General features: G+C 40.4%; 1 protein-coding gene and 1 pseudogene across 1 annotated transcript; one reads left to right on the forward strand and one right to left on the reverse strand.

The window, feature by feature from the left end:
• Nucleotides 1–5933: 5933 nt before the first annotated feature.
• Nucleotides 5934–6259, reverse strand: LOC114079133 (thioredoxin pseudogene; annotated as a pseudogene).
• A 16042-nt stretch (nt 6260–22301) lies between these two features.
• Nucleotides 22302–57645, forward strand: Fcrl2 (Fc receptor like 2). The gene is made up of 12 exons (XM_027920212.3): nt 22302–22495; nt 23403–23423; nt 28775–29032; nt 29294–29578; nt 30392–30679; nt 31821–32099; nt 32754–32870; nt 54313–54340; nt 55217–55335; nt 55563–55631; nt 57266–57294; nt 57391–57645. The coding sequence occupies exons 1-12, from the start codon at nt 22465–22467 to the stop codon at nt 57427–57429; spliced, it is 1563 nt and encodes a 520-aa protein (XP_027776013.2). The 5' UTR covers nt 22302–22464; the 3' UTR covers nt 57430–57645.
• Nucleotides 57646–72089: the final 14444 nt, after the last annotated feature.

Here is a 72089-nt window from a genome sequence, read left to right on the forward strand (position 1 = left end):
ATCAGAAGACACATCAATCAAAGGATAAACTAATTCAAATTAAAAACCAGAAATCAAATGACAGAGAATAAAAATCATTTATCAGTAATAACATTGAATGTAAATAGCCTAAACTCATCAATCAAAAGACATAGATTGGCAGACTGGGTTAAAATACAAAACCTAACAACATGCTATGGAACCAACCTAGGTGCCCTTCACCCAGATGAATGAATAAAGAAAATGTGGCATATATACACAATGGAATATTATTCAGCCGTAAAGAAGAATGAAATTATGGCATTTGCTGGTAAATGGATGGAACTGGAGACTATCATGCTAAGTGAAATAAAGATTTATACAATGAAAACTACAGAACCCTAAAGAGAGAGATAGAAGAAGATCTTAGAAGATGGAAAAATGTACCCTGTTCATGGATAGGCAGAACTAACATCATCAAAATGGCGATATTACCCAAAGTTCTCTACAGGTTTAATGCGATGCCAATCAAAATCCCAACGGCATTTCTTGTAGAAATAGATAAAGCAATCATAAAATTCATATGGAAAAACAAAAGACCCAGAATAGCAAAAGCAATTCTAAGCAGGAAGTGTGAATCTGGAGGTATAGCAATACCAGATCTCAAACTGTACTACAGAGCAATAGTAACAAAAACAGCATGGTACTGGTACCAAAACAGGCGGGTGGACCAATGGTACAGAATAGAGGACACAGAGACCAATCCACAAAATTACAACTATCTTATATTTGATAAAGCAGCTAAAAGCATGCAATGGAGGAAGGATAGCATCTTCAACAAATGGTGCTGGGAAAACTAGAAATCCATATGCAACAAAATGAAACTGAATCCCTTTCTCTCGCCATGCACAAAAGTTAACTCAAAATAGATCAAAGAGCTTGATATCAAATCAGAGACTCTGTGCCTGATAGAAGAAAAAGTTGGCTCCGATTTACATATTGTGGGGTCGGGCTCCAAATTCCTTAATAGGACGCCCATAGCCCAAGAGTTAATAACAAGAATAAACAAATGGGACTTACTTAAACTAAAAAGTTTTTTTTTTCTCAGCAAGAGAAACAATAAGAGAGGTAAATAGGGAGCCTACATCCTGGGAGCAAATTTTTACCCCTCACACTTCAGATAGAGCCCTAATATCCAGAATATACAAATAACTCAAAAAATTAAACAATAAGATAACAAATAACCCAATCAACAAATGGGCCAAGGAGCTGAACAGACACTTCACAGAGGAGGACATACAATCAATCAACAAGTACATGAAAAACTGCTCACCGTCTCTAGCAGTCAGAGAAATGCAAATCAAAACCACCCTAAGATACCATCTCACTCCAGTAAGATTGGCAGCCATTATGAAGTCAAACAACAATAAATGCTGGTGAGGATGTGGGGAAAAGGGTACACTTGTACACTGCTGGTGGGACTGCAAATTGGTGCAGCCAATTTGGAAAACAGTATGGAGATTTCTTGGAAGCTGGGAATGGAACCACGATTTGACCCAGCTATCGCCCTTCTCAGACTATTCCCTGAGGATCTTAAAAGAGCATACTATACGGATACTGCCACATCAATGATCATAGCAGCACAATTCACAATAGCTAGACTGTGGAACCAACCTAGATGCCCTTCAATAGATGAATGGATAAAAAAAATGTGGCATTTATACACAATGGAGTATTACACAGCACTAAAAAATGACAAAATCATGGAATTTGCAGGGAAATGGATGGCATTAGAGCAGATTATGCTAAGCGAAGCTAGCCAATCCTTAAAAAACAAATGCCAAATGTCTTACTTGATATGAAGAGAGCAACTAAGAATAGGACAGGTAGGAAGAGCATGAGGAAAAGATTAACATTAAACAGAGACGAGTTGGGGGGAGAGAAAGGGAGAGAGAAGGAAAATCGTATGGAAATGGTAGGAGACCCTCAATGTTACACAAATTACATATAAGAGGTTGTGAGGGGAAAGGGGGGGAAACAAGGGAGAGAATTTGAACAACAGCAGATGAGGTAGAGAGGGAAGATGGGAGGGGAGGGGAGGGGGGATAGTAGGGGATAGGAAATGTAGCAGAATACAACAGTCACTAATATGCCATTTTGTAAAAATGTGAATGTGTAACCGATGTGATTCTGCAATTTGTATTTGGGGTAAAAATGGGAGTTCATAACCCACTTGAGTCCAATGTATGAAAGATGATATGTCATGAGCTTTGTAATGTTTTGAACAACCAATAAAAAAACAAACAAACAAACAAAAAAAAGAAATAAGCCAATCACAAAGAAACAAAGGCCAAATGTTCTCTCTGATACGTGTATTTTAACACAATAAGAGTGGGGGGAAAGCAGAATAGAACTCATTCATTTGATTAGACAAAGAGAATGAAGGGAAGGGATGTGAGATGGGAATTAGGAATGAATCAGACATAATTTCCCATGTTCATGTATAAATATACAACCAGCGTACCTCCACATCAAGTCCAAGCAAAAGAACATAAAGTTATACTCCATTAGTAGGTATAATAGGTCGAAATACACTCTACTGTCTTGTATATCTAAAGAGAACAAATAAAAAATAAATGAGATGGATTTATACATCAGATAATGTCTGTTTCTGATTATTAACACTGTTTCCTGAATGTATAAAAGGTTTAAGCTGGGAATATAGCTCAGTTGGCAGAGTGCTTGCCTTGCATGCACAAGGCCCTGGGTTCAAGCCCTAGCACCACCAAATAAATAAATAAATAAATAAATAGGTTTAAGACTATTGTTTGATTTCTGCCAGTAATGTGATCTCAAATAGGGGATATAATACATAACTAAGTAAAGGTTTGGGTAAATTACACAATGCATACAAATATTATAAGAGTTTTAGAATTTATAGATCTTCATAGAGGCTAAATAAATACCAAAAATACATTAGCACTGTGACAGAAATTATATTTCTTATTCCAAAGATAGTATAAGAACTAAATATGTTTTTGCTTTTGTAAATGACATTTTGTATTTTCCTTGCAAAACTTTATAACTGTTGCCTGTTAGAGTTTTGAGTAAGTACTAATTGTAACAGAACGACCTAAGTTGAGACCATAAGGAATCCCCTCCAGGACAGATAAAACACAGCACTGACTCCCAGCACTGATACAAACGTGAAGCCAACAAAGGGCTAACTGTAAATTACAGATATTCAAGTTGAAACCTATTACTGCCGCTTCAAGAATGCAAATCTGGCCTGCTGGATGTTTAAAACCAGAACTTGCAGACCAAAGTCAAGGAAGTAAAAAAGTCCAGGAGAAAATAGCCAACATTTTGGCTTTTGCCCTTTTTTCCCCCCCGATGGATGGACTGAGGGCTATTGTGCTTAATGATGTCGTGAACAAGGGAGCGCAGATCTCTCTCTGACATAGCGATTTCATCTTCTTTGAGAATGGATTCAGTAGTGGGGTTGCTGGATCATACAGTAGCGCTGTTTGTAATTTTGGGAGAAACCGTGAATTATTGTACACGATGGGTGTATTAACTTACATCACCACCAACGGTATACAGGGGTTCCCTCTTCTCACATCCTCTCCAACACTTGTTGACTTTCACCTATTTGATAGGCAACCATTCTCACAGGTGTGAGCTCTGGGTGGTTCTAATCTCTGTTTCCGTAATTATTAATGATTTGAACTTATGCCCATTTCAAACCTATTGGCCATTTGTATGTGTTCTTTGGACAAATATCTATTCAGTGTCTTTGTCAATTTTTATTGAATTGTTTCTTTTATTGTTACCAAATTGAGTCCCTTATACAGTGGATATTAAGCCTTTATGAGATACATCATTTGGAAAGATTTTCTCCCATTCTGTAGGTTTACCTTTTGTCTCTGTTTATTATTTTCTGGCTACACAAAATTTTTTTTTAGTTTGATGCAATCCTACTAGTCTATATTTTTGCTTTTGCTGCCTGTGATTTTGGAGTCATATCTAAAAAATTATTGCCAAAAGCAATATCAAAATTTCCCCTGAGTTTCCTCCAGCAGTTTTACAGTTTCTGATTTTAATATTTGAGACTTTATTCTATTTTGAATTTTTTCTTCTTACCATGTGAGGTAAGCATTGAATTTGATTATTTTACTTGTGAATGCTCATTTTTCTCTAAACCATTTATTGAAGAGACCATCTAAATTTCTAATTTATAAATCATCAGTTAATTTTAAATTCACAAGATTATTTCTGGAATCTTTATTCTGTTCTATTGTTCATATATCTGTTTTTAAGCTAATTCAATTATGTTTCAATTACTAGTACTATGGCTTAGTACTATGTTTTGAAATCAGGTAGGTTTATGTCTCCAATTTTGTTCTTTACCCAAGAACAAATTCTGCCAAATCAATAGAATTTAATTCTAGCAGAATTGTTTTGCTATATTGCTTTGACTATTTGGGGTCTTTTGTAGATTTTAAAATTGGGTTTCTAATTTCTGGGAAAATCATATTGGAATATGAATATATATATATATATATATATATATATATATGTTTGTACCAGGTATTGAACTCAGGTGCACTTGACCACTGAGCCAAATCCCCAGCCCTATTTTGTCTTTTACTTAGAGACAAGGTTTCACTGGGTAGCTTAGCACCTTGCTGTTGCTAAGGCTGGCTTTGAACTCATGATCCTCCTGTCTCAGCCTGCTGAGCTGCTGGCTATTGGCAGTACTTCTGTACTTCACACTTTTCATAAATTTAAAAAATTACAGGTGTGAGCCAATGTGGCCAGCTATCATTGGAATTTTGATAGGGGAGGCATTGGATCTGAGGATCACTTTGGGTAGAGAGGACATTTTCAATATATTAATTCTTCCAATTCATGATTATAGGATATCCTTCCATTTATTTGTACCTGTCTCAACTTCTTTCATCAATATTTTCAGTATACAGAATTTCAAATACTTGATTATATTTATTCCTAAGTATTTTATTTTATTATCCTTTATTATATGGGAGTGTTTTTATAGGGCTCCAGATGGATATAATTATAGCCATCTTGATTGCAACTGCCATCTTGCCCTCAGGTGACTCTGGCACTCATTTCAAACCCTATAAGATAAAGTTGTTAAGATGCCTGTTAATTGATGGTTGACCTGTTAATAGTGTTTCAGAAATCCCAGGTACATTCCAGTTGGTCACAGGCTGTTTGTCTAACTTAGCATACAAACCCCTTCCTCCTGTCTTGCTGCTGTTAAAGACACATCCATCTCTTTGTCCCTAATAAATTGCATTTTGTGCTATTCTAGATTTATCCATTTTTTAATCTGGTCTCTTAGTAACTTCTGCTTTTGGTGACCTCTGCTTATACATTGGACTCTCTTGAAACAGATTTTTTAAGGATTTCTTTTTCAGACAGTTCATTGTTAATACATAGAAATTATTTATGTATGTTGAATTGTAAGCTGCAACTTTATTGAATTTGCTCATTGTTTCTAATGTGCCCCCCCCACACACACCTTTTGGAGTCTTTACAGTTTTCTACATTGAGATTATGTCATTTGTTTATGAGAGAAGTCAATTTTTCTTTTTTCCTTTGCCATTAGGACGTTTTTAATTTTTTTTCTTGCTTAATTGCTCTGGCTGGGACCCCTAGGTTGAGAAAAATGGTGAAAGTAGACATCTTTGCCTTGTTCTTGATTTTTAGAGAAAAATCTTTCAACATTTTACCATTGAGTATGATGTTAGCACAAGCTTATGATATATAGCCTACATAATATTCAGGTATATTCCCTCCATCATAATTTGTTGAGAGTTTATTTCTTTTTTAAAAAAATGGTAGAATGAATATTTTATTGGCAGTAGGATATATAGTTTCTGTACTTCATACTTTTCATAAATTTAAAAAATTACAAGTTTTGAACAACTGATGGATGGTTATATTGTTCAGAAATCACAGACAAATCCATTAATGGTGGCTTCAAGTTTTTCCTTATTAGCTCCAGAAAACTCACCTACCTTTTGACACTTTTAATAAATTGGAAAATGGGCATGCATTTGACTTTACGGTCCTTAGTAATATCCTGACAGTTGTCTACAACTACTTTAAGGAACAACAAGTTGGAATACTTTTCAGAGAGGGAATGAAAGAGAGCCTTGATCATTTTGCAAGGGCCACCTCATATAGCTGAAAAGTCAACTAATACAAGCTTGTGTCCTGCAGACTCTGAGATTTCCTGAAAAGCTTCCTGGTTGCTGATCTGTTTCACCATTTTGGCTGTTGGGGGTCTAATGAGTGACTGTTGCATCTGATGGAAACAGATCCAAGGCACCATGCGACAGAGTTGGGAGGGGAGCTTGCAGCCTGCCTTATTTTTATCTTTTTTTCCTTTTTAAAAAATTCGAACATTAAGCCTCTGTTTGCATCACTAATAAATAATTGACTTCCCAAAAAAAGTTTAAAAAATCATGCATTAAAACTGTACATAATAGTGAGATTGAAAGTTTTTATTTTTTGTCATAAAAGATGATGAAAATGCTTTTCTGCATCTATTGTGTGGTCAAATGTTTTCTGTCCTTCATTTTGTTAATGTGATCCATCAATCTATTACTTTGCTTATTTGAACTATCTTTGCATTCCAAGGATAAATCCCACTTGCTCATGGCAAATGATCCTCTTACTGGGATGTTGAATTTCAGTTGCTAGCATTTTGTTGAGAATTTTCAGATCTGTACTTATCAGGGATTTTGGACTGTAATTTCCCTTCCTTGTAGTGTACTGATCTGACTTTGGTGTCAGGGTAATGCTGACTTTGTATAATTAATATATAAAAATTCTCTCCTCTTCAGTATTTTGGAAGAATTTGAAAAAGACTGATATCAATTCTTCTTTAAATGTTCAGTAGAATTCAGCCCTAAAGTCATCAGATCCTGAGCTTTTCTTTGATGGAAGATTTTAAAATTATTACTGTCAGTCTCCTGACTTATGATTGGTCTGTGCAGAGTTTCATCATAATTCCATCTTGAAAGGTGGTGTATTTGTAGGAGTCTATTCATTTCTTGAAAGTTATCTAACTTGTTGGTATATAATTGTTTAGTCTCATGATTCTTTGTACTTTTGTGGTATGTGTTGTAATCTCTCCTTTTTCTGATTTTACTTATTCAAGTCTTTTCTCATTTTTAAAAGTTTGTCCAGCTAAAAGTCGGCTTTTTTTTTTTTTTTTTTTGTCAGCTAGTTTTTAGGTCTCTGTTTCTTTGGGTCAGTTACTGAAAACCATTGTGTTCTTTGGGTGGTGTTTTGTTTACTTGCTTTTTCCTGTTTCTTCTTGCCTTTCTTTCTCTGTGGTTTGCTCACTGATGGAACCCTCAACTCTTCCAGACTTTATGGACTGTTTTCAGTGGTGAGTGTGAAGGCACCAGCTGAGTGGCATCAATAGTTCTGGCTCCAATGGGGACACGCATGCTAACCTCCATGCATTTTCTCAGCTGAGTTTGATGCAGAGCAAAGATTACAGGTGTAGCCAATAATGTGGAGTCTTCAGAGGCACCGAGCACTTGGGATCTTCAGTAGTGGAGGCATCTGTGGTCCTTCCAATATCCTTTTCCCCCACCTGGTTAATCATGGTGGAGAGGAGCCCTCTTGAGTTTCAGATCCAGCTTGAGTGGCGCCAGAGACTGATGTGCCATGCCCATGCATCAGACACGGGCATGGGTGTGTATGGAGGGACGTGAAGAGGGGAAGCCAAGAAGAAAAAGCCAAGCTTGCTTCCTAACCACTCATTCTTCACAGTAACTAATTCAGCTCCATGAGAGTAAGAAAAAACTCCACTGAGAACGGCATTCACCTTCTGAATAGCCTAACTGCCTGTTAAATGCCTCACTACCTCTCAGCCCTAATGTGCTGGGGACACACATTAACATGAGTTTTGGAAAGGACAAATTATATCCAAATCATCGACTTTTCAATTTCTCTTTTTTTCTTTCTTGCTTTAATTTAAAAAAAAAAAATTTAATTGCCTATTTATTTTGAAGGTGAAGGCTGATATTTCTTAGTCTGCCATCTTGCTGATGTTACTCTGTCCTGTGCTTCTGTGTCCTTCAAGAGCCATTTTGCATTTGTTTCTTCTAAGTCCTAGAAATACCGTCAGCTCAGGACCGAGTCTTATGGTGATTCCTTATTTGGGGCTTCCCAGAAACACACCCATGCACGTGACACAGTCCTGGGTTTTGCTATTGTGGGATAAAATTTCTATTTCCCCCAGAGCTCATACAAACACAAATTTCTTGTTATCTGTCTAGGCTGGTGGGTGGCTTTCCCCGCCACCGACCACTCATTTGGAATCTACACTTTATGCTGGTGGTTTAGTTTTAAGAGTCTGCCTTTTGAAAGCCCAAATTTTTATCCCTTAGTTCCACATAGACATATGTGTCTATGTAAATTACCTAGTATAGAGTTTCCTCTCTCATACCTCCTTCCGGGTGGTGGGGGGCTCTAATGCCATTTTAAATATTTAACTTTTAATTTTTACTTCCCGTTTTGTCTGTAATGGGGGGAATTTCCTTCCTTCTTGCATGTTTAGGTTTGCACTTAAAGTTAGATGCTATTTATTCATCACGCACAAGCATTTAAAGTGGGAGGATTTGCAGGATTTTTAGTCTACCACAGTTTCCCAGAACCAATAAACTCCACTTCTTGTTTTCCCAGTGGGGATGTGGCTTTATTTTCATTTTGGCTTTTTTCCCATCTTTTAATGAGACTTTGAAAGTAAGGAGATTTAAATATCAGTCCTTATTTATCCAGCTTGGATCACGGAATAGTTATTGTAATGGAAAATATACATTTATATTTAACATAACAATAAATCCTAAAAATATTCCTGCCTGAAAACAGAGGCTTTCTGAAAATATTGGTAACCTTTAATATTATCTGTATTCATAGGCTTCTATTGTTCTTTGATCGTCTTTCTCTCTCTTTTTTTTTCTTTTTAACTTTTTTTAGTTGTCAACGCACCTTTATTTTGCTTATTTTTATGTGGTGCTGAGGATCGAACCTGGTGCCTCACATACGCTAGGAAAGTGCTCTACCACTGAGCCACAACCCCAGCCCCGATTGTCTTTCTCTTGTAACCAGCAGTAATCTCTTGCAGTATTGTGACCATCAATTCAAAAACCATATTTTAAAACTTCTTACTTTTAGTCTCCAATGTATCTGATGCCACATGAAAGGGAAGTTTGAATTATGAAATTCAAATTATGAGTTAGAAATTATTGGGGGGAAACTCTAACTTTGGTTACACGTGGATGTTGAAATTGTTAGAAGGGAGCTCTAGAACTGAGCCTGTCCTTTGCTCTCTCCTTGCTCAGCTCTGGGTTCCCTGCCCAGTGGGGCAGTTTATAATTTTGCCACGTACATTATTATGCATCATCCTCTTGAATGGGTCTGTAGTAGGTGGCTTCTTTCCTGGAGAGTGGAGGTTTCCTGTAAGTCATAGACAAAGCTGCCATCATGCTACTCATAGGCAGCAGCAGGCTGAGCTTGAGCATGATGCTTACAGAGAGGAGGAAAGAAGCTAACGGTGAGACAAATACCTGAGAAAGTGGTCAGAGAGAGCTCCGCAGAATTTATATAACAAGACTGCAATTCACGTGGCAGCAAGTCTAGAATGTCTTCTAACGGGAATCTCCGGAATTAAGAACAATTGGTGGGGGGGCGGTGGTGGGGGACCTCTATCAAGAAAAGAAGATCAGGCTTCTCTTTAAAAAAAACAAACAGTGAATTCATAACTCATTAAAATCAAGGTGCAGGAATCTGGGCATGTGCCTGAATTCTGGCTTTCCTCTGACACCCCACATCCAATCAGCCACCAAGTCCTACAGATTCTGATTCTCTGGCATTTCTTGTAATTATCCTCCCCATGTATCAGTGGTCACCCAACTACTCTATTTCTCTCTAATTGTTTCTCTCCAGTCCACAACGTACCCAGTTGTTAAAATCCAAAATAATTTTGCTGTGATCATGGTTAAAAGGTTCCTATTAGTCTCAGAATAGTTAGGAGTTCATGGAACTTCTTACCTACATCTCCCCTCAAGGTTCTGAACTAAATTGAGAATAAAGTCAGATTGGAACCCAACTATCAGCCTTACTAGACCATGCCAGACTGGATCGTGAGCCTTGGATCTGAGCCAAATGGAGGGTTTCTACTTTTCTCAATAGACTTTGGGGTTCATTTGTTAAGACAGTTGTGGCCTACCCAAAAGCAGAGGAAGCAGGCTTCTCTGACGGCTCCTTGAAATTCCACATGGGAAAATGAGTATGAAAGATTACTCTCTGCTTCGGGACAAAGAAGAGGGAGTAAGAAACTGTGAGGTGGTGTCTTCATCCCAACTCATCAATCAGATGGGCCTCTTCTCTCATGCCGAAGAGAAAGCAGTAGGGACGGGGGAGCACTGTTACTGTTCTTTTCTGGGAAATGCAGTGCATGCCTCCTCCACCCTGCGGAAATATGAGGGTTCTCACCGGATTTTCAGCATGTTTGCAAGGTGTGTCCTCATTTTTTCCCCTGCCCACCTTTGGGATTTGTCTCCTTGTACGGATGCATCTGCCAATCTCAAGTAACCGTGGTTCCCTGAGAAGCCCACATTTGTCCCTGTCACTTATCTTGCTTTTGCTGCTTTCTAGGCCTGGAGGGTCCCCTCCTCCCAAGTCTTCATTGTTTGATTAAAACCTACCCATCCCTCAATATCCACTTCTTTAATGTAATTTAATTTTTAATGTCAATTTCTTTTGAAAGCCTTTATTTCTCCACTCCTTAACCTCCACCGTGTCTATTCACATCCTGTATAGAGTTCCCCACGGGGTATGACACATGAATGCGTCATCTATCAATGTTAGTCTTCTGTTGCTAAGCTGGGATTCTTAGAAGGTTGGGGACCATATCTTTTTATCTGTGTGCATGTGGTGCATTAGCAGAGTGCCCAGAAAGTAGAGAGCGTTGAAGAGAACTTTATAAAATAGATGAATGTATGAATGGAGGCCTCAGTCAGTGATGTCATGCTTCCTCTCTTGGAAGTCATACCTTTGTGAACCGGGAAGGAGTTTAAACAGAACATGTTAGAAGATTAAGCAGAAAACCTCAGGGGAAACCAATATTGAAAGCCAAAAATACAATCTGGATCTTGGTTCTTGACTTCTTTGACCACAATACAACTGATACTTACCTGCTTGCCAGGAAGACACCCACAGGAAACTGTTGTGGGTGCTTCTTCAAGGGCTGGTACAGCCAATGACCCATGGACTGCAGTTACCCTTAGTCATCAGCCTTCGTTTCTTCAGGAAAACCCACACAGGTATCATTAAAACAGAAAGTAGAGAAGCTGCAACTGAATTTTCTTTGATCCCCTAGGGGGTCCCCCCCCCCACCTGCTGTCCCCATGGAGTGCCACCCACCTGCCAGAGGCATCTTCTCCCACAGAGGGAGGGCTGCTTCCTGTGGCAGATGCTGCTGTAATGTCTTCCAAAAATCATGATATCTTCCTCCCCCTGCCTCTCCTCAGACTCCAAAACTGGATTCCCCTTTATTCTCCACCCGAGGAGTAGCAATGCCTTTTTGAACCAGCATATCTTCTACACTATTGAAGGAACTGATACTCTTCATAAAAAATTCATATAAACGTATAAAAGACATAGAAGCTCTGTAAAACTCCAGTCAATACAGAAGTCATTACCTGAAAGCACAAGTTTATTCTTGCCATTCTCTAATTTCTTGGAATAAATATGCAAATGCAAGTTTTTTTTGGAACTAGATCTCTAGGGCATGTCCTTCTTCCTCTCTGCCAGAGAGGGAATGATTGATAGCTTCCAGCCCTTCTTACTCAGTTCAAATTCCCTATCATGATTTGGTCTGTTCCGGGTCTCCACTGTAGCTCTATAAATTAATGAATGACACTGAAGAGGATCTTCTAGGTAGAAGGGACTCAGTCTGCCTGAATAACATCTAGAAAGTGTCTATGGAGATAATATCTAGATTTCTTCTGGCGAATTCTGCTCCAGGAGTTCCCCAACCAACAGTATCACCTTTATTGTACCTCCAGAAGTATATATTTATTTATAACTTTGGGCACAACATTCTTAGATCAAGTCTCATTCAACAAAGACACATAATGTTGTTCCAGGTAAGTAAAATTACTGTGACCACGACAACTATGATAATCAGGATTATGACTACTCTATTGCCATTTATGCAGCGCTTATACTATGGTAAGTGATTTATATACAATATGATATTTAATTCTGTCATAATGGCTCTCAAACCCCAAGTTCAACTACAGATATCTAGGGTTCTCTGAAGTTAACTGCACCATTTTTCAACTTTAACTGTAACTATCCCAGTAATCAACCTCTTCAGTTGGGAAATGTGATTTATTTGGCCCTGACGTATAGTTCCTGAAGATGCTATTTGTTTCTGTCTCAACCCTAATGTGCCCCAACTTGGCATTGTTATTTTGTATCCTATTCAAGATATTGAACACGGTTCACAGAGAAGACTGTTTCTCGGCACCTGTATTCTTCTGTATGCTACCCACGGTGGAATCTCCGAGTTAAGGATCTACCTAGTGGATCTAAGGGGCTTTTTTCATTTATCTAATGCTGATTCCCTCAATATCTGTGACTCCAATATGTTGGTAGCTAAATATCTTTGCACAAGAAGTATTGTTTTCTCTCACTTTAGCCAATTTCTCCATACAAAATGTCATTTCTACCACTTATAACCTTAATCATTAAGTTGCTTTTTCCCCGGAGGAACATTAAGTTTCTAGTCTCTGGTTGTGGTTCTAAGTTTGCATCCAATTTTGGGTATGCTTTTAAGCTATTTCTATACACCTATAAATGTCTACTGGCTGTCTACCAGCTGATAATACTCAGAGGGCTTGCTGTCACCCTTGTTTCCTACCATCTCACTACAATAGCCTTGGTCTCTGGCTCATTGGTCTCTTCTTTACCTGCAACACTCCTTTTAGAACCAACCATGAATTCTACCTCATACCACTTTGTAATGCCTAAGGAAATATAAATTCTCAACTGAAGTGGCCACATTTTTATGAATGGAATATCAGAATAAATGAAGGACATCAATAGTGTGAATAATCTCTTCAGATGTCTATGAAAATATAGGTACCTACCACCAACTCTCCACCGTCTTCCGCATGCTCCTCCGCATATTCTCTCCTCAGTTCACTTCCCATCAGAATACCATGCCTTCCTGGCTGGTGAGATTGAGAGGAATGACAGACCTATAAGTCTGAAGCCCATCCAGGAGGCACAGCCTAATGAGAAAAGTGACAGCTCTGTCCCCAGGGAGAGAAGAACCTTCTCTCTTCCAAACTCTGATTGCCCATTCACCTGTGCAGAATGGCGTTGTTTGGCACACTTTGAGGGGAGAAAGACCACAAAACCCACAGCTTATTTTTTTTTAAATACACAAATAGCAGATTTTTAAAAGAATACTAGAAATCACTAATAAACAAAGTTAGAAAAATAAACATCACTTTAAATTCCATTATTCAGATATAATTACACTAACTCTTTGGTGCTTATTGTACAAGATACCTTTTATTAGGGTGGGGTTGAGTGGTGTACAGTAACTGAATTGCATTCTGCAGCCACTTTTCCTTAAGAATATATCCTAAGCACCTGATCTTTTTAAATTTTTTATTAGTTCATTACATTTATTCATAGTGGTGGGATTCGCTATTGAAAGGAAAGTGACCACAACACTCAGAGCAACCAAGAGATCTTTATTACAGCAGTGCAACAGAGGAGAAAAGAGAGAAAGAGAAGAGGAGAGAGAGAGAGAGAGAGAGAGAGAGAGAGAGAGCAAGAGAGAGAGAGAAAAGCAAGAGATATAGCAAGAGAGAGAGAGCAAGAGAGAGAGGGGCCCAGCAGGAGGGAGTTTTTATAGGCCAAATCTAATGAGGTCTCTGGGTCTGCAAGCTACCTTGTTGGCACAAGGGGGGTTACGTGTTCGGCCTTGAGCAGGGGGTTGAGTGTTTAGCCTTGAGTGGGGGCTTGGGCACTTGGGCTTGAAGCAAATAGTTGATAAAGAACCAGACAGAGGGTTTGAGTGGCCAGGTCATCCTGCAGCTAACTTTATTTGGCATGCCCTGCAGACAACTTACTCAGCCTGTCCTGCACCTAACATTCCTCCCTTTTTGTTTTTCTAAGTGACATGGGGGATGGCGTAAAGTCCTCTGGCTACTTCCTGCCTAATGGTGGGCGGTGTAGGACCTAGGAGGGAAAGTGGAGGAATGTTCAGGGGACAGGTCTGAGAACACCAGGGCAGCCAAAAATAATACTCAGTGGCTATAGATAACTACTTTGGTAGGGGTAAAATCCATAAAAGTTCCTTGAAGCCACAAGTCGTTGATGGCATCAAACCAGTCCTGGATGGAGGAGATTCTTGGTATCAGCCACTGGTCCTGTAGTAGGGATTCTAGGAAGTATCGGAGGTGGCTTGGTTGAATCCAGTAATGTTAAGGGTGACAGCCCGATTGCAGCCAGTGGAAGGACAATGACCTTGACCCATAAACTGAGAGTGGGTGGTGTCATCCTGGTGCCATGTCGCTTGGATGTTAAAGCACCATCTGTGGTTGGGATAGAAACTTGAGACAGAATAATGATTAGTAAAAGAAAAGGGTTGGCGAGAAATTTTGAGTTTGATGGGCATGGTGGAAGTCCAGGACTGGACATTTGGAACAGGTGCCTTTTTAAGGCAGGAGACATAGTACCAGGGAGAGTGTCTAAAAGCTTGGTCACCATTGGGGCAGTAAGTATGACTGTATGGGGTCCCGTCCAGCAAGGTTTCAATGATTGAGAATGCAGTTCCTGAAGTAAGACTGAGTCACCCAGTTGAAGAGGGTCCAATTGAGTTTGTGGTTGTGCTGGGATTGAGGCAATGAATGGCGCAGGAAGGCACTGGTATGCATGTTCCCTTAGGAGTTTGTATGGAAGTGTAAGATAGGTCACAAGGGGAGGAGGAGTGATTGGAAAGCTTTGGGTGGTTAAGAAAGGGCACCCATAGAATTGCTCAAAGGGGCTAAGGCCTGAGGGGGCCCTTGGGGCTGCCTGATTCAGGTGAGGGCCAACGGCAGGAGATTGGGCCAGAACAGCCTGAGTTCAATAGCAAGTTTAGTGAGATGATCCTTGAGAATGCCGTTAGGCCTCTCAACCTTACCCAAGGATTGGGGTTGGTGGGGGTTGTGGAGCCTCCAAGTGATGTTGAGGCCTTTGGAAACTATTGAACAACCTGAGAAGTAAAGGCCAGACTGTTGTCTGACTGGATGGAGGCGGGAAGTCTGAACCTGGGAATGATCTGCCGGATGAGGATGGAGGTGACGGTGTCAGCAGTTTCCCTGGATGTAGGGAAGGCTTCTATCCAACCTAAAAAAGTATCAACCAAAGTAAGTAGGTAGCGAAGCTTTTTGTGCCTAGGCACATGAGTGAAGTTTATCCACCAGTCTTCGTCTGGCTGGTGGCTCCTCATCTGAGGTGTGGGGAGTTTAGGTTTGATGCTTCCTTGTGGGGATACTGTAGAGCAGACAGAATAAGCAGGTGGACCTGCTGGAGAGTAGTTCTCATTCCTAGGAAGTGAAAGAGGGGTTGTAAAATCTGGAAAAGGGGTTAGGGAGGGTTTTAGGTGGGGGCAGAGTCTCTGGAGCTAGAGGAGTTGGTCATGAGTCGTAAGTCTCCTTGGGCATCAGGGACTGGTAGTTTTAAAGAAGTGGTTGATTGACTGACTGGTTGGTGAATTTGTGTATCTGATCTTGCAGGAACTTCTGTAGGCAATTTAATAGACATAGTCCTATTAGTAGAAACATAAAGAGGACTAATAGGGGTCCTGCGAGGGGGAGGAGCCAAGGCCATACTTGACTGAACATTCCCCATGGAGCCTGTTGGCTAGTTGCTGTCTCCTCTTTTTTTAGCTGTTCTTGTCTTTCATTATTCCTAAGAATGACTTTTTGGCTTAACTGTTTTTGGTAGGTGTTTAAGATCAAGCTGGTCAAAATTGACTTTGTTTCTATCTATTGTTAAGACTCAGCCAAGTTCCCATAGGGGTCGCTCGTGGGGGAACTTGAGAGCAGCTTCTTAGTTCTGCTAGTGCCATCTGCGCTAGGATGGGTCCAGGTCTTGTTTGACCATGTGGCTTCCCTTCGAAGCATCAGGGATGTCTCCCTTCTCCAATGACTCTCCTCTTCATAGCAAATGCACTGATTGGCTTTTCATTCTCCAGTGGTCTCATTAATCTCCCTGATCGGGAGGTTATGTGGCCCAGAGTTGCAAAGCTCTTTAGAGAAGTTCCCTGTTCCCTAGATTCAGACTGACTGAGAGGGCCAGAGCCAAATATTGGTTTTCTTGGCCCTTTTAATTTAACTTTAAGTCTTGATCTTAAACATCCAGCAAAGTCAGTTTCACCCTAAATTAACAGTATTGCGCTTTAGCTGAAGTCTGGACTACTTTGGAGTCATTCTTACATGTAGTAAGATTGGGAGGCATAGCCTTATCTCAAGTAAGGCAGGGCTCTTTATAAATCTTAGGTAAAGTGTTCTAGTATTGAAGCTGATCTTTGTTTTTAAATATTATTTTATAAAGTTTACATATATTGTTGTTCAAGGTCATATGAATACTAACTAACACAATATATTACATTTAAATTGTACCCAGTTTATAGAACTTTATATTAATCTTATTGATAATAGGTCCAGTTATAGAAAATTAAATTATATAAATAAATCTCTAATATGTTATTTTTATAAGCCTAAAATTACCATGCAACCCTTTGGAGAACACCAGCTTGATATAATTTTTTAAAGCTTCTATCTTAAAGACTTATATACCTGGAAAATATGAACACATTTAATATACAAAGAAGAGTAATGGTACCACAATTACATTGATGTTTTTATATTAATCAAGTTTAGCTCTTAAAGAAATAACATATTACAATATTACAAAATAACAGTTGTTGTTTAACCATAGTTGTATAATGCTTAATTCCTTCAAGATTACTTGCTCAAAAAACTTACATATATAACCAACATACACAGAACTTCTTTTTCACTTACTTACACCTATATAGCCAACGTACACCGACCTTCTTTATCACTTGCTTAAACCCTCTTATTTACTTAATCACATAGACTCTCTTATCCAGAAACACATTTTCCTTCTATTAAATCCATACCTAGAACCTTCTAATTTCTCTTTCCCATCTGTTAATTCCTTCTTTATTCACACTTTGAACCAATCCTTGTAAATTTCTGAATTTAGGCAAATTATTCCATTTCAATAAGAGATATTTTGTTATTTGCACAATTAATCACATCTGTTTACTATTTCATGAAAACATGAACAATGTTTAAGTACATAGAATTATACTGTTGTAGGGACGGACAAGGCAAGGCACCTAAGATAGCACCAAAGATAGGGAAACAGTCTTATTTGGTTGTAGCCAGATTCAGAGAGCACACCTTCTGCTGTAATGAATTAATCCCATGAACCCCAAGTTTAGGTAGTTTCAGAATTTTGCACCCAACATGTAAGGGGAGGGGCTCAGAAGTTCACAGTCTGCAGAAGTTCAGAAAAAGCATTTTTTTTTTTCTGTTCTGGGCAAGTTAACCCTTCAAGGACACCTGGGAAGGAGAGAGCTTTTTTTCCCCTCTCTTTCCTCCCCCTGCCAGCTGTTACCATGGAGCCCAGTTGGTAACACCCTTATCTTAGAAATGTAGTCATCACTGTGAAGCCCAGCTCAAGGCCAGAGGCCTTGTTCACATATTTTTGTGAAAAACTAGTAAGGGGGCGTCCAGCGCCTGGAGTGCTGATTTTTTCAGACAGTGGCCAAGTAAAACAGGGCAACATGAAAAGTGGAAGTTTATCTACATTAAACTCTTTTGTAGAGATTCTTTTGCTGAAAGTCCTAAAATCAGCCATGGTGAATATTGCTGGAGAAGGTCAGTTAAGACTTTTCTGTGGGCCTGGTAGGGAGGGGGAAGATGGGAAGGTGGGGCTGAGAGCAGCTCCTGTGGATCTGAGAATGAGGAAGGAGATGTAAAAGAATAATGGGAAAGGGGTTTGGGATTTTCCCTAGCAAGGAAAACTTGAGCAGTAGAACAGGTAGAGCAGAGGGGAAGACGGGAGTGAATATCCCCAAAAGCCTGTAAGGGACAATTCTTAGTAACCTGTTTTCAGTGATGACAAAGCAACTTTAGAGGCCACTTTCACCAGATCTCTGATAGGGGTCCAAGGGCTCTCCTCAGCTGGTTTGAGCTTGGGGTTAGCTGGTAAGAGGACCTGGTGGGACCCGGTGTGGGTGCTAACAGTAGAAGAGAGGAGTGAGTGGGTGGAGGGGCACCTCAGTAACTGCTACCTCAGCAAGGGGGCAACGGTCTGAGGAAGGGCGGTGGTGTAGGTTTTTGATCTAGTAATTGGAGGGAGAAAGCAGGTTACTGAGGTGGGAGTGACGGCGGAGAGTCTGGGGCAGAAAGCTGAGGGTGAGGACCTATTCCAGCCAGGTGATAGGGTGGAGGTTCATTAGCAGGGTCAAAAGTAGTGGATGAGTCCGGAGGAGGAGGAGAAAGTTGGGGATCGTGGTTGGGGGAGTTGGTTTGCAAGCTGGAAGAATTTGTAGAGGTTTGCAAGAGGTACAGAGAGCAGGATTGGATCGGAGCAAGAAGAAAGTGATCTCTACCCATTTTTTCAAATGCTCACAGTAATTGTAGAGATCCCTCAGAATGGAGGGATCCAGGGACCCAAAAGGGGGCCATCTGCTTTGGTTGTCTAAGGGATAAGTGGGCCAGGCCTGGGTGCTATATTTGATCAATTTTTTGGGTTTGATGTCTGGTGTCAAGGAGAGGGTTTTGAGGTTATCCAAGAGGCATTGTAGGGGAGAGTCGACCGACAGAGAGGACACATTACCCATGTCGCAAACGTAGTATAAGGAGGAGGGAAGGGGACACAAACGTAGTACAGGGGAGAAGGAAGGAGACGCAAACGTAGTATAGGGAGAGGGAAGGAGACACAAAGATAGTATAAGAGAGAAGGAGGAAACTGATTTATTGGCAAAAGGGGCATCCCCACTAGAGCCAAAAATCAGGAGTGCCTTAGTGGCAGGTTCGAGCTGCAGAGATTGGTCGTCACCGAATCCTGACAGTGGAAGCTCTCGTCCTGGACGGAGCCGGAGCCGTGGGAGACCTTGGCCAAGGCTTTTCGGGACCCCTCCTGGAGAGGCCGGAGACTCCCAGGGCCGGAAAGAGGGGAAAGAGAGAGACAGGGGAAGAGAGAGGAAGGGGAGGGTAAGCGTCTCTCTAGCAGCCCAGTCTTGAAGGTGAGGACTAGGACTCTATGAGAGCCACCGAGACCGTGAAGGTGATGTTCAGTTCTCTGTCGTGTGTCCCTGGAGGTTCCACAGTCCTTTGAGGGAGACCTACAAAGCCTATGTGGTAAACTACCAGCTGGGAAGGGGAAGGGGAATAATTTTGAACCCAGGAGTCCATTCTGCCTGAGGAAGGAGTCCCTGAGGGCCACCGTGGCCTTGAAGGCTGTGGTGGGTGCTTTCCTCCCCGCAGGTGGGCAAAGAGGTTTGCCGGACAATCAACGGTCAAATCCTTCTGACACCACCATTGGGTTTAGGGCTCCAGGGAGGGGAAACTCACCAATCGAAGGCCGGGGGTGGATGGAGTTCTGGGGTCAAGAAAATAGGTTCAGGCCGTCCGGTGAGTGGCACTTCCGAAGGAAGTGGGTTTTAACCCTCTCCTGGGTCTGGGCACCAATGGAAGGAAAGTGACCACAACACTCGGAGTGACCAAGAGATCTTTATTACAGCAGCGCAACAGAGGAGAAGAGAGAGAAAGAGAAGGAGAGAGAGAGAGAGAGAGAGAGAGAGAAAGCAAGAGAGATAGCAAGAGAGACAGCAAGAGAGACAGCAAGAGAGAGAGGGGCCCGGCAGGAGGGAATTTTTATAGCCCAAATCTAATGGTGTTTCTGGGTCTGCAAGCTGCCTTGTTGGCACAAGGGGGGTTACGTGTTCGGCCTTGAGCAGGGGGTTGAGTGTTCAGCCTTGAGTGGGGGCTTGGGCATTTGGGCTTGAAGCAAATAGTTGATAAAGAACCAGACAGAGGGTTTGAGTGGCCAGGTCATCCTGCAGCTAACTTTATTTGGCGTGCCCTGCAGACAACTTATTCAGCCTGTCCTGCACCTAACAGCTATGCCATGTTTATACACGCACATAACATGATTTGCTCAATCTACTTCCTAGTGCCTCCCTTTCTCTCCCCTCCTCTCACCCTCCACCATTTGCATCTCTCCACGGATCTCCCTTTCATCATCATCATTATGCAAAGCATCTTATCTTGCTGTGAAATATTCTTCCACAGAATCATTTTAATTACCGCTTAGCATTCCACATGACTTTCACACACACTTGTTTTTTAATCTGCCCTTCTAGAGGTATTTTTAGTATTTTCTCTTTTACTATCATGAGCAAGGCCATGATAAACATATAAATATCATGGAAACATCAGTATTTCCCAAAGTGAAACTATATTAACAGTGGGTAATAAAATGTGAAGTGTTCACTCAGGTGTGGTGAGGCTTATAACCTAGTGACTTGGGAGGCTGAGGCAGAGGAAGCCAGCCTGGGAAAATTAGCAAGATCATGTCTTAAAATAAAATAAAATAAAAAGGGTCTCAGTGTGTAGCTCAGAATTAGAACATTCCTAGTACCAAAAAAAAAAAGTTAGGACTTCACCTGAACAGATGACATTGAGTTTATGACTGCTTCACTATTGGTCAGTCCCTCCCTATAATTTTGTGATTTAATTCATGCTGCATACATTCCCAAATGTCAACTTGCCTCTGTCTGGACACAGATGCTGAGCAGGCGGTCATACAGTAGACTCCCCCTCATTCATGGAGGATGTGCTCCAAGGACCCCAGTGGAGGTGTGCAGCTCTCATGGTTCCAAACCCTCTCATGGTTCTAGGTTTTTCCTTATATATACACACCTATGAAAAAGTTACATGTACAAATCAGGCATAGTAATAAATTAACATCGATGACTTAAAGTAGAATAATTATTACAATGCACTGTAATTAAATGGCCAGCACCACTACTCGTAGTTTAGAGCCATCGTTAATTAAAATAGAGGTAACTTTAACACAAGTGTCATGAAATCATGACATTCAATTTGACAAAATAGAGGCTAGTAAGTGACTAATGGTGGGTAATATATTCAGGGAGATACTCTGGACCAAGGATTGATTTATGTTTTTAGTGAGGTTTCATCATGCTATTCAGAGCAGCAAAACAATTTAAAACTTATTAATTATTTACTTCTGGGATTTTTTTTTTTTTTATTTAAGGAACGTGGAGAAGCAATCTATCTTGCTAATATATCAGTGTTTAAGAGCCAGACCTAAGAGCTAGACTGCCTAGGCTGGAGTCTTGGTTCTGTTTCTACTAGAAATGGATCATGTTGTTCTTGGTCAACTTACTGCTGCTACCGTCTGAGCAGCTGTGTTCCTTGGAGAGTCACATGTTCCTTCTTAACCCCCATAGCAATCCTATGAAGAGGGAGGCCCTCAGGGGATGATTCGATTGTGAGGCTGGAACTCTGATGAATCGGATTAGCGCCCTTATAAAAGTGGCTTGAGGGGGCTCGTTTCCCCCTTCCACCGTGCAAGGATATACTGAAGGTATCATTTATGAGAATAGACCCTCACCAGACACCAAATCTGCTGGTGCCTTGGTCTTGGACTTACCAACCTCCTAAACTGTGAGTAATATTCTGTTGCTTATAGATTACGCAGTCTAACATGGGCCATTATAGCCATTCAGATGGACTAAGTCACTTGCCTTTCCTCGTGCTCAGGGGATGGTGCTGACTGCAGAAGCTCTATGAAGGTCTGAAGTAACCTCGAGCGTCAGGCACACAGAACTGGGTCCCCCTCAGTGAGAGCCATGTGGAATTAGTAGTTGTTATCATTAGTGTCAACAAGTGAACTTGCTCTGGCATTAAAAGGACCACTCTGATTCTCTCTTCTTTTTTCTTTTTTTGGCACTGGGGATTGAGCTCAGGGGCACTCAACCGCTGAGCCACAACCCCAGCCCTATTTTGTATTCTATTTAAAGATAGGGTCTCACTGAGTCGCTTAGCTCCTCACTTTTTCTGAGTCTGGCTTTGAACTCACCATCCTCCTGCCTCAGCCTCCCGAGCCATGGGATTACAGGCATGCACCACTGTGCCCGGCCTCTAATTCTCTTAATGCCACAGGATGAAAGATAATGGTCATTCATTGCTGGGCTCTTTTACTTCCTTTTTTGGCTAATTATACAAAACCTATTCTGAAAGGCACGTTTCACCCTGTGTTCACAGGCCCCAGACGGTGGCTGAGAGATTGCTTCTCAAATAGCTGGATCAAGCTCTCATGCTGCTGTGGACATTGCTGGTCTTCTCTGGTAAGTTCAATAATTTGAATTAGGACAGAGGTAGAAGCAGGAGGAGATTTCCAGCTTCCAATAGGTCTGAGGCTTTATCAGAGCCCAGAAAACAGTGGGATAATCGAGTCTCTGTTTCCAGCTTTGACTTCAGAAGCAGATGCAAATCCGGGGCTATAGAACATGAAATGGTATAACATTCTAACCCTTAACATTCAGGGCAGGCTGCCTTGTCATTTTTTGATCATAAGTATGTGTTTTAATATCTTGGAGCTCGTCGAGGAATATGATACATTCTTAAGTAAAATGTTCATGATCTCAGAGCTTAATACTCACACTAAATAAATGTTTGCCCTTGGAATCAAAGGGCTCTAACATAGAAAATACAGTCTGAGGAAAGGTATCGATTTAGGCTGAGTTCAATTCTCACGTCTCTCCCCATGTATATATTTCCTGATGAACACTTCGTGAATGTGACTGCCTTGGCATGTGGCAATGTGGTACTTGAAAAACTTGGATATGAGGGAGGGTCCTGGGGTGGGGGAAGGAGAATGAAATAAAGAAGAGAATCACTAAACATTCAATGTCCATGGGACTTGTTCCTAGCAATGCCTCTGGTGAAGGGATGAGTTTGCAACTTGACTTGTTTGTTGTTGTTTATTTGCTGCTGGGGATTGAATGCAGGGTCCCATCCATGCTAGACAAGTGCCCCACCACTGAGCCATACCCACAGCTCACAGCTTGACTTGTGATCAAGGCTAATTGTGTGTTTGAGGAAGACTGGATTCCTGGTTGTGAGGGAGTAGGAGAATAGAGAAAGGGGGAAGATGGACAGAAGATTTTTGAGCAACCTTTGAGAGTGATCTTAACTTCTAAATTGCGAACACAAATGTTCTGTGCTAACCTCTGGCTTTTGCTCCCATTACAGTGCCATTCAGCAAACCGGGAGGTGAGTACCCTCTTTTATTGTCCCCCCCCCCTTAGGGCATATTAGTCACTGGCCACCACAGGGTTGGGCAAAAGGACTGTGGAGACGTCCAGATGTTACCACTCCCCTGGGCTGACACACTCTGTGATGATGCAGTCTCTGCTCCCACACTGCCAACCCTCCCGGGTGATCACACCACACCCCTTAAGAATCCAGGTGCAGGGAGAGAGGTAACATCCCAAAGAGGATCTGCAGGCTGGCTGCAGAAGAGACTGCATCCAGAATATCTACAGCTCCTCAGTACTGTCTGGCTGAGTGCCGAATGTGCTCACAGCTCTGAGGATGGTTATTCATAGAGAAAAGCCGAGGGCTCAGCACTTCTGGGTGGTCAGACCCAGCCTGTGCCAACAGTGCTTGTCTAGTGCTGGGTCAGGAGGCAGCAAATTTTTTTTCCATAAGAGTCCAGAGAGTAAATAGTTTAGGGCTCTCTGGTCGCTGGCCTAACTCCTGGACCCTATCCTCCCGACAGAAAAGCTGATAGGGATCATATGTAAGTGACAGGGGGCCATGCCTAAGTTCCAATGACACTTTATTTACCAAAACGGGACATCCGTGACTCACAGTCCATTGCCAACCCCTGCTCTAGACTCATTATTTAGTTTTGTTTTTTTTTTTAAAAAAAAACACGTAGTGCTTTTCTAAAATTGTGTGACTAATTCCATCTCGATCGTTTTGATTTAAAGCTGTGTTCAATAAAGAGAGTAGGTAAGGAAAACATTTTATCTGTAATATACGGAATACTAAATCTAAAGAAAGAGAGAATTGTTCTCTTGCCTCTCCAGTGATGGGATCAGTGGAAGGAGCTCTTTTGGGCTCCTGGAAACTGTTCTGGGATAAGCAGATCTCCAATTTCACCCTAAATGGAATAGGAGTGTCCAGGGACACCTTCAGAGTCCTGGCCGGGCCTTCATCATCAAGTCTCGTCTCCTGCATTCATTTTGAGCCACATAAGGCCCCCGTGCCATGGTGGTCACTCTGCTTCCCTTTCCACCTGTCTGGGCGGTCATGTGCAGAAGTCTCAGCGCTGAGCTGGTTTCTGACAACAGGTGGGAATCCTGCTATTACTCAGTCTCAGTGTGGCATGGAGCAGGCCGCCTGCGGTGACTCACCCTCAGCCTCACTCACAGAAGAGGGCAACAGCCACTTGATTTCCTTTTCCTTCCCCGTTCTCAGAAAACGGGATGGTCTTCAGAGCACTCAGAGCTCTCCCTTAAGAAAACAAAAACAAAACAAAACAAACAAACAAACAAACAAAAAAAAACGGGGAGGACCTTATTCAGCCTGTTGTAGTGAAAAGAGTAGAAGTCACACAGCCCGAGAGGCCAGATTCAAATCATGGCTTGTTGAGAATGCATCCTTGCAAAGGGACAAAAATGCCAATCTGCAGAGCAGCCGAAAATGACTCTCTCCACCCAGACCCTCAAGGTGGCCCCCCTCTGCCCGTTTCCTCCTTTCGGCTCCCCCCCACCCCATAACCTGCTGGCACCACCTGGGAACTTCCCCCTCGCATGCAAACCTCTGAGAAATATCATTTGCCTTTTGCTTTTGCTGCTGTTCGGTTGAAAATATTTTTTTTCACAGAAATTCTTGTAAAAAACAAAAATCAAAAAGCCTCTAAATAGCCTGACCCTAGTTACACTTTTGTGGTCCCGTTTGTTTGTTCTGCTTAAGGGTTTCTCTGTTCACAGCCTGAGCTCCCCCTTCCCCTCACTGCTGTTAGCTCAGTGCGATTCTCCCTTATAATCCAGCAGGATTCCTGTGGGTGCCCCTGCCCTCAGGATGACCGTGCTGGGTCTTGATCAATCCTGTCACCCAGCAATGGGCGAATCCATTCTTCTCTTGCAAAAGAAAGACTTCCACAAGAGGCACCGATGAAGGGTTTATTTAGCAAAATGAACGCGGGAGTGTCTGCCCCAAGGGAGAAGGCAAAGCCCACAGCTTCTGGCTGTGGACGTTTATGGTCTGCTTAGGTTCCTCCCCGTTCTATGAATTATTCATTTGGGGGAAGTTCCAGCCATTACCCTCCTTAAGGTCAGTTTCACCCTGTTGGCAATCACCCCAGTGGCCTGCACCCGTTTTCTCCAGATTGACAGGGAGCTGTCTGCCTGCAAGGAGGTGCTCCCTGGGCAATGTAGCGGCCAGTTGTGTGCTGCCCCATGGCGCGCAGCCTGCATCTCCTTTCCCACACCTCCCCTGCTCCTGTCCATCTAGTAGTCTAAGCCTCCTCATTGCTAGAGGGTTTGGAACCCCCTGAGGATGAACAGTCAGCATTAGGGCTTCCTCACGCTGCCCTTCCAGGGCCTCTGATCCATCTCTGTCCACCAGAGCTATTGTACCCAGAATGGACCACACCAGAGCCAAGGAGAGTCGGTCACACTTCTGCTGAGGCTTCCTAATGGCCAGGTTGTGGGAGTAGTCACAGCAGCCCTGGAAGCAAGTGGACACAGACTCCAACACAAACACTGTGCCAGCTCTGGGGTTCCCTGGTGAAGCTGTGCGCCAGCTCAAGCCCACTCCTTACGATGCCACTCCTAAGAGGCTTGACTCAAGCCACCGTCACCCCTCAGGCTCCCCGTGTACACCCCATCTTGCAGACTTGAAACCCACTATTTCCGTTGCTTTTGAACTGCAGCCATGATAACCTCTTATTCTTCCTCTGTCATCATTAGCTTCGGCAACAAACCCCTGCCCCTCAACTACCCTCATCGTTAACCGAGGGGTCCGGAGAGGCAAGCTCGGTTCTAGGGTTATTTCACAGAATCCTTAAGACAGCCCGATGAGAGGCAGATATTCTTCACTGTTCAAACGGAGGCAGAGAAAGCTAAAGTGCTCTGTCCGAGATCATTCAGGAGACCTGGATTCAAAGCAGTGTGACCTGACCCTTAGCCAGTCACTCTTGACAATGAAGCACTCTCGCTGCCCCTTCACGTCTGTGCGTCCCAGCTGTATGCCCTCTCCCTAGCGGACTCCTCCACGGGCTGCTGCGGGCAGCTCACCCTGCTGTGCCCACTTACTGGGCGAATGGCATGTCTTTAGCATCCTCTAGTCCCTTCTGCTCTCTGCCCTGTGGCTAACTCTTGGGGAATTCTGACCCTTAAGGAGTTTGAGATAATGAATCAACTGACCCAAAGACTCTCTCTGCAGCAGGCCTCTACCTGTGAGGCTGCCCATTTTACTATTTGTCACTAGGGTCCTTAACCAATGACTCAGAATGTTTCCTCTTCCCAACAAATTTCTTTCCCCAGGAATTATTTTTCCAGTTTCTGAAGGAAGTGTATACTAGTGGTTTAAAAGAATGATGGATGTTTGAGGTGATGGATATGCTAATTACCCCCATTCAGTCACTGCCTAGCAGTACTCCATAAATAAATCCAATTAAACCCACTTAAAAAAAAGTTTGTCTTCTAATGCCCAACGGGTCATGATGATTTTCCTGGAGCATCCAATAATAAAGCACAAGCTTTCTCAAAAATTATAATCGCAAATTCCACAATCCTCCTGTGGCCTGTTGGCTGTGATTCTGCAGTGGTATTCTACGAGCCAACACCTCTCCTTCCTTCTGCTACACACCCAGAGACAGGCAGTCACGATACAATCAAATAGTGCTAAGGAAAATTTTTTATTTGTGATGCCTTAGTGATTTACCTGAAGGTCAAAGTTCTCACCTATAATCCTAAAATGTAATGGAAGTGTCACTAACACAGAACATAGCCTGGTACCGCAAATAAGTGAACTGACAGGAGCGAAATTAGATTAAATTCCTGGATGGACTGAGTGTTCTTGTCCCAACTACCTCCACCAAAAGTACATGTTGAAACTCTAATCCTAATGGGATGGTTTTTGGAGTTAAGAACCTTTTTATGGGGAGGGGTACCAGGGATTGAACTCAGAGGCACTCAACCACTGAGCCACATCCCCAGCCCTATTTTGTATTTTATTTAGAGACAGGGTCTCACTGAGTTTTTTAGCACCTCGCCTCTCCTGAGGCTGGCTTTGAACTTGTGAACTGGTCTCAGCCTCTCAATCCACTGGGATTACAGGCATGGGCCACCACACCTGACTGGAGGTAAAAGCTTTGAGATACAATTAAGCATGAGATTGGAGCCCTTGGAAATGGAATAAATATTTTTTTTTCTTTTATTAGATGTTTTAATTTGTTCTAATTAGTTATACATGATAGTAGAATGCATTTTGATACATCACACATAAATGGAGTAGAATTTCTCATTCCTCTGGTTGTACATGATGTAGAATCACATCAGTCATGTAATCACATTTGTACATAGGGTGATAATGTCCGATTCATTCTACTCTCCTTCCTTACCCTCATACCACCTCCCCTCCCTTCACTCCTTTCTACCTAATCCTAAGTACCTCTATTTTTCCCTAGCCACCTCTCCACATTGTGAATTAGCATCTGCATATCAGAGAAAACATTCAGCCTTTGGGTTTGGGGGATTGGCTTATTTTTATTAGAATGGTATTCTCCAGTTCCATCCATTTACCTGCAAATGCCATAATTCCATTCTTCTTTAAGGCTGAGTAATATTCCATTGTGTATATAAACCACATTTTCTTTATTCATCTAAGTTGGTTCCTTTTAAGATGAATCTAGAAAGCCAGTGAGTTATTTTTGCCCTATGTGAGGATACAATGAGAAGTCAGCAAGTTACAGCCTGAAAGATGCACCTGACCTCAGACTTCCAGCCTCCAGACGTAAGGGAAGTAAATTCTCATTGTTGAAAAGCCACTCGGTTTGTGGTGTTTAGTTACAACAGCCTGAACTAAGATTCTCCTGTTATGATTTGGATCTGGAATATCCCCCCAAAGCTTGTGTTTTGAAAGTATGATCCCCAATGCGACATGGTTCAAGGGTGGGGCTTTTAGGCAATGACTTGGGCTCTGACCTCATCAGTGGATTAATTCAGCAAGTGGATTAAACTTTTGATAGCTAACATGAACTGAGCATCTTTCTTCTATGCCATATCACCATGATGTTCTACCTCACCTTGGGTCCGGGACAATGGAGTCAGTCAGCCATGTACTGAGACCTCTGTAATCTTGAATCAAATAACTTTTGTGCCTCTAAAGTTGTTCGTACCAGGTATTTTGATCACAGTGTCGAAAAGCTGACTAACACACCCCCTAAGGAAAAATGGTATGCAACGCTTAGTAATGAAGGTCTGACTTTGCACCTTCCTCTTGTCTAAAGATGTAGAGGCTCTGCCTGACACTTCACTGCCCAAGAGCAAGGAGGGACATCGGGGTTCCCTTCAGGAATGGTAAATAGAGTTTCCCTCCTTCCTTTGCAGATGGGCTGACCCTCCTGGCGCCCTCTTCTGTCTTTGAAGGAGACAGTATTGTTCTGACGTGCTGGGAAGAAAACAACAGAAAAAAACAGATAAGTTTCTATAAGGACGGGAAAAAGTTCTCTTCTTCCGATGAACACTCAAGCTTCCCTATACAAAGTGCGCTTTTGAGTGACAGCGGCATTTATTTCTGTACTGCTGCTTCTAAGACCTTTCTGAGACGGGAAACATCTTCAGAAAAAGTAAAGATCACAGTTCAAGGTAAAAACCTTCACTCTTGTGTGCGATGGGCAGGGCAGGAGGCTGGGGACGGAGCAGAATGGGTATCTGGCAGAAGGAAGCTGCCCAAGTAAGGACCCAATGTGCACTGACGCGCTTGCTATTTGAGCATGCAGAGGAGACACAGAGGGGAATGTGTCTGGTCCTGAATCACCTGTTTCCTGCGGCCACTTCTCACCCAGAACTTTTCAGCAGGAACCTGAATCTCACTGCTCTTGGGACTATTGTTTTCCTTCTCTCTAGAGCTGTTCCCGCGTCCTGTGCTGACATCGAGCTCCTATCAGCCGACGGAGGGAAGTCCAGTGACCCTGACCTGTCAGACTCAGCTCCCTCCAGAGAGGTCAGATGTCCAGTTCCGGTTCTGCTTCTTCAGAAACGATCAGGTTCTGGGGTCAGGCTGGAGCAGCTCCCCAGAGCTCCAGATTCCCGCCCTGGGGACAGAGGACTCAGGGTCCTACTGGTGCCAGGCAGAAACAGTGAGTCACAGGATCAGAAAACAGAGCCTTCCATCCCAGATTCATGTGCGGAGTAAGTATCGGCAAGGTTGAGCCCAGGGGGGAAAGAGATGAGCACTGGAACTTGGATTTATAGTCTTTTTCCTTCTTTGTGCAACGCCTGTCCTTGTGGAAAGCAGGAACCCAGATAGAGACATTCCAAGTTGCTCTTGACATCTGTCTTCTGAGAATCAGGAATAGACTAAGCTTCTTATCATTTTTCTCTTCTTTATTAGCAAAGAGCAGTGGTCTGGGCACTTTAAAAAGCAAGACACCTGCTGTTCATTGGCTTTTCCAATGCCCACATGCTGGGGTCACAAATCTGAAGGCTAAGTGATACTACAGAGGCCTGTGGGGCTAAATGAAGCATCAGAGAAAGCAGAGATCAAAGTGAACAGAACAGAACTCAGTGGAGAGGTTGTGATTTAAGCCTTGAAACCAAGAGTAATAGAAGAATTTTTATTGCGATTTTATTAGAGGAAAAATATGCCTTTTGCAAGGTGGAGGGGGGGGGGGCTGACGATACCAGTGTCCCTCTTCATTTTGTGTAAAGGGCCACTGTCTGCAAAGTGACTCATCCAGAAAAAATTTCAAGTTTCCCATCTCATGAAATGGATAATTCATCACAAAAATCTGTAATTACTGCTACCCGTGAAATTAGCCAAGAACAATGTTCTTCAAGGATATTTTTCATGGACTCCCTATCTCTGTAGGAATGCTTATCATGGAGTACAGATGCAATCCCCATGTTCCCACACCTTGCATTGGAGAACGGAATCAGTCTATCAGCTGTTCTCAGAGTCTCCTGAAGTCAGGGTTTCTCACATGTCATTTTATACCCATCTAGGAGTCCCCGTTTCCAAAGTGAGCTTGGAGACCCAGGCCCCTGGGGGACAAGTGATAGAAGGTGGGAAGCTGGTCCTGCTCTGCTCCGTGGCTGAGGGCACAGGAAACATCACATTCTCCTGGCACAGAGAGGCCACAGGAACCCGTCTAGGAAAGAAGACCCAGGGGTCCTTGTCAGCAGAGCTGGAGATCCCAGCTGTGAAGGAGAGCGATGGCGGGAAATATCTCTGTCGAGCTGACAATGGTCATGATCCTGTCCAGAGCCAGGTGCTGAACATTCTTGTGAGAAGTGAGTTATGTTCTCATTCATCTCTGCTGAACGTGCTAAAGCTAAGACCATGGTACCCAGGTAGCATGAGGAAATCCCAGGTGGTCTCAGGGATCAGTGTTGTGAAGACAATTTGAAGATGGATTAGCCATGAAAACTAAATGGACATCTTTTTTTGCATGGAAGGATTGGTCTAAAATAAATAAATAAATAAATAAAATGAGAACAACAAATCACCCTATCTCTAGACAGTATCACAGAACCAATATTCTTCCAAATCTTTAGATACAATTGACCCTTGAACAATATGGGTTCGACCTGCACATTTCTGCTCATACCACAAACCTGGGTTTTGTTTTGTTTTGTTTCTTTAGATTTACAGCAATTTGAGAAAAAAAAAAAATCCACAGACCAACCATAAACCATGTAGCCTAGAAATATTTCAAAAAAAAATTTTAAGTTAGGCATGCCATGAATGCCTAAAACATATGTAAATAATAATCTGTTTTATTATTTACTATCATAAAGTACAGACAAATCTTATAATAAGCTGAAATCTGTCAAAACTTACACAATGCAGGCTGGACGCCGTACCATTCACAGTGGAGAGAAGCGTAAACAAAAGTCAGGGTGCGGCATGAAAGTAAACTTGCATAAGATTAACTGTGTGCCTACTGTGGTGCTCTAGTAACTTCAGAGTCACCTGCTGGTGCCATTGCCGTGAGATCAAGTATTGCAAGTGTGCACTTAAGCACCCTGTAATTAATTCCAGTCAGCTCATGAGCAGTTCATCTATCTCTCCAGGAAATTGTGATTTCTCATGGTTCTGGACTATTTTTCCCTGTATCAGATAATATAACATACAATACGTATGTTCATCGGTTGTCCATTGGTAAGGTTTCCAGCCAACAGGAGACGACTCGTGGATGAGTTTTAGGGGAGTCCAGAGTGATAGGTGGATTTTGATGGCACAGGGGTTGGCACACTAACAGACACCTTGTTCAAGGGCAACTGCACACTGTTGAGGAAAGTGTCTCTGTTTGGTGCGGTGAAATGTGAGAATGATAAACAGGACCCCTGGCCTGGGCTGCAGCCCTAGTGTGGGGTGTGGGGTTCTGCTGCCGCTTCACAGATCCACTGATGATCTTCTTGTGCCTCTCAGTTCCAGTGTCCAGCCCTGTCCTCACCCTCGGGGCTCCCAGGGCCCAGGCTGAGGTGGGGGACGTGGTGGAGCTTCACTGCGAGGCCCTGAGGGGCTCTCCCCCGATCCTGTACCAGTTTTATCTTGAGGACGTCATCCTGGGGAACAGCTCGGCACCCTCTGGGGGAGGAGCATCCTTCAACCTCTCTCTGACCGCAGAACATTCTGGAAACTACTCCTGCGAGGCCGACAATGGCCAGGGTGCCCAGCGCAGCAAGGCCCTGTTACTCCTCATCTCAGGTGGGCTCGGGGCCCCTAGATACTTGACGTACTATGATCCATGACTGCCCCACCTGTCCTTATTGGTACAATATTGGGATTTCAGAAGACAGGAGGGTGATGTCTGTGGTGTGTGGAGAGGCGGGAAGGGGAGTCTCAGTGTCTAAAATCTGATTTTCTCCTCCCAACCACAAGAATATAGTCTACACTTAAATCAGCTTTTACCTGAATTTGTATCTACCTGTTTTTTTCTTTTTTATTATTGTATTGGTTCTTTTTAGTTAGACATGACGGTGAAATCCATTTTGACATAATTATTCAAGCATGGGATCTATCTGATTCTAATTCAGATCTCAGCACCTCTCCTTCCCCTCCCCCTCCCCCTCCCCCCCTCCCTCCCCTCTATTGATCTTTCCGCCCTTTACCCATAGTTACCTTTTAAATTAATTTCTTGTGTACACACCTGATGGTGAGATTCATGTATGTATAGAGGAAACTTGTGTCCGAGTCATCCCACCGTCTGTCTTTTCCCTGATCTCTCTCCCTTCCCCTCCATTCCCCTTCGTCTAATCCACTGAACCTCCATTTGCCACGTACCATTCCTTCCTAGCATTGTCGGGCTCCAGGGCCCAAGGTTTGACCTTCTGAAGCTGAAGCCCTGGTTTCTTCCCTCAGGACCCGATGGACATAGAAAAAGCCATGTCACAGCCAAAGTTCTTGGGGGACTCTTTGGGGTCCTTGGCTCCACTGGTGTGGCTCTGCTGTGTTATTGCTGGTCCCACAAGGCACCAGGTGGGTGTCTGTGATTTCTTTTTGTTTTCCCTTTCTTGCTATCACCTTTTCCATCAATAATATAGACTGGATTTACAGAAAGAGAAGAAAAAAAAAAAACTTAGAAGAAAAGGAAAGGAAAACTTTCTAAAAGCCAACAATTTCTTCCCGTACTCCACAACTCTGCAAGGTCCCCTGCAGAGGGCAACACTGCCACCACACCACTGATTCTACAATATGCCACTATTTCCAATTGTGGTCATTTGAGATAGAAATGCGGACCCATTTCTCCATGCTTCACTTTTAACTTAAAAGTCAAAGCATTGAATACAACTCCATAATTTTTAATAGACACAGTTTATACACAATAGAATAAGATATATGTAAGGTAGATTTAAGTCAACTAAAACAATTTGGTGTGATCATTTCTCTTTGATTGATCCATTTCTTACTAGTTACTCTGCTCTCACAAGAGCAGTGACTTGTTTTTGAATTCTTGGATCCATTATTTGAGTCATAAGGAGACAACATCACCCATGGCTTGTGGTTGATTATGGCTTCGGGTTGGGATCCCAGCTGAGACTGTCAACTAGAGCACATGCAGATGACCTCTCTCTGTGGATTTCCTCAGAGCACAATGACTTGAAAGTAGTCATATTTTTCTCATGTCAGCCTAGACTCCAGAGTGAGTGGGAATGATCTGCCACCATGTTATGGTGGGCTAGTGTCCCACAAATTTGGCCCAGATATAAGAGGAGAGGACACAGAGCCTACCTCTAAAGGGGGAAATAGCAAAGAATCTGCAGCCATGATTTTAAAATTTCTGCACACACCACCACATATTCCAACCCATGACTGGAATCCACTCTCCTAACCCCAAATGACTATAAAAAATACAAACCTTGGGGCTGAGGATGTGGCTCAAGTGGTAGTGTGCTCGCCTGGCATGCACGGGGTGCTGGGTTCAATCCTCAGCACCACATAAAAATAAAATAAAAGATGTTGTATCCACCGAAAAAACTAAAAAATAATATTAAAAAATTCTTTCTCTCTCTCTCTCTTAAAAAAAATACAAACCTTCAGCTGCCCTCAAGAATCTGCAAATGTTTTAATGAAAAAAGTGATTCCAGGAGCCGGGTTTATCTCCCTGAGACTATCCTCCACAAGTCTTAACTCAGTGTTTCTTTATTATCTTATTGCTTTATTTATTTATTTACTTATTTATTTTCATGATACTAAACCCAGGGGTGCTCTACCACTAAGCTACACCCCCCCCCCAGTTCTTCTAATTTTTATTTTTGTTTTAATTTTGAGACAGGATCTCACTAAATTGCTCAGGTTCGGCAATAGTGAGAGGTCATATGCATGTGCTCTAGTTGACAGTCTCAGCCTGTGTCCCAACCTGTGGCCAGCATGCTTCTGCCTCAGCCTCCAGAGTAGCTGGGATTACAGGCATACACCCCTGCACCACGCTGATATTCATTCAGTCTATCAGATTCAGGATAAGCACACCAGAATCTCTATGCAAACTTTTAAGCTTGTGCAAAGCACTTCCTTAGACTTATCTATTAACACCAATTAAAAGGAATTTGGGGAATTCATCAGTTAATTTTTTTTTCCAATTAGTAAATATTTCAGCCAGTATTTTCAAGTCCTGTGGAAGTTCTATTTTTAAACAGACAACCCAAGATTAAGGAATTATGATACTATACCAGCTTCTCTGTTCCTCTCCACTGCTCTGTTCCCCATATAATTTTCTCAGGCCCTAATGCCTTTCTAGACCTTCTTTCCTTATCACTGACTTGCTTTGGGGGAGATGAAATGGTCTTCCAGGACCTTCTACGTGGGCAGAAGGTAACAAGTCCTTCTCTGTTTCCTCATCCACAAAATAAGAAAATAGAATCACTTAACTTAACTTCAACTGGTCTAGACCACAAAAGAGGGTATTTGTTCTTTTCCATGGTGACAGCATGGGGCGTCTGTATGAGTCTGCTTGGGCTGCTATAACAACAGCAAAAAGCATGGATTAGGTGGCTTAATTTTCTCACAGATCTGGAGGCTGGTAAGTCCATGGTCAGGATATAACAAAGCAGATTTCACTCAGAGCCCTCTTCTCTTAGCTGATAGGCAGCTTGTAGGCAGCTGTCATTTGCTGTGTGCTAACATGACTACTTAGAGGAATGTGCTGGGAAAGACCCCACATTCTCTGGTGTCTCATATAAGGACATCCATCCTATTGCATAAAGGCCCCACCCTGTGGCTTCATTTAAACATAATGACTTAAATTTAATTAAGGACTCTATCTCCAAATGTGACCATATTGGGCTTTAGGGTTCAATAGGTGAATTTTGGGAGAACTCAAACATTCAGTCCGTAACAATGTCCAACATAGGGTTATGAGAACACCTTTCAAGCCTCCTAAAAAATTCTCTCTTTCAAGCCTCCTATTGTCCCACTGACCAAAGTAAGTCACACGGACGTGCCCAAATGCAAATGGGAAAAATAGTCTCTACCTCTTTACTGGGGAATGACAAAATCACTTTGCAAATCATTGCATACAGAAATCTGGGAACAGACTGGGGGACATTACTGTATTGATGTAGCATGTGGACACTGGGCTGCATTTCCGGTCATAATTCTTTCTTCCCAGTGCTTTTTAGTATACATGCGCATACCCACATGCAGCTATCCACTTATAAAACTAGGGTGACTGTTTCAGGAGGTTTCAATCTCAAGCACAAGTGGTCATGATTTGGATCCTTAGATATCTGAAATTAACATCCTGTTTCATGGTGAGAGTGGTTAACTTAAATCACCTACTTTTATTTTATTTTATTTATTTTTTAAATTTTCAAGTAGACAAACCCAGTTGGAACTACATGTATCCATTGGAAGATAATAAAAGAAAGCCAAGGTCTTGATTGTTTGCCCCCCGAGGGTCCCTGGGCCACTATATAAATCAGCCATATTCGAATCATTAATTTTTGAGCTCTGCATAGCATTACAACATATGGACAGAAGTTTGGCTATAGTGAAAACAATGTCTTGTTTTATTTTTGTTAATCTCCTCTCTCCTAAAATTAACCACTCATAAGCTGTCCTCATAGTGGTGCAATTTTCATTTTTTTCTTTAAATCTTTAAGTAAATTAGGTAACAAATATATAGGGTAAAACAGTCAAAAGATATCAAAGTAGCTGGGTGTGGTGTCTCATGCCTTTAATCCCAGCAACTCGGGAGGCTAAGGCAGGAGGATCCCCAGTTCAAGGCCAGCATGGGCAACTTAGAGACACTTTGTCTCAAAATGGTAAGTGGAGAAGGGCTGGGGTGTGGCTCAGTTAGTCTCTGGGTTCAATCCCTAGTATCACAAAGAAAAAAAGAAAGAAAAAACCCGATACCAAAATATACAGTGAAAAGTGACCATTTCTCTCACCCACTTTCCTGGGTCTCTCAGTTCCTTTTCTCAAGGGCTTCCACTATCAGCAATATCTTGTATATTAGCAATATCTCATGTAACGTACCATCTGCTATGTATAACTTAGCATATTCATGAATATGATTTGGGGATGTTGCATATTAAATACACACAGAAAGACAATGACTCTTCATCTGTTTGTTTATTTACTTATTTTTGAGATGGGATCTTGCTAGGTTGCCAGGTTGGCCTTGGATTACTGGGTTCAAGTGATCCTCCTGCCTGAGTCTCCAGAGCAGTTGGGACTACAGGCAAGTGTCAGCCACACTCCGCTTCACCACATCTTGTTAACGACTGTGAAGTGTTTTACTTAAGGATTCATGATAAATATTTTAATGGCCTTTTAATGATGGCTATTTAGGTCACCTCAAGTCATTTTCCATTATGCACAATGCTACATGTGTCAATAGATCCCTAAGAATGATTCTCGATAACATAAACTGACAATGGGCCGATTAAAAGAGAAAAGGTATGCAAGTTTATTATGTGCACCAGGGTCTCAGAAGAATGAAAAGTGAATACACGAAAAACCAGGGAGATTTAAGAGCTTGTGTAGCCTCTTTATATGTGGGGAGGGAGAGAGGATACAGGCCACTTAGGGAGAGTTAAGTGGTTTTTAGGAAAGATGAATGGGTCCTGTTATATTCTGAGTGCATCTCCCAAAAGTTCATATGCTAGAACTTTTTATATGTTAACCCCAAAGTCATAAATTAGTGATATTTAATAGTGAAATAAGAGAGGCGGGGCTGTTGGGAGATAAATAGGGTTAAATGAACTCATGATTGTGGGGATTCCCATGACTGCATTAGTGACTTGGTAAAAAGAGGAAGCTAGAGACCCAAGCTAGCATGCATGCTTGCTTGGTCTTACCATGTGATGGCCCCTTTCATGTTACGATGGAGCGCTAAGCTCCTGAACTTGCCAGCCTCCAGAACTATGAGCTAAATAAATAAACCTTTGTTTCTTTTAATAAACCTCCCATATTTTGCTAAAGCAACAGAAAACAGACTAAGACAGGCTCTTATAAGAATAGCTGATAGATGATGTGTCGTGCTGATTTCTAGTCTTGCTTTCTGCTGATAGGAGTTTATTTTTCCTGGTTTATGAAACTCCTGGGACTGATGACTGGGGTGTTCCCTTTGGAGGATCTACCTTCAGGCAAACAAGGGGAGTTTGGAGAAAGTCCCTCTCTGCATTCGCTGTTCACCAGGTGCTTTCGGATTGAAGCCGTTGGTATGCTAAAGAAGCACATTTTCTAGTGGCATTTCCCCAGATCCTTCAACACCTTCCTAACCTGATGTCTGTAGTGAAGCATTATTCATAGTGGTTGCGCCAAATCACACTCCCACAAGTGTACTTTACTCACTCGTCATTCTCATATTGACAGGAAGATAGGTTTATTCCAAAGCACCTTTCAGGAAGACAGAGGAGAACTTTCTATCAAATAACTCTATTTGGGGGGTCTCAGGGGCTCAGAAAACTTTTATAAGCAAAGTGGGACAAAAGACAGGGGATATGCATATGCAGATTTAGTTAAACAGAATCTGTCATTTGAAAACTCCCTGCTCTCTCTCCTTAGCATGAGGCAGTTTCTATTCTCAGCATGAGGAAATGCGGGTTATAGAAAAAAAAAGTTATAGGAAGTTGCCCTTCTTTTCAGAGGAAGTTTGTTTCATAAGGAGATGTAAGTCCTTATTTCATGATCGACTAGCCATTCAATGTGAGTTTTTCATTTTTGTCTCCTTGTTAATTGAGAAACATTACTGCCTTATAGTTTTGTTGTTGTGTTTTTGGTACTAAAGATTGAACTTAGGACACTTTTTACCATTGAGCAACATCCCCGTGTTTTTTACTTTTTATTTTTTGAAGGGTCTTTCTAAGTTGCTGAGACTAGCCTCCTATCCTCTCAGCTCTGTTTTCTAGATCGCTGGGATTACAGGCATGCGCCACCATACCCAGCATGCCTTATAGTTTTTATTTGAATCTCTCTTTTTAAAAAGTGAGCTTTCTGTGCATGCCATTTTTTTTAACCCTTTGATTTTTTTAATATTCTTTTTTTATTACAGTATATTGTTTTGTTTTTTATTGGTTGTTCAAAACATTACAAAGCTCTTGACATATCATGATTCATACATTAGATTCAAGTGGGTTATGAACTCCCATTTTTACCCCAAATACAGATTGCAGAATCACATGTTACACATCCACATTTTTACATAATGCCATATTAGTGACTGTTGTATTCTGCTACCTTTCCTATCCTCTACTATCCCCCCCTCCCCTCCTCTCCCATCTTCTCTCTCTCTACCCCATCTACTGTAATTCATTTCTCTCCTTGTTTATTTTCCCATTCCCCTCACAACCTCTTATATGTAATTTTGTATAACAATGAGGGTCTCCTTCCATTTCCATGCAATTTCCCTTTTCTCTCCCTTTCCCTCCCACCTCATGTCTCTGTTTAATGTTAATCTTATCCTCCTGCTCTTCCTCCCTGCTCTGTTCTTAGCTGCTCTCATTATATCAAAGAAGACATTTGGCATTTGTTTTTTAGGGATTGGCTAGCTTCACTTAGCACAATCTGCTCTAGTGCCATTCATTTCCCTGCAAATTCCATGATTTTGTCATTTTTTAGTGCTGCGTAATACTCCATGGTGTATAAATGCCACATTTTTTTTATCCATTCATCTATTGAAGGGCATCTGGGTTGGTTCCACAGTCTAGCAATTGTGAATTGTGCTGCTATGAACATCGATGTGGCAGTATCCCTGTAGTATGCTCTTTTAAGGTCTTCAGGGAATAGTCCGAGAAGGGCAATAGCTGGGTCAAATGGTGGTTCCATTCCCAGCTTTCCCAGGAATCTCCATACTGCTTTCCAAATTGGCCACACCAATTTGCAGTCCCACCAGCAATGTACAAGAGTACCCTTTTCCCCACATCCCCGCCAGCACTTGTTGTTTGACTTCATAATGGCTGCCAATCTTACTGGAGTGAGATGGTATCTTAGGGTGGTTTTGATTTGCATTTCTCTGACTGCTAGAGATGGTGAGCACTTTTTCATGTACTTGTTGATTGATTGTATGTCCTCCTCTGAGAAGTGTCTGTTCAGGTCCTTGGCCCATTTGTTGATTGGGTTATTTGTTATCTTATTGTCTAATTTTTTGAATTCTTTGTATACTCTGGATATTAGGGCTCTATCTGAAGTGTGAGGAGTAAAAATTTGGTCCCATGATGTAGGCTCCCTATTTACCTCTCTTATTGTTTCTTTTGCTGAGAAAAAACTTTTTAGTTTAAGTAAGTCCCATTTGTTGATTCTTGTTATTAACTCTTGTGCTATGGGTGTCCTATTAAGGATTTGGAGCCCGACCCCACAATATGTAGATTGGAGCCAACTTTTTCTTCTATCAGACGCAGAGTCTCTGATTTGATATCAAGCTCCTTGATCCATTTTGAGTTAACTTTTGCGCATGGCGAGAGGAGGGGATTCAGTTTCATTTTGTTGCATATGGATTTCCAGTTTTCCCAACACCATTTGTTGAAGATGCTATCCTTCCTCCATTGCATGCTTTTAGCCCCTTTATCAAATATAAGATAGTTGTAACTTTGTGGATTAGTCTCTGTGTCCTCTATTCTGTGCCATTGGTCCACCCACCTGTTTTGGTACCAGTACCGTGCTGTTTTTGTTACTATTGCTCTGTAGTATACTTTGAAATCTGGAATCGCTATGCCGCCTGATTCACATTTCCTGCTTAGAGTTGCTTTTGCTATTCTGGGTCTTTTATTTTTCCATATGAATTTCATGATTGCTTTATCTATTTCTACAAGAAATGCTGTTGGGATTTTGATTGGCATTGCATTAAACCTATAGAGAACTTTTGGTAATATCGCCATTTTGATGATGTTAGTTCTGCCTATCCATGAACAGGGTATATTTTTCCATCTTCTAAGATCTTCTTCTATTTCTCTTTTTAGGGTTCTGTAGTTTTCATTGTATAAATCTTTCACCTCTTTTGTTAGGTTGATTCCCAAGTATTTTATTTTTTTTTGAGGATATTGTGAATGGAGTGTTTTTCCTCATTTCCATTTCAGAAGTTTTGTCGCTGATATACAGAAATGCCTTTGATTTATGTGTGTTGATTTTATATCCTGCCACTATGCTGAATTCATTTATTAGTTCTAGTAGGTTTTTGGAGACCTTTTTGGGTCTTCTAGGTATAGAATCATGTCTTCCGCAAATAGTGATAATTTAAGTTCTTCTTTTCCTATTTTTATGCCTTTAATTTCTTTCGCCTGTCTAATTGCTCTGACCAGTGTTTCGAGAACTATATTGAATAGAAGTGGTGATAGAGGGCATCCCTGTCTTGTTCCAGATTTTAGAGGGAATGCCTTCAATTTTTCTCCATTCAGAATGATGCTAGCCTAAGGCTTAGCATAGATAGCTTTTAAAATGTCGAGGTAAGTTCCTGTTATCCCTAGTTTTTCTAATGTTTTGAACATAAAGGGATGCTGTACTTTGTCGAATGCTTTTTCTGCGTCTATCGAGATGATCATATGGTTCTTATCTTTAAGTCTATTGATGTGGTGAATAACATTTATTGATTTCCATATATTGAACCATCCTTGCATCCCAGGGATGAATCCTACTTAATCATGGTGCACAATTTTTTTGATGTGTTTTTGTATCCGATTCGCTAGAATTTTATTGAGGATTTTTGTATCTAGGTTCATTAGAGATATTGATCTATAGTTTTCTTTCTTTGAGGTGTCTTTGTCTGGTTTAGGAATCAGGGTGATGTTGGCCTCATAGAATGAATTTGGAAGAGCTCCCTCTTTTTCTATTTCCTGAAATAACTTGAAAAGTATTGGTATTAATTCTTCTTTAAAGGTTTTGTAAAACTCTGCTGTATACCCATCCGGTCCTGGGCTTTTCTTGGTTGGTAGTCTTTTGATTGCTTCTTCTATTTCATCCATTGATATTGGTCTGTTCAAATTGTGTGTATCCTCCTGACTCAGTCTGGGCAAATCATATGACTTAAGAAATTTATCGATGTCTTCACTATCTTCTATTTTATTGGAATATAGGTTTTCAAAATAATTTCTAATTGTCTTCTGTATTTCTGTAGCATCTGTTGTGATATTGCCTTTTTCATCCCGTATGTTAGTAATTTGAGTTCTCTCTCTTCTTCTCTTCGTTAGCATGGCTAAGGGTCTGTCGATCTTATTTATTTTTTCAAAGAACCAACTTTTAGTTTTGTTAATTTTTTCCATAGTTTCTTTTGTTTCAATTTCGTTGATTTCCGCTCTGATTTTAATTATTTCTTGCCTTCTGCTACATTTGCTGTTGTTTTGCTCTTCCTTTTCTAGGGCTTTGAGATGAAGTGTGAGCTCATTTATTTGTTGGTTTTTTCTTTTTTTGAGGAATGACCTCTAGGCGATGAATTTCCCTCTTAAAACTGCTTTCATTGTGTCCCATAGATTCCGATATGTTGTGTCTGTATTTTCATTTATCTCTAAGAATTTTTTGATTTCCTCCTTTATGTCTTCTGTAACCCATTGATCATTCAGTAATATATTGCTCATTTTCCATGTGATGTAGGATTTTTCCTTCCTTCTTTTATCATTGATTTCCAGTTTCATTCCATTATGATCAGATAAAATGCATGGTATTATCTCCATCCCTTTATATTTACTGAGGGTTGCCCTATGGCATAATATATGGTCTATTTTTGAGAAGGATCCATGTGCTGCTGAGAAAAAAGTATATCCACTTGATGATGGTTGATATATTCTATATATGTCAGTTAAGTCTAGGTTATTGATTGTGATATTGAGTTCTATAATTTCTTTATTCAAATTTTGTTTGGAGGATCTGTCCAATGGTGAGAGAGGTGTGTTGAAGTCACCCATAATTATTGTATTGTGTTGTGGTCTATTTGATTCTTGAACTTGAGGAGAATTTGTTTTATGAATGTCGCAGCACCATTATTTGGTACATAAATATTGATAATTGTTATGTCTTGTTGGTGAATGGTTCCTTTTAAGAGTATATAATGTCCTTCCTTATCCCTTTTGATTAACTTAGTCTTGAAGTCGATTTTATTCGATATGAGGATGGCCACCCCTGCTTGCTTACGAGGACCGTGTGCGTGGTATATTTTTTCCCAATATTTCACCTTCAGCCTGTGTATGTCTTTTCCAATTAGATGTGTCTCCTGGAGGCAGCATATTGTTGGATTTGTTTTTTTAATCCATGTTACCAGCCTATGTTGCTTTATTGGAGAGTTTAAGCCATTAACGTTTAGAGTTACTATTGATATATGGTTTGTACTTCCAGCCATGTTTGATTATTTATCTTTTTTTTTTAAATTTAGTTTGTGTCTCCATGATTAGCTTTCCCCCCGCCCTCTGTCTTTACTGAGGCACTTCCCACTGATGGTTTTGGTTATTGTTTTTCATTTCTTCCTCATGTGGTGTTTTGCTCAAGATGCTTTGCAATGCTGGTTTTCTGGCTGCAAATTCTTTTAACTTTTGTTTATCATGAAAGATTTTTATTTCGTTGTCGTACCTGAAGCTTAATTTTGCTGGATACAGAATTCTTGGTTGGCATCCATTGTCTTTCAGAGTTTAAAATACATTTTTCCAGGATCTTCTCGCTTTCAGCGTCTGTGATGAAAAATCCGTTGTTAACCTTATTGGTTTACCCCTGAATGTAATCTGCCTCCTTTCTCTTGTAGCTTTTAATATTTTCTCTTTGTTCTGTATATTGGATATCTTCATAACAATGTGTCTTGGCATTGGTCTACTGTGATTTTGTATGCTCAGTGTCCTGTATGCATCTACAATTTGTATATCCGTTTCCTTTTTTATTTCTGGAAAGTTTTCTGTAATTATTTCATTCAGCAGGTTACTCATTCCCTTGGTTTGAATCTCTATACCTTCCTCTATCCCGATGACTCCTAAGTTAGGTTTTTTTAATGTTATCCCATATCTCTTGGATGTTTTTCTCGTGATTTTTTACCAGCCTTTCTGAGTTGGCTAGACTCTTTTCAAGATGATATATTTTGTCTTCATTATCTGACGTTCTGGCTTCTACTTGCTCCACTCTGTTAGTGATACTCTCATTTGAGTTTTTAATTTGGTTTATAGTTTCCTGCATTTCTAGAATTATTGTTTGATTTTTTTATAATCTCTATCTCCTGATAAAGATGCTTATCTTCTTCTTTTATCTGTTTATGTAATTCAATGTCAATGTGTTCTTTCAGTGTTTGAATTTGCTGTCTCATATCCTCTTTAAGGTTCCATTCCATCTGTCTAAGGTATTCCTTGAGTTCTTTATATGACCATTTTTCTGATGACTCTAGGTCCTCCTGAATATTTAGGCTGTCCTGCATTGTTTGTAGTCCTTTTCTTCCTTGCTTTTTCATGCTGCTCATGTTACTTCTTGTTCTGTTTGACTGCTGAGTTACTGTTTACTCCTATAAATTTATTTGATGCTTCTAAAGAGAATGAGAGTAAGCAGGTAGAATTCAAGGAAGGGGGAATAAGAAAATTGAAAAGAAATGAAAAGACAAAAGAAAAAAATAGAAAAGAAAAAAAAATTAAAAAAATAATAAAAAAACAAAAATTAAATTTTAAAAAGAATTAAAAAAATTTAAAAAATGAAATTTTAAAAACAAGAACAAAAAAAATGAAAATGAAAAATAAACCCAAATTAAAAAAAAAAAATTAATAAATGCAGTCTTAGAGTTTGATTAACTTCTCTTCCAGTAGGTGGAGCTGTGCCCACCGGGCCAAGCTTCTCCTCTCAACACGTGGGAACCAATCACTGTGCAGCAGCTCCTCCTCCCAGACTGGGCGGGTCTCCAATCCTGAGTGCCTAGGGCCTTCTCTTGTGTCTAGTCACTTCCCCACTTTTCCTCAAGCCAGGCCCCGCTCACGGGTGACGCTCACCACAATACTGGCTACACGCCAGGTCTGCTGCTCCCGGGAGCCCTGTTTTCATGAACGACTGGGCACACTCTCCCTATTTGCCATTCCCTTAGACCCTAAGTTTGTAGAGCTTGGGGCTGAGAACGCTCAGCGAAATTTGCTTGCCCTCCAGTAGCCACGCCCCCGGTAGCTGGTGCAAGAGACCTCAGTTGTCAGCACTGGTGGGAGCGGTAGCCGGGATTTCCGCGCCGCAGGTCCTGCGCCACTCCTGATTCCCTCAGTCTGGCTATCGCGCTCACAGGAGAGCTGGGAGGGGCCCTTAAGGTTTCCTGCTGTGTGGAGAGGGAAGGCTAGGGGGTTACACACCTGTCGCCGCTGGTTTCAATGAAGTTATCTCCTCCGCCGCATTCTGGTGATGTCAGTTCTCTGCCATGGTGGTATCCCATGCAAATGGTGACAGTTCTTTCCCTTTGCCGGGTGACCAATGCAAAGGGTGGGTCCTGACTGGCTCGCCCTTGCCCTGTTTCAATCCTGTGGCCACTGCCTATGAAGGCTCGGTTGGCATTTACCTCCATAGGTGCAGAAGGGCCAACTAGTTGTTTCAGCAGAATTGTTTAGTGCTGAGTCACACAGTCTGTCTGCGAGATGCAGGCGAACGGGAACTTGAATTCAGCCGATCCGGGCTCCGTGTGTGTTCTGAGAGGCCCAGACTGTTCGCCCCAGATCCACGTCAGCTCAGCATTGCCTAGTGATCCTGAGCAAACAGCATTTAAATGGTTTACGACTCCCTATGCCCGCGCAGCTGAAGAGGTCAGAGACTTGATCTCTCCACGCCCGCCGCCATGTTGGATCTCCAGTATATTGTTATTATTGTTTTAATCTCTTTTTTTATTCCAGTTTTTATTAGTGTGTTACAAATATAAATAATAGTTGTGTTACCCTTGGGATACCTAGTTGAAGTTCAGGTTCTTGATGTCCTGAACAAAGAATTGAGCTAGACACACAGAAGTAACAGAGTACAGATTTATTTAAAGTGAAGATAGCACTCCAGTAGGTAGAATGGAGGGGGCCAAGTGCAAGAGAGAAGCTCAAGGCCCCGATGTCTGGAAATTAGGGTCTTGTTTCCTGGCACAGGGTGTCCTCTTCCCTGAACAGACCTGATTGAAGACCTTACCCCATTTCTCCCATTATTTGTCTTATGATATCTGATTAGAAAATTTTCCAATTTTTCCCCATTGATTACTTTAGAAAACCTAATTAGAATACTGCCCACTTGACTTCCCTCGGTCATTTCAAAATTTGAACCTGTGGCAAGAGTTGTCATGGTGATGTCCTCAATGGCAAGAGTTGTCATGGTGATGTCCTCAGTGGCAGGAGTTGTCATGGTAATGGGTTTTATTACAAACAGGATCAGGACTTCCTCTCCTGTCTGGTCCTTCACCAGCTTCTTTTTAATACTCTGTCTCCGCCATCTTGGTGTCCCTGAACCCAACAGTAGGGTTCATTTTGACATCATACATGCATAGAATATAATTTTTCCACTTCAGTCCCCAGTACCTCCTTCCTCTGCCCCTTCTCCATGCCCCTGGTTTCCCCTCCTCTACTCCCAGGCTTTTCCCTGCATCTATTTCTGGTTTTTATGAATTTGTTCTTTATAGTAATACAGATGGAATTCACTGAGGCACTTTTACATAAGCACCCTGCATAATTTGATCAACCTCATTTCACTGGGTTTCCCTTTACCACCCCTACGCTACCTGCCCCCCCTTCAATCTTCCTTCTCCATTCCTCTGATTCCCTTTTATTATCATGGTGTCCCCCCACCCCACCCACAACCTATTTTTATTTTGCTCTCGCTTCCACACATGGGAAAACATTTGCCCTTTGACTTCTGAGTCTGTCTTACTGCACTTAACATGATGTTCTCCAGTTCCACCCATTTCATTCTTCTTTATGGATGACGAAAACTCCATTGTGCACATAGACCACATTTCTTTATCTATCCATCTGCTAACAGACATCTGGACTGGTTCCATAACTTGGCTATTGTGAATTATGCTGCTATAAACATTGATGTACCTGCATCTCTATGGTATGCAGATTGTAATTCTTTGGATAAATACCAAGGAATGGGATAGCTGGGTCAGATGGTGGTTCCATTGTTAGTTTTTGAGGAATCTCCATACTGCTTTCTAGAGTATGAAATAATTTGCAGTTCCACCAACACTGTATGAGTGTATTTTCCCCCTACATCCTTGCCACTATTTATTTTTTTTTAGTATTTTCTATGATTGTCATTCTGACTGCAGTGAGGTGAAATATCAATGTGACTTTGATTTACATTTCCCAGATTTCTGGGAAAACTGAACATTTTTTCATGTATTTGTTTTCCATATGCATTTCTTCTTTTAAGAAATGTCTGTTTAGTTTTTTTGCTCATTTCCTGATTGGGCTGGTTTAGGAGTATTAAGTTTTATGAGTTCTTTATATATTCTGAATACTAACCCCCTAATCAGGAGTAGGTGGCAAAGATTTTCTCCCATTCTGTAGTCTCTCTCTTCATGCTCCTTATCATTTCCTTTGTTTTGCAGAGGCTTTTTAATTTAATTTGATGCTATTCCATGTATAAATTACTGTCTTTTTTTTTCTTGAGCTTTTCAGGTCTTTTAAGAAAGTCAGTGCCTACACCAATATGTTGGAGTGTTGAGTCTATGTTTTCTTCTACCAGTTGCAAAGTTTCTGGTCTAATTCCTAGGTCTTTGGTCTATGTTGAGTTGACTTTAGTGCAGGATGAGAGAGAGGGATCACATTTCACTATTTTACATATGGCTTTTTAATGGATCACACTTCACTATTTTAAATATGGCCCACTGTCGTTTGTTAAAATGGCTATCTTTTCTCCAACATATTTTTTGGCACCTTTGTAAAGTATCACATGACTGTATCTATGTGGCTTTGTCTCTGCTTCTTCTGTTCTGTTCCATTGGTCTTCAGGCCTGTCTTGGTGTGAAAACACCAATAACATGGTGTTTTGTTACTATAGCTCTGTAGTATAGTTTGAGGTCTGGTATTGTGATGCCTCCTGCATCTTCTTCCTAAGGATTGCTTTAGCTATTCTGGGTCTCTTATTCCGCCAAATTAATTTTAGGATTTTTTCCTAGTTCTGTAAAGTATGTCATTGGTACTTTGATGGGGATTGCATTGACTCTTTTTAATGCTTTTGGTAATATGGCCATTTTGACAATATTAATTCTGCCTATCCAGGAACATGGGAGATCTTTCTATCTTCTAAGGTTTTCTTCAATTTTCTTTCTTCAGTGTTCTGTAGTTTTTATTGTAGAGGTCTCCTTGGTTAGATTTATTCCCAAGTATTTTATTTTGTTTTTTAAGGTTATTGTGAACAGGACAGTTTTCCTGATTTCTTTCTCAGCAAATTCATTACTGGAGTATAAGAAAGCAAATGATTTATGCATTTTGATCTGACATAGTGATACCTTACTGAATTTGTTTATCAGCTCTAGAAGTTTTCTGGTAGAGTTTATTGGGTCTTCTAGATATAGGATAAAGTCATGTGTGAATAGAGATAATTCGACATCTTCTTTTCCTATTTGTATCCCTTTCATTCCTTCTCTTGCCTGATTATTTTGGCTAGAGTTTCAAGAACTATGTTGAAGAGGGATAATGAGAGTAAACATCTTTGCCTTGTTCCTGATTTGAGAAAAAAATGTTTTTAGTTATTGTCCGTCCAACATGATGTTGGCTTTGAGTTTGTTATATGTAATTTTTATAATGTTGAGGTAATTTCCTTTTATCACTAACTTCTCTAGTGTTTTTAATATGTACAGGTATTGGATATCATCAAATGCTTTTTTCTCATCTCTGAAGATGATAATGTACCTCTTGTTCTTAACTCTATTTATGTGGTGAGTTACATTTATTAATTTAATGTATTTGACCAATCTCACATTCCTGGGATTAAACCCACTCAATCATGGTGTACTGTTTTCTTGATGTGGTTTTGAATGCAGTTTGCTAATATTTTATTAAATACTTTTGCATCTATTTTCACCAGGAACATTGGCCTATAGTTTTCTTGGTGTGTCTTTGGTTTTCATATCAGTGTGATACTGGCTTCATAGATTAGATTGAGGAGTATCCCTTCCCTTTCTATTTCATGGAATAATTTAAGGAAGATTGGCATTATTTCTTCTTTTAATGTTTGGTGGGATTTGGCTGAGAATCCATCTGGTCCAGGGCTTTTCTCGGTTGGAAGTCTTTTAATTGCTGCTTCAATCTCATTGCTTGATATTGGTTTGTTTACATTTCTATATTCCATGGGTGAATTTGGGTAGATCATAGAAATTTATCAATGTTTCTTAGGTTTTCCTGTTTATTGAAGTATAAACTTTCAAAATAGTTTCTCATGATCCTCTGAATTTCAGATGTATCTGTGGTGATATCTCCCTTTTCATCTCCAACTTTGTTGATTTGTGTCTTCTCTCCTTTTTTGATTAGTTTGGCTAAGGGTGTATCAATCTTGCTTATCATATCAAAGAGCCAACTCTGTTGCTTTGATCCTTTGTATTGCATTTGTTCTCAATTTTATTAATTTTGTCTCTAATATTAACTATGTCTTGCCTTCTACTGATTTTTGAACTAGTTTGTTCTTCCTTTTTCAGGGCATAGAGGTGTAATATTAAATTATTTATTTGAGTTTTTTTTAATGTAGGCCCTCAATTCTATAATCTTTCCTCTTAGAACTGCCTTCATACTATTCCAGAGGTTTTGGTATGTTGTTTCTCTACTCTCATTTGTTTCTATGAATTTTTTTTTATTTCTTCTTTGATTTTGTCTATGACTCACTCCTCCTTCAAAAGTATATTATTTAATCTCCAGGTGTTAAATGATTTGTTTTTATCTTGTTAATGATTTCTAGTTTCATACCATAATGATCTAATAAAATGCAAGAAATTATCTCAATTTTTTTTTTGTAACTGCTAAGACTTGCTTTTTGTCCTAAAATATGATCTATTTTAGGGAAGGTTTCAGGTTCAACTGAGAGGAAAGTGAATTCAGTTATTGATGGGTAGAATATTCTATAGATGTTTGTTAGATCCATTTTATTAATAGCATTGTTTGATTCTGAAGAATCTTGGTTTACATCTGGATGACCTATCTATTGGTAAGAGAGAGGTTTTGAAATCAGCCAGAAATATTAAATTATGATCTATTTGATTCTTTACATTTAGTAGGGTTTTTTTTTTAAATGTGAGTAGATGCATCGAGGCCATTTTGATTTATTTATGATGCTTTATCCAGACTTTATTCTCCTTTAATTAACTATTCTTCTAGTGAAGTTCAGCCATATGCTGGCTTTGATATTTTTACCTTTTATTTCTTCTGTATGAAATATTTCACTTTGTATACTTTGTAGTGCAGGTTTAGTGGTTATGACTGCTTTTAGTTTCTGTTTGTCTTGAATTTTTTTTTACTTCTGCTTTGATTCTGAAGGGTGTTTTTTCTGGATATGGTAATCTTGATTGAAAATTGTTATCTTTTAATGCTTTATATATTTTATTCCAAACCCTCTTGCCTTTTACGTTCTAGGTTGAAAAAAAATCAGTACAAATTATAATGGGCTTAACTCTAAAGGTGGCCTCTTCTTTTTCTCTTCTGGCTTTTAGAAGTCTATCCTTGTTCTGCAGAGCAGGCATTTCAGTTATAATGTGTCTTAGAGAGTGTCCTTTTTGATCTTGTTTATTTGGAGTTCTAATTTTCTGTTGCATTTGGTTTTCCACTCATTCCTGAGGTTTGAATTTTTTTTTAATTTCATTGAAAAGATTGTGCGTTTTTATCTTAATTTTCTTCCTTCATGGATGCTAATGATTCTTAGATTTGGTCTCTCAATGTTATCACAGATTTCTTGAATATTCTGATCTCAACATTTTTTCTCTATCATTGACTCTACTTTCAAAGTTACATATTTTGCCTTCAAGGTTTGAGAATCTGTCTTCAAAGTGGTCTAGTCTATTAGTGATTTTTTCAACTGAATTTTTAATTTTCAGGATTTGTGTTTGGTCATTTTTCAGAATCTCTATTTCTTTGTTGAAATGTTCTTTCACTTTCTGTTATGGTCTATCTTAATTCCTTCCTTAGATGTTATTTATTTCATTAAACATTTTAATTATTAACTTTCTAAATTCTTTTTCTGGCGTTTCCTCTATTCTGAGGTGTCCGTGGGATCAGTTATGTCGTGAGGTACTTGGGATAGCTTGCTATCTTCATTTTTCATATTGTTAGTATTTATGCCCATCTTCTGGGATAATTCTTTCTTCTACTTTTATGGGAAGGATTTTTTAGTGAGTTGTTTTTTCTTTACTGCGTGTCCTGGGTTGGCTAAATGTCAGTATTTTCACTCATTTTGAACTTGCTACTATGTTCTGTCTCTAACATCACATTGAGATGAGATACTGATCCACAGTAATTATAGCCACTTCAGAGGAATGCCTTCTACTAATACATTTAAAAAAATACTAATAATGTTCTTCTGCAACCCACTAAACTATTGTTCTTGGTCAGTTTCTTTTTTGGGGGGGGGGTACTAGGGATTGAACTCAGGGACACTCAACCATTGAGCCACATGCCCAGCCCTGTTTTATATTTTATTTAGAGACAGGGTCTCACTGAATTGCTTAGCACCTTGCTTTTGCTGAGGCTGGCTTAGAACTCATGATCCTCCTGCCTCAGCCTCTGGAGCCACTGGGATTATAGGCGTGCACCACCGTGCCTGGTCTTGGTCAGGTTTTTGAAGTAGGGTTTTTTCTTTGTGTTTATCATTTGTTTATTCTCATCTCTGATCCAAAGGAGTCAAACTTGTTAGGGGAGTCTCTATATAGAGTTTCACTGCAGGCTTTTACTTTCCCCCTTTGTAGGAGTCTCAGACCTTATTCCGATGGTTCAAATTCCAAACAGCAGAGCAAATGGGAAGTGCCTCTCCCCTCTACTTTGCCATCTTGCTACATCTTGAAGACATTATTCATTTCCTGGTTTTTATGATGCCCATGATTTTCCCTGAGGATCTTCCAGCCCAAGCAGAGTAGAGAGACTCGGGCTTCCTGAGCTGAAGAAGGGCAGCCTAGACATGGATCCAAAGAACCTGACTTATTTTATTCCTAGTATTTTGTGGTATTCTCCTACTAAATATATTAGCCTTTTGTTATGTAATAGTAAAAAGGTTTTGGAGTGCTTTTGACTGACTTTCACAGTGGTTTTTTTGTTATACAAAAGAAATGGGTTTAGGTAGTCTAGTTTCTCAATCTCTCTTGTGTGGATTTGGGATTTTGTAACATATTTTAGCATTCTCCATTTTTAGATGATAAACAAAAGTCTCCTATTTTTTGCAAAACTGTTTTGGATTCATATTTATTTTTTATCTGTCCAGAAATATTTTTAAGTATGTACTAGGGTACATATGTATGTATGTACTTTTTTTCCCAGATAGCTACATAGTTGTTTTTTTTTTTTTAATTTATTTTTTATTTAGAGTCAGGGTCTCACAAAACTGCTTATGGCCTCACATTTAGTATAAATTGCTAAGGCTGGCCTTGGACTCATAATCCTCCTGCCTCAGCCTCCTGAGTTGTTGGGATCACAGTCATGTGCCACCACACCTGCCTTTACATATTTGTTCTTATACCATTTATTTCATAAAACATTCCCTCAGTGAAGTGATACCTTTATAATATACCATGATATTATGATATAAAAAGTATGTATTTGGTCTTTGTCCTTGGTTTCTAACCATAGAGCTTCTTTTTTTATTTTATTTTTAAAAACTTTGTGGTACTGAAAACTGAACCCAGGGCTTCATGTATGTTAGCCAAGCATTCCACTACTGAACTACACCTGCAGCCCTTCACAAGAGCTTCTGAAATACTAGGGATTACCTGAACGATGGGAACATTTTTTGTTAATTTACTCTTCTTTCTCTCTCTCTTTTCACTTTTCATTGATTCTTTTTAGTGATACATAACATTGGGATTCATTTTGACATAATTATAAAGGCACAGAATATAGTTTGCTCTAATTTAGTCCCAAGTATTTCCCCTTTCTCATCCCTCCTCCTTCCCACTGTTCCCGTCCTTCTACTCTAATGACTTTTCTGCTATTATTTTTAGTTTTTTGTCTGTCTTTTGCTTTTTTTTTTTTTTTAGTTAGTGTCTTGTGAATATGCGTGATGGTGAGATTCACTGTGGTATACATGCTCTTTGTCCTTGGTTACTGGCACAGACATCCTAAGAGCTCTGGAATTCCCTGAGGAATAATAATAAGATGGTCCTTGGCTGAGTGGGACTTAGGTGTGTTCAGAATGGGAGATGGCTACTAGGAAGATCAACCATGTAATTAGAAGGTTAGAACTTCAGCCCCACCCTGGCCACTGGGGAAGGAACAGGAGGTAGAAATGGAGTTAATCACCAATGGCTAATGAATTTAATCAATTATGTATCCATTTTCTTTGACCATCAACTTTAGAAAACTTCAATTGTCAATTTTTTCTCTGCCTCTTTGAGATAAATCTTCTCCCTGCCTCTTGCCACTTGTGCCACTCCTACCACCTAGGAATGTCTATCTCAAGGATTTGAGAGCCATCCATTTGAAATTTAAACCAGAAAGATATGGCCTCTATGGCAGTACTGTAAATTTCTTAGAATTACTTTAATTTGATCTAACCATTTTGCTTTATAATTCTAGAATTCTGCTTTTATCTTTTTTAGTTACTGCCTTCTGTTGTCTCTATCCTCATTATTTTGAAAAAAATTGCATATTTAATATCCTGAGATTTATTTCCTTTTTTTTTTTCTTTTAAGTATAGGCAGAGCTGGGTGCAGATGGCGTATACCTGTAATCCCAGCAATTTAGGAGTCTGAAGCAGGAGGATTGTGAGTTTGCAGTTGGCCTCAGCCACTTACTCAGACCCTGTCTCAAAATAAAAAATCAGGATGGTTGGTGATACAGCTCAGCGATAGAGTGCCCCTGGTTTTATCCTCAGTACCAAAAATAAAAGTTATAAACACATCTAGACTTTTCCTGGTTTTGTTATGAATTACCAGTTTTGTTACAATCAGAGAATATTTATAATATATCTACTTTTGGGAATATTTTTAAATCTCTTTTGTGAAACAACAGATCATCAGTTTCTGTTCTGAATGTTTAGATAGTAGGCTGAAGTCCATTTTAAAAATAATGTCTTCAAGAAAGAGTTGCTAGAAACATACACTAATTTCGTAGATGATTTAAAATGTCAAGTCTGATGCTTGAATAATAGTTTTGTTTGGTAAACAACTAAAATAATTTTTTTTCTTTCCTTAAATGATAGACAAACTAATTATGAAGTTTCTCTTTCTTTTAAGCCAGGGGAACTCCCCATCCATGTGGCCATCTGTATGGAGCTATTAGTCTGAGGTCCAGAAAATAGCTTCTCTGAGCACATACCTGTTACCTCTATGCTAATAGGCCATGTTTCTTGTTTTGCATCTCTCTGCAAAGATGAATGGTGCAAGATATAGACTAATGGATCTTAAGAATATCAGTATCAAGCTTAACCCCAAGACCACTGCTGTAGGCTGAGTGTTGCAAATATCAAAACATTTAAAAATTAAGAATGGCCATGTAGAATCTAAAATGGAAGAATAGCAAAGTAAAACTAGATCCGTTAACAATTAAAATATATCTTAGAATAATTAAAAATAGTATGGTACAGGTGTGTGCATGGACAAAGAGACAATAGAACACCATAGAAAATTCATCCAGTGATGGATTCATGCAGGAAGCTCTCTTGGAAATGGCATTTCAAGTCTGGGTGTGTGTGTGTGGAGGGGGGATGGCAGATGAATTATTCCAACTAATAGTGTTGGAATAAGGAAGTAATCATTTGGATGAAATACAGTTAGTTCATTCTTCTATATCTTATGTCTTACTAGCTAATTATACACAGATAAGTATGTCAAAGCTTTAAGAGAAAAAGCTTCTATTCTGAAATGAATGTTCTTTTTTCTGGTTTTCAGGAGAAAGTTCTGCCATTAATGCACCCAGGTGAGAACTTCCCAGTCAAAATTGGAACTCTGCAGTGCTCCCTCGATCACAATTTGGAATACCTATGAGTTCTCTGTTTGTAATAGAGACTGAGGCTATTGGATCACGTGGTGTCTTCCTTTTAATACTCTTGTCTCTTAATACTTCATTATATTTATGCTATCAGAGCTCTGTCTTAGGGTGATCCACATGACTCCAGGTGTTAAGTTATTTAGGATTAAATATATTTTAACTAATGTACTAACTTAGATATTAATGATTATCGAGTACCTATATGTATGAGTAAGTTATCATTAGATATTTAGAGGGGTAAAAATATTATTATTAACTATGATTATGATTATTATCATTTGGCAGTACTGGGGATTGAATCCAGAGCCTCGAGTAACAGACAAACTAATTATAAAGTTTCTATTCCTTTGAAGCCAGAGGAGCTCCTATACCCATCCATGTGCCATCTATATGGAGTTATTAGTCAGAAGTCCAGAAGATAGCTCCTCTAATCCATGCCTGACAGGCAGGTGCTCCACCATTGAGCTATATCCCTAGCCCCTAGAGGGGTGAAAATATGCATAGACTAGAGTCCTATGTCCTCAAAAGAGATAATATCTTATAGGAGATGTAAGATATGCACAGAGAACAAGGAAGACAGAGATAAAGTAATGAGAAAGATGCTGGTTAAGTTCTGTGAGAGTTTATAAGAGAAAAAAAAATAGATCTAGGGAGAAAAAAAATATGAGGAAGAGAAAGTTGTTGCCAAGTCAGAGCCAACAGTCTGTGTAATGGGCCATTCGGTCACCTGACGGGGGTGTCCTGCACCTGGCTTCTACTCACGCTCTCCCCAGCCTCTTCCCTCTCTATTTTCTCTCTCCCCAGGGACTACCATGTAGATAGTTCACTTTCTCGCAGAGGTGCTGCCAGCCTGAATCCTCAAGGGTTCACCCACCCCAGCCCACTCCCAGACTCGGAGGATCTGCAGCCGGAGTATGTCAATGGTGAGTCCCCACCGGGAGGGGATCTAGTGCTGGGACAGGGAGGGAAGCAGAAGAGACAACCAGGCGGTCTTGCCTCCCCAACCTCAGGAGGCCCAGTCACTCCAAGAAATCAATGAGTCCCTCAGAGCCACGTTGGGGGTATGGTCATGGAGCAGGAGACTGGGAAGGTGTGGCTGATGCTTGAACTTAAAGGTGAACATCAGAGAACGCTTGTCTTCTTCCTGCAGTGAGTCCCGGAGGAGATGAGGATGTGGTTTATTCCCAGATCTATAGCAGCCAGCAGCCAGAAGGCTCAGGTAAGAAAATTCAGAGTGATTCCTGTCAGGTGGATCTTCCTTGGAAATGTGCGTTTTGTGCACAACAGGCTGCAAGATATCACTTACCCTTGGAATGAACCAAGAAGGATCAAGAGGTACCTGGAGGCAGGCTCTTGTGAATAAACTGAACTAAAGAAAAAAAAAAAAAAGCAGAAGATCCAATAATTTTTCATTTGAATAAGACTAGACAGTTAAGGAGTATCCAGGATATAAGAAAGAGAGAAGAAAAACAGAAAAGAGTTAGAATTTCTAAAGCTATCATATCCAAAGTCCAGGAAGAATTCCCTCGGTTGGAATGGGTCATTGCAAAGCCTTTTTTTTTTTTTTAGTTTATGTTTTTAATCGGTGTATTATAATCACACATAATAGTGGGATTGAAAATGCCATATCTGTACATGCACATAGCATAATTTGGTTAATCTCATGCCTCATTGTTTCCCTTCTCCTCCCCTCCTTCTTCCCCATCTATTGATCTGCTCTATTCATCTCCTATTTTTAATATTATCATCATTATTATTGACCATTATTTTAAGTGATGTATTTAATCACATACAAAGGCGGGATTTCTTGTGGTCAATTCATGCCGTAGACACAACATGATTTGGTAGATTTTGTCCCTCAGTACCTCCCAGGCTGGTAAATGGGTGGAGATGGAGAACATCATGCAAAGTGAAATAAGCTGTGCCTCTCTTTAAGTGCCTGAAGACTTGGGATGACTCCACGAATCACCTGATCTAGACAATTGTCACTCGGACACATAGCTTTGCAGGAACCAAGATGACAGTTCTGTGGCAGTGCAGAGTTCTGTCCTTCCAACTGTTGCCCTGAACCCTGCCCTTTCTTCTGTGCTCTTAGCTGCCTCTGACAGAGCCAGTGGCTGTTGGTAGCTTGGTCAATTTCCTGACCTGTGGTCACTCAACCTTTGTCCCCTGAACCTGTGAAGCTAGGTCCTCTGTTAGTGTGGATTCAAGTAGTGCCTCTGTTGTTTCCTTCTGGGACCAGCCCAGCAGAATGGAGAAAGTACAGTAGTGTCTACTGGGTGTTCATCTTCCAAGCTCTTGAGGTGTCCATCTGCAGTTAAGGAGAAGGAGGAGATTCAGTCCTACTATACACTTTGAAAGAAGGGGGAAAGAGGCAGACAGCAGTGAGCAGACCCTGCAGCCAGACTCCAACTGCTGGGTGACTGGGATCTGTCATCTTTAAATGTGCATTCAGTATCCTTCTCTATGGTAAGGTGAACCATCCGTGGTGGATTATCTAAAAAACATAGAGGAATGACAGGAAAATGAGCCCTGAAAGGATATTGTAATGGTCAGAGAAGCCAAAAAAAATAAATAAATAAATAAATAAAATAAATCATGAGGACAATAGCTCACAGGAAGTTGCATCAGAGAGAGGGAGAGCTTTGTTAGTAAGTGTTGGTGGGGGACGTGGGGCTTGCAGTCTTATAGGAGCTCAGAGTGAGCAAACTTAATGGATGGATTTTACGGAACAGGAAGGGTTGGACTTCCATCCATGAAACGTAGCATTTCTCTGCCCTGCTGCACACAGTCTGGGCCAAGGATATAAGCAGAGACCCAAGTATTCAGTATTTTTTTTTTTTTCCTCCACAGCAAACATCAGGACGTCTCTGGAGAACAAGGTGAGCTAGAGCCTTTGGCAATCCCTGCGTCTCGACTTTCTTCACCTTATTCCTTCTCTCATGCTGGTGTGTCCCACTGTTTTGTGTCTCTCCCAGGATTTCCGAGTCATCTACACCTCTGTGAAGAAGTCATAAAACTTGGCAGAATCAAGAGCAGATGGGCTGCAAAGATAGCGCCTCACTATGGATTTTATTAGCCCCTATGCAAATGCTCAAGGCTGACCCCCTGCCACAGCAAGAATGTGCCCCAGGGACTCTAGGCAAGCCACCTCGGGTCATGATTTTTATTCCCATCAACTTCCTTCCCCAACATTTTCTTTTATTCATTAAATATTTCTTGAACTGCTACTACATCCCAGGTACTGTGAAGTGAATGATCTCTAGATCTTCTCTTAAATTATCAACGTGAAAAGACTTGAACACAGAGACAAGGCCTCGCCTTCCCCTCCTCTGAAGTGAGAACAATAGAACCCGTCTAGGGGCTTCTTTTTTTCCTTCCCAAACTAGGACTCGGTTACCTTTTGCCTCCCCCAGAGACCTCACTTATAAACGGAATTCTCTTTTGCTTTTGTGAGAACTTGACAGGGGACTCTGTGGGAGGAAACGGCAGCCTGGGGTACTTGCCACAGTGTCCAGGTTCTTGAAGGTTCAGTTTTACATCAGTTTAAACAAACTAACAAGGGGGTTTACCATGTTTTGAAGTGTTCAGTGTTGTGCATTGATTCCCACAGTGTAGGCAGTAAGAGCACAGCCTTTGGAGTCCTGCGGTGTGGCCCCAATCCCCCATTCCCTTCCAGTCGGGTGTTCTTGAACAAACTACTGAACCTTCTTGGGCCTCGGCTTCCTCGATTTTAGATGAGTATAACCCACGGGGTTACCGTGAGGATTATGCAAACATTCATTCATTGCTTGACACCGTTTCTGCCCTATAGGTCACACTACAGAAGTTCTTCGTGTTCATGTCAGACATACAAAATGATCACTCTGCCTTCAAGCTCAGTCCTAAAGCTTCCAGCTTAATTAAGAAATCAAAGTAATGAGGATCTCAAATCTAATGACTGTCAGAGGCAACGAGCAAATTTTCACTACTATGCTTTTTTAAGTGAATGTTTTATATGATTTCATGCCCTTATTTCTGTCATTGTAAAGTAAGCTGCTTGGTGAGAAGAAATTTTCTGTGTTCTTGCTCAGACGGTCCATCCACGGTGTAGTTGGCAGGAGTAGAACAGTGAGCCCAGATGACAATCTGTTCCAGGGAGAACAAGTTACTTCTTTTTATATAATTCCTTCTCCTGGTAAATGCGGTTCACCATTTGGAAGGATGTAGGTGGCTGTGGGCTTGGAGTTGGTATTTAAACAACTGAAAATAATTCAGAATGTATGAAGTACATAAAGTTCATTAGAAAAAAATAATCAAGAATGGTTATTGACTGTTATTATTTAATTTTTTATTGAAATGATTATAGATTATCCAGAAATTGCAACACAGTGATCCAAGAGACCTGTGTACCCTCAACCCAGCACCTCTATCAGGTAACACCTTGAGTAATATAATATCAGGAAATCAATATTGGTGCCATCCACAAAATGTCTTCAGATTTCACACATTCCACAAACACTCACTGTGCGTGTGTGCGTGTGTGTGTGTGGGGGGTGTGTTTCAATACAGTTTTATCCACAGTGTAGCTTTGTATAACAATCTCCATGATGATCAGGATTTAGAGGATTGCTTTCACAGAGAACTCTCTGTGGCCACATGGACTTGTCTCCACTCCCAGTCTTTAACATGAACCACTAACCTGTTCTTCATGATTAGAACTATGGTATTTCAAGGAGGTTATTTAAATGGAATCATAAAATATACAGGTTTTCAGATTGATTTTTTTTCACTCAGCACATGCCTTGAGAGCCATCTTCATGTCTATCAATAATTTGATTGTTCCTATTGCTGAGTAGTATTTCATGGCACAGATCAGTCATTCATCTACTGGAGGACATTAAGGTTGGTTCCAGGTTTTGACTATTACCAATCAAACCTCTATGATCATTTATCAACAGGTTCTTATTGACACAAGTTTTCATTTCTCGGGGATAAATGCTTAAGAGTGATTACTACGTCTTAATGGCATGTGCATGTTTAATTTGAAAAGAAAATACCAGAATGGCTACGCTTTTTCATTTCCCAGCAATGAATGAGTGATCTGTTCTTTCTGTATCCTTGCCAGCATCTGGTCTCATTGCTATTTTTCATTACAGCCATTCTGGTAGCTGTACAGTGATATCCCGTTGTTGTTTTAATTTGCATTTCTCTTAGGACTAATGTTGACCTTTATATATTTTTATTATCTGTTTTTCACAGGTAGATCCTCATTGAGAAAATATTATTCAGGTTTTTGTCCATTTCCTAATTGAATTGTTTGCTTTTGCTGTTGGATTTTGAAAGCTTTTTATAAGCTCTATTGGATATTGGATGCAAATACTTTCTCCCAAGTCTATACCTTGTCTTTCCATTTTCATAATAGGTCTTTTACAGACCAAGAAAACTATTTTTAATTTTAAAGGGGTCATATTTGTCGGGAGGCAGAGGCAGGAGGATCATGAGTTCAAAGCCAGCCTCAACAAGTTAGCAAGGTGCTAAGCAACTCAGTGAGACCCTGTCTCTAAGAAAATAAAAAATAAGGCTGGGGATGTGGCTCAGTGATAAAGAGCTCCTGAGTTCAATTCCTGGTCCCCCTCCCTCCAAAAAAGAGGTCAATTTTTTTAAATGATTCTTTTCTTTCCTTGTGTTTTATATCAAGTCTAAGACCTCTTTACCTACTCTTAACCCACATAGGTTTTCTCATGTTTTTTCCCCAAATTTTTTATATTTTTACATACTACCTTTAAGTATGTGACCCATTTTTATATTAGATATGAAGCTTAGGTTGAGGTGTATTTTCTTCACCTCTGGATGTCTCATTGCTTGAGTATCATTCATTGAAAGGTTATCCTTCCACCTTTCACTACTTTGTCAAAAATCACTTGGGCAAATATGTTTATTTCTGGATTCTACATTCTTTTCTACAGACTTGTATTTTTTTTTTTTTTTTTTGGTGCTGGGGATTGAACCCAGGGCCTTGTGCATGCAAGGCAAGCACTCTACCAACTGAGCTCTATGCCCAGCCCAAAATTCTATCTTTATTACTGTAGCTACCTAGTACTTTTAGTTTTCGGTGCTGGGGATCAAACTAACATGCTAGGCAAGCGCTTTACTACTGTGCTGCATACTCAGTCTTGTAATTCTCTTTAATATCCAGAAGAGCAGTTCTTCCAATTCTCTCTTCCAATTTCATTATCAATTATTTTTAACAAATGCTAATGAGAAGAGTAGCAGCTGTAATAAAATAACATGTTTTCATCTCTAACATGTGCAGTTAGCATGATAATGGCAGGAATATGTAGACCAAATATCATGACAGAATTATAGCAAAGAATATAGTCAAGAAGGAAAAAAAAGGGGGGCATCTGTATAGGTTTAAAAAAATGGCAAAGAAAATATCAAGAGGAGAGAGGTCTCCACTTCCAGATTATTATTCTCATTATTATTTTTGTCCTTGGGTTGAATTTTCTTTCTTTTCATATCACAATTAAAATGACTGAAGAAACCCAAAATTAGGGGAAATATGTGTATTGGCACATGCCACGCATAAAATAGAAATTACTTCAAAATATTATGCAGGTGAAAGGAAACAAATAATAGAAATACCTACAAGTATGGCTGTCAGAAGCAGCAAATGGATTATGGGTCTTGGAACTGCCCAGAGACAGAAGCCCCTCTGGAGAACTCTCAGCCCCAAGGGGCCAGCGGAGATTGCCCAGTTGCCAAGGGGAATTCCTTGCTAGCTAAGGAATTTTATCAGTTCATAACTGTAGATTCCAACACCTGCTGCTCAGTAGAGAGTCATGGGCACACGCTGGTAAGCCCAAAGTGGGCTGTTTTAGCCCCAACTTCACTTTTGTTCATCTTGAAGATCCTTTCTCACAGTAAATCCTTTTGATGTCTAGACTATATAGTAATCGTGTGGCGCTTGCTTGTGGTCAGTCTTCCTCCACCAGAAGTCTGCTGAACCACCAAGCCCCCACTTTCTCTCTACTCTTGTGTCTGTTCATCTTTTCTTATTCCCTTCATTGCCTGGTTTGGGAAACAGTAAATGGCTGTGCAGGACGTTAAATGAGAATGAAATGAGGAACATCTCTGGTATTGAAGCCTGAGCATCGGGGACTGAAGGTGAGCATGTTTCATGGGGCTACCACAAGGTGGGTTACTAGAAACTCTATAGTTAACCCTGGGGAATTAGCAGGTGTCGGGATATAAATTTAAGGTGAAAAATACTAAATGTAAACTTTAAAAAAAAGACACAAGAGGGGCTGGGGTTGTGGCTCACTGGTAGAGCACTCATTTAGAATGTGTGAAGCACTGGGTTCGATCCTCTGCACCACATAAAAATAAATAAATAAAGTAAAAGTATTGTGTCCAACTACAACTAAAAATAAATAAATAAATAATTTTTAAAAAATAGAGACAAGAGGCCTGAAATCAATTGACCTAGACAACCACCCCAATCTATTCTTCCTAGACAATCAGGCATGAATCAATGGTTCAGAAAATCTGAAAAGAACTTCCAAGCCGGACTTGGTACCACCTTAGTAGTGATGAACTATTATTCACTATTATTTATGTCCAACCCTTCCTGAGGAAGAGTACAACTCCCATTGTTAATAGCTGCTTTGAGGGGGAACATATTAAAGTGTGCATGGGAACATGGGTAACTTGCTGTATCTCTGTTTAGGGGTGCTTGCCCCAAACTCATCCTTCTCCCTTAAGAATCACTTATCTACCTATTTTTGGGTTTCCAGAAACTAGAGGAAATTGTAGACTTTCACAAATCCCAGGTCTGACCCAGTGACCTCTCTGATCTCAGGTGGAGACTCTCTGATGATGTCATTTGACCAATCAACTCTCCTCTAATTGCTTAACAGCCACACATATAACCTGCTTATGCTGAAATCTCAGAGGACTATCACTTGGACCCTTTGGAGCTGAGAAGAGCTACAAGAACCTATGTGGAGTGTGTGTGTGTGTGTGTGTGTGTGTGTGTGTATTCACTATAGAAAAACTAGAAATGAGAATAAGTCAGAGAGAAATAAAAATCACGAATTTTCATCACTAAGATGATTGCTACTTTCTATGCATGTGCTCACACATACATAAATATATGCTATTTAAAATATAACATTTTCTATTTTAATATTCTTGTTATGTTTTCATACCATTCAATATTGTAGTAAGATATTTGTGTGGTATGTTTGGATATATCGTAACTTATAAATGACTTATTTGAGGGCTGATTTGACAAACAGTTTTGCAGCGAACCTCCTTGTCTCTAAGTCAATATTTTGGATAGCATCACTAGTTTAGATAAATGAAACCTGTTATTCTTGGTTGTTTTTGTTTGTTTGTTTGTTTTGTTTTGTTTTTTGACAGTACTGAGGATTGAGGCCAAGGCCAATAGCATGCTCTCCACCACTGAGCTACATTCCCAGCCCTTTTCTATGCAAAGTCAGACAATAATTTGGCAACATTTTTCATGAGATATCCAGGGGGTCTATTGATATCTACTATCAAGATAAAGAACAGAAACAATCTGATTTCCAGAGAGAGAGAGAGAGAGAGAAAGATTTCTGTTTTCTCAACAAACTATGCAAGCAAATAGAAACCAGGCAGGGGGAAGTCTTTCCTTTCTTGCTTTCTATTTAGTCAAATGTTCCAAAGAGTGGAACATCCCTGCCCCCTGTTACTTTTTGGCTCACCCTGTCAGGTCCAATTGCTGGCACAGTCCCCTCTCAATGGCTGAATAAGGAGGCTTCAAGGTACTGGGTCTTTCTGTTGGTGTTCATGTTGGACAACCTGGAGCAAGATCTAGGGCATCGACAGGATGGGGACCCAGCATCTGGAGATATCTGGAACTTTCTTAGAGCCTACCTCTGGTCAAAGCCTAGCAGGGAGGCCGAGTCTCACTTTTAGTCTCTAGTCCTCCATTTGGGAACTGAGAAAATGAAAAGATCTAGATTTCCAAGAAAATGTAAAAGTGATACATTTCAATTTATAAGAGTGTCTTTGCAGTGAATTTCATTCTGATCTCATAAGTAATTTTAAAAATGATGTAATTGGGATTTTTTTCAATATCAAACTCCAGTATTAAAAGTGACAAAATAAAAAATCAACACTAGATAAAGGACCAAAATTCACCATAGGTTCTGAGACCTCTTGATAAGATTTTATTTCCTAATAGTAGACAAGAGAAGCTGAGAAATTTGTTAAGGCATTGTGATTCCTTTTCTGTGCTCAGACATTTGGTAATTTTAGAATGAAGAAATGGATTCTTAAGCCAAAACTGACCTGAAGTTGGGAAGAGGGGACTTGCACTTCCTACTGTTATGGCAAGACTGCAATAAATCACCGAGTCAATCTTAGAGCAGGAGACAGAACCATCTTTATTCACCAGCTGGTGGGTCTGGATTCACCAGCTGGTGGGCCAAGGGGCAGGCTGCAAGTCTACACCCTCCGACCCCCTCTGGGGGTTTGAGTACACCTTTTATACCATAAGGAAAGCATGTCAGTACGTTAATCATAAGTGGCTGTTGCTAGGATTCAAGACCATAAACAAACATCATGAGATCTAAAATCATAAGCAGAAGGGGAAGTGAGTCAAAATGACCCTAACTGAATACAAGTTAAAGAACGGTTACTAACGTCTAGACAATCATTCTCTGACAGGGTGCATTGGTCCAAGAAAAAATGGGAACAAAAGAGAACAATTTTACATTGTATAAGAATTGCCATTTTGTGTTATGGAACATGCTATGCTAAGCTAAGCAACTGCTGATGGGTACAGCGGTGGGGTGTCCCCATGGGAGAAGCATTTCTTACATGGCATGGAGTCTCTGGGTAAAATGCAGTCTGTTTGGTCACTGCCCACATAGCCTGGTCCATAACATTACCCAGTACACGAGAGAGAGACCCTTCTCTACATTCTGTCCTTGGCTCTGGGTCTTAGGCATATCAAGTCCCTGATGCTGTGGAAATAGCAGGGAAAAGAATGAAATCTGGAGATGCTGAACATCTTGGAAAGGGGATCAGCTATTAAAGGAGAGTTAGGAAGCATAGTGTCAGTATCTGCATGATGCAGGTGTCACAGGTAAGAAGAGAAAACTTGTGGAAGAGGAAGAAAGGATTTTACAAAATCAGAGAAAGATGAAAGATTTCACATGGAAAGCTATCAAGATAAAAATCATTTGCTAAGCTAAATAGGAAAAATATCCTAAACATTAAAGGATAATTTAGGAATATCAGAACCAAGGGATAACTCTAAAATAGTCAAGAGAATAAAGGTATTATCTACAGATCTCAGGAATAAGAAAGACCTCAAACTTCTTAACAATAACATTCAGTTTAAGAAGCAATGCAAATAATGTTTTCAAAGTGTTCAAGGAAAAGAGTCAAACCTATTTTGTATTTATCTAGACTCTCATTTAATTCTTAGGGTGAATAAAGATATAATCTGATAGAACAAGTTTCACACATACACACACACATACACACATACATACAACACATAGAGGAAGTCTCCAGTGAGAAAAAAAAAAAAAAATATATATATATATATATACACACACACACACACACAGAGGAATATTCCACCAGACACAGAAAATGAGTTTCCATATGCAAACTAGTAGGACTTCACTTAAATGAACAATGACAAAGTACTTAGGATGAACACAATGAAATAAATAAAATTCTATTACTTAAACTTGAGAGTATGGAAACATGATTGAAGGGTTGGGAGGAAATCCATTAGAAGAAACACATGCACATCATTATTCATTTTAGTAAGTTAGTAATTTCCACCAAAAATGAGAATAGCATTTTGAGAATGAGCAATTCTTAGAGCAACCTAAGAAAACTCAACCTTGACCCCTGTGGTGGCAACACTGAGCTGGCCACCACCTTCTCCCTGAGCAGAAGGTGACTGTGCCTCCCACCTACACAATCTTGAAAATCTGCCAGGGATGTCCCCACCAAGGGCTCTGGGTCTGGCCTAACAAAAGCAGATTTGAAACTGAAAGCTGAGCCCAGAATGGAATTTACAAGCTCCGTCTCAACTGAGGTTACCAAAGTGCCAGATGGTCTGGAGATCAACTACAGATGGTCCAAATATGGTCCATGTGGTATCCATAGATAAGTGGATCACTGAGAACACACTGGGCCCTGACATGACCAGGAAGATCAGTTTGCACATGGCCTGAAGCGGATCTGTGTCTCATTCTTGCCACCTAAGACTGGGGTGCAGGGAGGATGCTGAAATTAATACACAGTACTAGTGGGTGCTTATCGGCCGGTCAGAGATGTGGATCTTGACACCTCTCATCTTCCGTACAGGGTGATCTGAGGCTAAGCGAGGAAGGCTGGTTGCCTGGCTACCAGATGAATTTTGAGAGGATTAAGTCTCAAGTGACCTAGAACAACTTTGTAGTTGGCTGGAAGACTGGTGAACTCTAGTTTTAGACTAAAGTGAATGACAGGACAGAGTGTGGAGACTCCATCTACCAGAAGTGAACAAGAAGTTAGAGACAACTGTCAATCTTCTGGACAGCAGGAGATAGCTACGCAAACTTTGGAACAGCAGCCAAAAGTCAGATGGATCGATCCCAACATCCATTTCTTAGCTAACGTGAGTAACCCCCAACTGATAGATTTAGGATACACTCAGGCTCAAGAAAGCCAGGTAACAAATCAAATATGTCAGGTCTACTGACTGAATGTCCATGTTGGTGGCTACTTTGTCTATGTCTGGAATCTCAAGCATAAATGAACACTATAATCACTTAAACTATGTTGCAGCATAGTTACCTTCATAATTTAGTGTTTCTTTTAATGTTAAAAGTCTAGAATGCTTTAAGTATCACTCAACATCTTGAGAAACCTCCAAGTTAAAGATGATTCAACTTTCAAAAGTACAAAAATGAACCCTGTTCCACCTGTATACTTGGGGAGAATTGGTGGTCCCTCCAGAGATGTCAAATTTCTATTTTATCTAGAAAGAGCTACAAGTGGTAATATGTAGTAACTTTGTAAATCCATATTGAGTAAATGAATAAAATTGTGACTTCTGTAGATCTGAACCTTAGCTTTGTACCTTAACTGAAGAGTGGCTCACTGCTTCTCGGTGTGTAAAACTCTCCTGAAAGGGATAAGAAAAGTCCTCAAGATCTATTTCTACTCCAAACACTGAATTCATCGCTACACCAAAAGTAGTCTGCAGGGCATGGAGACTAATTTGTTGGTGCCATTTTGCAGGCAAGACAGTGTGTGTAATGAAGCAAATAATGAAGAAATTAATTCCCTCTGATGTGGCTGTCTTTTGTCCTTGCTCCAAAGTAAGAAAGAGCTACCAGGAGCTCCAGCCACAAGCTGAGAAATGTCCCCTACCGCTGTAATAATGCAGTGACAATGCTCCAGATCTAAATTGGACTTCTGCTGTATTCTCATCATTCGGTTTCTTTTTTAGCAGTATAATGGGCTCGTTTTAGAGGCGTCCACCTTGTGTGAAATTAGCTCTCTTCCTTCAAATGGTGTAATTCGTAACATTTAAAATAGAACTTGAATAAAATATTGAGAACCTCAAAAAACAGAAAACTCAGCTTCCAGAATGAAAAACAGTGGGCAAGGGGAAAGAAAAATAAAAAGAAAATACGAGTAAACAGAAATGAAAAAGTAAAATAATAGAAATTAGGACCCAATAGCACAGTAATAACAATAATTTTAAGAGGGCTAAACTTAATCAAAAGGTATGGTCCCAGATCATATTTTTTAAAAATTCAATATGTGTTTATAAATATATATTTATAATACAGTACAAAATAAACACAATATTATACCATTGCAATGCGATCTCATTCAATTCAAACAATGCTATTTGAATTACATTGAAAATAAAACTATTTTGGTCTCTGATTTTTACCATTAATAAAATTCTCCTTCTCCTAAAATTCAAATAAGTCTCATGTTTTTTCTTCCCACTCCTAGGTGCTAGGTAATTGCATATTTAATGCTCCAATTATAAACTAGAGTGTTAAGCACAAGGTATTAGTCAAAATTCAGACTGACCCCCTTTGCTTAGCATTAAGTTGATCCCCTTCCTCAGTCTACCTCTGTGTCACGCTGAGAGCCTGAGAGAGAGTGGACTGAGCTGAACTTCTCTCTCTTCCTCCACTCTCCCCAGGAGGACTGGCACAGGAGAAGGCCAGGCAGGAGAGGAGCAGGTTCACTCATCTGAACCATGTCAAAGTTCTGAGACACCTCTAGCAACTGTCCAGACCCAAGGCAAAGATGCTTTCACCCCCAACCCGCCCTCCCACTGTGGAAAGTAAGGAGGAGAACCCAGCACACCAGGTGACCCACAGAAGCATATTCCCCAGTCTCCTCCGTCTCTCTCATCCCCTTACATTCCTCAACCACACAAGGAGTTCAAGAGTCATGGAACAGATTCTCAGAATTTACTTTAAAAGTCACCTATGACCACTTGCCAACCAGTTATGGAATTTTACAGCTATTGAATCCTGATGCCTCGTCAAAGCTTTTAATAATCTGTTTACAAGGATCTGAAAATTTACTGTCTTTGGAAGTACACATGGAACATTCAAATGAATAAATCATAAGTTCAATAAAAAGCCAACATTGTGTTTTCAAACCTTTATGCAATAAAATTCAAAATAGATTTAAGCCAAGAGTGAAACCCGTATCGTGTCTGGAGAAGAAACAAGAACTTACTCAAAATAGCCCTGTAGTTAAAGAGGAAATCATAAAGAGTATTATAAAATCACCAGGCTGGTCATGCAAATATAATGTGCAAGATAGAGAACACAGCCGGGGCAATTCTTGGAGAGAGTTTTATTGCATTCATTAACCTTTATTTATTGAATTAATAAAAAAATGATTAAAAGTCAAGAGACCTACCATTCAATTTAAAAAGGCTAGAAAAAGCAACAATAATATTCTCCCACCAAAATGGAAGCGAAGAAAAATGCAAAAATAATAAAAGGATGAAGAAAAAGAGAATCATCCAAACCAGTAGCTCTTCCTCTAAAAAGAATGCAGATAATCAACATCTAGCAAAACTTATTAAGAAGAAAATGCAGAAAAACAAAATACAGACTATTAAAGGGTAACTACCTAACAAAAGATATAAAGAGTAATCTTGTATTAATAAATTTGTGAGTTTTACGAGTGACTATACGAGGAGGTACCCTGAAGAGATTCTGATTTCCAGACAAACTCTTCTCCCTTTCCTTCACACGCTAGCCGCCGTATGTCTACCTTGAACAACTAATCACTAATTCTTGTCAACACAGCAAAACTGTTTGTTTCTTTGTTTTTTGGTCTGTTGGTCCATTGACATGAAGAGCCCCAAACTGCCAGGCTACAATTCAGTTCTCAGATCACTGAAATCATTGAGTGGAAGCATTTTCTAAGACCTCTAAGCAAAGTATAAACCCATAGGAATGATAAGAAAATGTGTTGAAAGGGGTCATGACTCATATTAGTGAGAGATATCATGCTGTATCTCACTTCCACTCAGTTCTCAGAACCTGTGTCTGATTGTGAGGAACTTGTTTCCAAGAATGAAGTTGGACAATAGCCCAGTCTTCCATGAAGCTGTCTCCCAGCAGGGACTGTGAGTCTTCCACATGCCACGACACGGCTTCTCGGTGATGGGTAAGTAATACAAGCTGACATTTGGTAGAAACTAGCCCATCCCCTTAGTTCTGTCATTGCAAAATAAGCTGCTGGGTGAGAAGAAATTTTCTGTGTTCTTGCTCACACAGTACATTGATGGTGTAGTTGGCACAGATGATAAGTCCCTATCCAGAACAACAATCTGTTGCAAGGGAAGACAAGTTGCTTCTCTTCCGTTATTTGTAATTGATTTGCTACCAGCTAACCAGCAGGAAATCTCCCTAGTCTCTACTCCCTCAAACCCAGTAGATTATTGAATTAGCTCATGTTGCATTACTACAATGAAATACTGGAGGCAGGATAACTTTATAAAGAAAAGAAGTTAATTTAACTCACAGTTCTAGGAGATCAAAGTCCAAGGTCAGCCAGCTCTGTGGTTTTGGCTTCTGATGAGGGTCTAATGGTAGATGGCCTCTTTTCATGGTGGATGGTAATGGTGGAAACAAGTGATCACATCCTCAAACTGGAAGCCAGAGGAAGAGCAGAGTCCCATACTTCCTTACAAAGGCACTCTTCCAGTTGGCCTCGGAGATCTCCCACCTCTTAAACATTCCCACCTCCTGGGCTGGGGATATAGCTCAGTTGGTAGAGTGCTTGCCTCACATGCACAAGGCCCTGGGTTCAATCCCCAGAACTGTCAAAGGGGGAGAAAAAGAAAGAAAAGAAAAAATCCCACCTCCTCCTTCCCTGTCTGCTAGGGACCAAACCTCCAGCACCTAGAACCTTGGAATGGGGTCCAAACCATAGCAGTTGTCCTGCTGGCAACTCCTACCAAAGAGAGAAAATGACTTTAATATGAGAAAGAAGAGGCATTATGGTACCATGTAATGAACAAGGTCAAAGTCAAGGTACTGACCGCATGGGCTCTTATTGGAGCTCTGGCATATTTTCCTCTAGGCCCACTTGCAGCTCTCTTAGGCTATGACAGAATCCAGCTCCTTGCAGTGACAGGACTAAGAGAGCCACTTTCTTGCTCACTATCTGACAAGGGATCCCCTCAGCTCCTTAAGGCCACCTACACTTGTTCCTGCATGGCTTCTTCAATCTTCAAACCAACAATGGTACACGAAGCCCTTATTTTTCTAGTTTCTCTTACTTTTGCTACAGATTGGGAAGCCCAGTTTTAAAAGAGTTTCGACATAATTAGATTAAATCCACTTAATCCAGTTGTTCAAAGTTTGGAAGCCTGATAAACCCGCCCCTTTTTTTTGGTTACAGACCTCAAAGGACTCTACTGCAGATATAAGAGGGAATTTACAGTAGCACTCACACAAATGGATGCTGGCTTCAAGATTTCTGGGGACCTAGAAAGTGATAGCTTTTGAACTTAGATTAACATGGTCTCAGACTACTAGTGTCTCCAGAATCCTGGAAAAAGGAAAGCAAATAGGCTTGGGGAAAGATAAGGTGTAATAATCAGCAAACAAGAAAAGATAAGATGTAATATTCAGCAAACAGTACAAAAATTACCCATGAATAACAATCAGAAGAAATGACAATGGACAAGTGAAATCTTTGGTTAGGCTGATCAAGAAAGAAAGAAAGGGAGCGAGGAAAGATATGAATAACCAATATCTGGAATGAAAATCAGGATGATTATATATTCTGAAGTTATTACAGATAAAATAAGAGGTTAATGAATAATTTAATGCAGAAAAAGTAAAAATTAGAGGATTGGAGAAATTCCTAGAAAAATTAAACTTCTTTTTTCTTCTGGAAAGAAATTTTTTAAAATTCTGAATTTTGAAAACACTGAAATGAACTGAAAAAATACAATCCCCTAAATCGGGGTATAATTGTTAAAGAAATTAAGACAATAATGGAAAACCTTCCACAAAGAACACTGATGTCCCCAGTAGTGATACTGGTAAGTTTTGTCAAATAATTTGAAAGAAGTAATGCCAAGCCTACACAAACACTTGGAAGTATTTGGAAAAAGTAGAAAGTTTCACAAGTCATTTTATAAAGGCAGGGTAATTTTTATATCAAAACTGAATCAGAATACCATGGGAAAAAATTATAGGCTAATCTCACTAATAAATAGAAGGGGACTTCTTTTCTCTGGGGGGAAAAAAAGAAGAGATATTTATGGAAAGAAAAAAAAATCCTATAATAAGCATTATAGTTGATGGGAATATGTTGAAAAAGTGCCATCAGGGCTGGGGCTGTGGCTCAGTGGTATAACTCTTGCCTGGCATGTGTGAGGCACTGGATTTGATTCTCAGCACCACATACGAATAAATAAAATAAAGATCCATCAACAACTAAAAAATATTTTTATTTTTATTTTTATTTTTTTTTTATTTTTTATTGCTGGCTGTTCAAAACATTACATAGTTCTTGATATATCATATTTCACACTTTGATTCAAGTGGGTTATGAGCTCCCATTTTTACCCCATATACAGATTGCAGAATTACATCAGTTACACATCCATTGATTTACATATTGCCATACTAGTGTCTGTTGTGTTCTGCTGCCTTTCCTATCCTCTACTATCCCCCCTCCCCTCCCCTCCCCTCCCCTCTTCTCTCTCTGCCCCCTCTACTGGCATTCCTTTGTCCCCCTTGTATTATTATTCCCTTTCCCCTCACTTCCTCTTGTATGTACTTTTGTATAACTCTGAGGGTCTCCTTCCATTACCATGCAATTTCCCTTCTCTCTCCCTTTCCCTCCCACCTCTCATCCCTGTTTAATGTTAATCTTCTTCTCATGCTCTTCGACCCTACTCTGTTCTTAGTTACTCTCCTTATATCAAAGAAGACATTTGGCATTTGTTTTTTAGGGATTGGCTAGCTTCACTTAGCATAATCTGCTCTAATGCCATCCATTTCCCTGCAAATTCTATGATTTTGTCATTTTTTAATGCAGAGTAATACTCCATTGTGTATAAATGCCACATTTTTTTTATCCATTCATCTATTGAAGGGCATCTAGGTTGGTTCCACATTCTTGC

This window comes from Marmota flaviventris, chromosome 10, assembly GCF_047511675.1.
Source record: "Marmota flaviventris isolate mMarFla1 chromosome 10, mMarFla1.hap1, whole genome shotgun sequence".
In the NCBI taxonomy this organism is placed as follows: Eukaryota; Metazoa; Chordata; class Mammalia; order Rodentia; family Sciuridae; genus Marmota; species Marmota flaviventris.

Bases quoted from the DNA above. Each gene is read 5' to 3' on its own strand.
- Fcrl2 (XM_027920212.3), top strand. From the start codon at position 22,465: ATGCTGCTGTGGACATTGCTGGTCTTCTCTG. The intron at 29,033-29,293 runs GTAAAAACCTTC...CCTTCTCTCTAG, and splicing joins AGTAAAGATCACAGTTCAAG to AGCTGTTCCCGCGTCCTGTG. The intron at 30,680-31,820 runs GTGAGTTATGTT...TGTGCCTCTCAG, and splicing joins GCTGAACATTCTTGTGAGAA to TTCCAGTGTCCAGCCCTGTC.